General features: G+C 50.1%; 2 protein-coding genes across 5 annotated transcripts in view; one reads left to right on the top strand and one right to left on the bottom strand.

Moving 5' to 3' along the window:
* Window positions 1-15,682: 15,682 nt before the first annotated feature.
* On the top strand, window positions 15,683-51,697 carry SOX13 (SRY-box transcription factor 13). Of its 3 annotated transcripts, none has more exons than XM_034767283.1 (14): window positions 15,683-15,792; window positions 31,899-32,106; window positions 33,703-33,808; window positions 34,540-34,626; window positions 35,648-35,820; window positions 37,284-37,352; window positions 37,561-37,672; window positions 38,565-38,647; window positions 38,742-38,901; window positions 39,586-39,695; window positions 40,404-40,500; window positions 42,369-42,512; window positions 50,001-50,217; window positions 51,387-51,697. In XM_034767283.1, coding segments are annotated over exons 1-14 (1,848 nt in total). In that variant the 5' UTR covers window positions 15,683-15,790; the 3' UTR covers window positions 51,667-51,697. The 3 variants fall into 3 exon arrangements, with proteins under 3 accessions (XP_034623174.1, XP_034623175.1, XP_034623173.1); XM_034767284.1 differs by having other exon boundaries at window positions 37,558-37,672; window positions 50,001-50,199; XM_034767282.1 differs by having other exon boundaries at window positions 37,558-37,672.
* A 15,423-nt stretch (window positions 51,698-67,120) lies between these two features.
* The window catches only part of ETNK2 (ethanolamine kinase 2), a 19,412-nt gene continuing 16,292 nt past the window's right edge, over window positions 67,121-70,240 (bottom strand). For both annotated transcript variants that reach the window (XM_034767281.1, XM_034767280.1), the window contains one exon: window positions 67,121-69,558. In XM_034767281.1, coding sequence (XP_034623172.1) covers window positions 69,486-69,558 — 73 coding nt within the window. In that variant the 3' untranslated portion in view covers window positions 67,121-69,485. The remainder of the gene's footprint in view (window positions 69,559-70,240) is intronic.

The raw sequence follows: 70,240 nt of genomic DNA, 5'->3' as shown, positions 1-70,240 counted from the left end.
TTAAAATCTCCCTCTCTGAAACAAATGTCCTAGCACGGTCTCTTAGCTTTATCCAGCCAAGTGTCCCTGTCTGTGATGCTTTCTCCTTCTATGCTTGCCAAACCAAAGCACCCAAACAACCCTCTACAGAAAGCATTCTTGACAAGCAAAGTTTGTTCCAACCAATGGAGGCAAAAAATAGCTTGACTTTAAATCACGCTAACTGACTGTCTATTATAAAAGGATTTACATGTGCAGCTTTGACCAGTCTGGCATTAGGTAGCTAGTTAAACTGGAGCTGGCTTTTAAAATTGTTCCTCACTTGAGAAGTTTAATTTGGTTCCTGGGGTACTGGAAAGGGCACTGCTGTGAGTGCAAAGTGCGTGGCGACGTAAGCACAGTAAATCTATTCTTTCAATGGGTTTATTTTTACATTTGCTATTTGTTCAAGAGGCCCCCAGAGCGCCTGTCTGAACTTGCCGTTTTCACACTCTGTCTGTGTGCTTCCTGGAATCAAGACTTGTTAGGCCGAGCGACAGTCACTAATATTAAAAACAGCTTGTGGGGAGAGGGGTGACTCAGGGAATTGGAACTGAGCCACTGGGATTTTTACCTCAAGGTCACAGGTTCAAGTCCAACCTGCTGACCTTCTGATGGTTGTGAACTGAGATTGTGGGTCTCAGTTTAGTTCCCTGCAGGGGCGTCACCATCACAATTGGCTCCTTGGAGCTGGTACACAATAGAGGCCAAGAGCCCAGTGTGCCATGGTGACTGGACTCCTCTCAGTCCTACATCCCCGTACCGTGGTTGAGGCCCATTAGTGTGGCAGCATGAGCCCCAAATGAGCTTGTCTTAGATGGGGGGTGTGGAGCCCTTCCTGCTAGGTCACTAGCTATTTGTAGAACCGTACAGTGTTCAGTGTAGTGAGAAGGGAGCCCGGTCTGTAGAACCGAAGGGCTGGAGGGCCAGCGATCTGCAACGCCGAACATAGATCGCTGACTCCGGTATCCTGCGCTTGCCAGCGCAAAGCGGATTGCGTCAGGCTTGGTGAGACTGCCGTGAGAGCACCTTCCTGTTGGCTCTAGGTCTTCAAGTTGTAAACACTAAATGTTGTTTTGGGGTTTGTGTGTATGGGTAACAGTGGATATTGAAATAGCTGCTATTACGCTGGAGACGGCATTTAACAAAAGGGTGCTGCTGGGAGCATGCACGCATTGCTTTTAGAGCTCTGGTCTAGGTTTACATCTTCCACCGCCGCATCCCAAAATGATCAAATACATTGTTTTGGCGGGGGAGGTGTATTTGCTACTGCATTTTCTACAAAAAATATGTATTTAAAAAAACATTCAGAGATGAGCCATACGATTGCTAACCCATTGCTCCATCCACCACTATAGAAATCAATGTATAAAAAGCTGGCATTATTCTTTTGTCGAGTGCAGTGCAGAACATACAGGAGAGACAGAAATTATTACCACCCCAATAATGCAATCCATTGTCACAATGCGATAAGTTATAGCCCCATTTGCCCTTGTCTTTGGGAAATATCCCCTGCGTGCTAAATAGGCTCTCTACTGCACACTGTGAAGCTGCCTCTGACTTCATTGAGAGCTGGGTACAAGTATTTCAGGCCAAATTTTGCCCCGCACTCTAATGAGCTTCTAATCATTGGACCCTCCTTAGGCTTGGCTGAGACTCTCTTGGGTTTGGAGCGCTGCTGTCATTTTAAAAAGGAGGGAAGTTGGCAGAGCCAGAGGCAGCCACTTTTGGAAAATTTTCTGTTATTTGGAAGCCCTCCCTCCCACTCCGCACTTAATCCACCTGCTCTAAGGCCATATGTCCAATCCTGGAACGGGTCCAGTCCTACACAATGGCCTTTGGTCTGAATGAGTTCCACCAGCTCAGTGATAAAGATGGGATAAAAATGGGACTGGATTTGCCAGGCAGAATGCGGCTGCTGCATTTTGCTCTGGCTCGTGACAAAAGCCATTTGGGTGGGTCAGTAAAAAAAATAAAAAAATAAAAAAATAAGAGCAGGAAACGTTGTTTAATCTTGTGACTGTTGAAGTCAAAGGGACTTAAACATGTGCTTAAGAGTAAGGCATGTGCTTAAACTGTGCTCAGTCAGCGCCTGAAGCCCTCCAAACGTTGAAACTAATACCCCAGACTTTGCCCAATGCTTTTGCAGTGGTCTTAAGTAAACATGTTTTTCAAGTGGAAGCCACTTCTGTTCATCATTTGAACGGGGGGTAACGGCATTCTTTTTTGCCCCCTTTCACTTCCTGCCATGATTGGCAGCCATATAGCTGAAGAATGCACATTGGGAGACGTATCTGAAATTCTGCCTTTCCATAATTTAATGCTCCATTACCATCTATGCTGGCTTTAGGCATGTGGCCATTACAAAAGATGCAGTCTAGTGCCTTTGGAGTCCAGGGCACCGCCCCCTTGCCACACACCCCAGGGTCTCTTATCATAGAAATGTGTGAGGTAAAATGGCTTATAATTAAAGCAGCCTTGAAAATTTGATGTGAAAATTTACTAGTCCAGGCACAAAATCTACTGGCCTGGCCTTTCATGATGATTTAGTGGTGGTGGAAAAAACCCTAATAATACTTTACTTGTCGGAAAAGGAGAAAACAGCTGAGTTGAATTTTGCACAAGTGAGTTAAAGGGATGGTGGGTAGTGCAGATTCTAAAAGTGGTTTCTGGGGGCTCTGATTCACCTCTCTCTTACCCAGGTGAAAATGCTGAGTGATTCCGTGGGGTTAATGGTAAAAGTGAGAGGAGCTTCTGGTCCTGTGAGGTTTTTTGTTTGTTTGTTTTTTAAAAGGTCTTCCAAATGCTTGTGTTAATAGATATGTTTCAAGAAATTAACAAAATTGCTCGCTGGCTTTTGTTGTTGCTGTCGCATGTTTGGATTGCTGCCCTTCCCTGAGGTTTGCTACCCAAGTGGTTGCAGCCCTGTGTTAACATGCAAAAGACAGAAATCGAAACTGACTAGTAACAAGCGTCAATCTAGTTCAGTGGTTATCAAACTTTTGTACTGGTGACCCCTTTCACACAGCAAGCCTCTGCGTCCGACCCCCTTTATAAATTAAAAACGGGGTTTTTTTTATATTTAATACTATTATAAATGGCAGACGTGTTGTGATTGGCGCAGTCTTAAAGACAGCTGAAGACCGATTGGTCCAGGTGATAAATGCTGGAGGTGAAGCGGGGTTTTGGGGTGGAGGCTGACAGCTCATGACCCCCCATGTAATAACCTCATGACCCGCAGTTTGAGAACCCCTGATCTAGTTAGTTTGGAGGATGTGGTGGTTAAAATGCCAGGGCCCAGTCTACCCTAATCCTCTCCGTCTGGTGGAGCTATTGTGGGGCTGGAATTTCATGACACAAAATCTAGCGTAGACAAGACTTTTCAAACCACCTTATTAGTAGCATTAGCGCTGTTGTGGTCACATCTATTATTATTTAACATTTATGTCATGGCAGTGTCTAGGGGCCAATGTGCGTGAGTCCCCTTGTGCTAGGTGTTGTAAAGACAGAGAGGTAATAGCAGGCCCTGCCTCAGTGAGCTTAAGCCTAGGCTTTCAGATGAGCAGACGTCAGCCCCTTTGCTTCTTGCTTGCTCCCCGCTTGTTCCAGATGTCGGGGAGGTGACTGGATTCTCAGACTACAAACTTAGTATTAAACAGCAAAAAAAAAGCCCAAACCACGCTTGGCTTGGAAACAGTGCCCTGGGATTGGCCAATTGACTGATCCTGGCCGGGGATTGGGGGGTTTTAATGATTTGCCCCTCATTGGAATTGGTGGAACAGAGGCTATGTCTACACTGCGAGCCTGGGATGCGATTACCCTGCTCGTGTACACACACTTGTGCTAGCTGTCCTCGAGCAAGCCTGAGTATAAATAGCAGCGTAGCCACAGAAGCACGGGTAGAAGCAGAGAAGGCACGGCTGAGCAGGGCCAAGTGCAAACCTGCCTGAAACTTGTGGGTGTGTACTCGTCATGGCTCAGCCGTGCCTCCGCTGACACTGTCCTGTGCTACCACATCTACACTGCTATTTATACTCCGCAGACCTGAGAATGTGTGCATGTGTAGGGGACCTGCACGCCTAGCTCGTAGCGTAGACAGAGCCAGAAAAGTCGCCTTTGGAGTGCTGCCTCGTCTTACCAGATCCTACACTCTTCAAGGCAGATGTTCTCTTTTTGCTATTTGTGTATGTACAGCTCCTAGCACAATGATTCCTGATCGGGGCTTTTTGGTGCTCCTGCAGTACAGAATAATGGTTAATAATACATTTGGATTGGGCTTGGGGAGGCCTGGAATAATTTACTCTAATTCTGTGGGGTTTTGTGTGAAGTTCTCAGCGCTGCCGGTACATTCATCTTTGCTACATATACACTTTTGAACCCCCTTTTGCAGATTGTGCTGGGATGCAGAGAGAGGTAGCAGCCTGCGGACTACAATATAAATCAATGGTTCTCAACCAGAGGTATGCGTATCCCTGGGGGTACACAGAGATCTTCCGGGGGGTACATCAACTCCTTATCTAGACATTTACCTAGTTTTACAAAAGGCTACATAAAAAGCACTAGTGAAGTCAGGACAAACTAACATTTCATACAGACAATGACTTGTTTATACTGCTCTATATACTATCCACTGAAATGTAAGTGCAATACATATATTCCAATTGATTTATTTTATAATTACATGGTAAAAATGAGAAAGGAAGCCATTTTCCAGTACTAGTGTGCTGTGACACTTTTATATTTTTATGTCTGATTTTTGTAAGTGAGCACTTTCTAAGTGAGGTGAAACTTGGGTTAGGCAAGACAAATCAGACTCCTGGAAGGGGCACAGTCATCTGGAAAGGTTGAGAACCACTGATATAAATAACCAGTCAGACTTTGTTCTGGAGCTGTGTGGCAGACCAGGAAGTGGAACATCCTGGGCCCAGTTCTTGCACCCCTCCAGTTCCATTGGATACAAATCGCTCCCACTGAAGTCAGTTGCTTGCATCCTGTGGTTGGTGGGGTGGGGATGGGGGGAGAATTGAGCCAGAAAGCCCCATCCATCCTTGGCTTTGGGCACTTATTAAGCATGACCTTGACAGCAGCCAGGCCCTGTTCATCCAAAGAAGCTCTGGCACAGTGGCACATATTTGCTCAAAATAGGAGCTGGTAGGATGTCTGCTATGTCACAGGTTACTCTAGTGAGTGTCCAGAGGACCAGTCCCCCTCTCCCGGAAACAATAGAGCCATCAGTGTTGGGCAGAGATCCCATTTACTTCACAGAGTGGGACCAGCAGGGAGCCATGGGATGAGCCAGGCCTAAGAAGGAAGAGAAACATCTGGGTATGGGGGGAGGGGAGATGGAAGAAGCAAGAGGCCAAGGTGTGGGAGACTAAACAAAGAGCTTTGGGCTGATAAATGGTCATGAGAGCCCCCCTTGTTCTCTCTTTTTGAGGCCTGTTTGCCCTGCCAGAGTGCTATAAAGGGGCCTTAATGTCACTGAGAATCAGGCCCCTCGAGACTTATGCTATGTTGCCAATTTTGCGATATTTGATGGTTTCTAAGTCCCCAGCTCCTGGAGTCATGTGATTTATATGAGAATCTCTGCTTTAATATATGAAATAAGTCATTTTCTAGCCATTGTGGAGAAAGGCTGGAAAAGATGATCCCTAGTGTCTCAAAAACAAGAGGGCAAATGAATGAAACCAAGATATGTTGGTTTTTTAAGTCAAGCTCAAGATTCTTGAATGGCCCCACTCATGATTTTTGAGCGCTTGTGGTTGGCAATGCAGGAACCCAGTGTTGTTCAATGGAATTCACCTCTCAGGGCATGAAATCTCCTGCAGGACAGGAGGAATTTGAAAGCTGCAGGGCTGTATTCCTTGGAGGGAGGGAGCATTGGGAAGATTTTGGGAAACTGCCATGGTGGGTGAGGCCATAGGTTGCAGGCAGTTTCTGCGGGTGTGGAGCATTTATTACGGGCATGCTGCAATGGGATGCCAGAGTTTCTCTTTTGTTAGAATAATAGAGAGCTCTGTTCTATTATTGTACCTTGCTCTGATGGCAGGAAAGAGAGATTCCTTGGGGCGAGAGGTTTGTACATGAGGATGCCTTAAGGCCTTGTCTATCTACCAGCAGAAATATACCCCTATAGTTCTAGTGATGTAGTTACAGTGCTATTGGGCTGGGCTGTTGATGGAGGATAACAATTTGGACCTTTTAACTAGAAACTTTCTGGTGCGGATCTCAAACTGCTTCATGAACAATTTAGTCTCTCAGCCCCCCCCTGTAAATAACACGCTGATTTTACAGGGGTAAACTGAGGCACACTGAAGGGACGCAACTTGCCCGTGGCCGCGCTGGAAGCTTGTGACAGGACTGAGACTAGAATCCAGGTCTCCTGAGTGCCAGTCCTATGTCTTTAACCACAAGCCCAGGCCCTTTCTTGCCTGTATATAAGCTCTGGAGGAGACACTGAAATGATTCTTATGGCTAGAACAGGCAAGAACGCAGTATCTTGCCTTTTATAAAGTATTACAAGAGCACTGTGGGCTCAGCGGGGTGGAGTGGGCAATAAACACAGACTGGTCTACAAAAATACAGCCATGTCTGCTGGTCACACTTAAAGCAGCGTGTGTGTGTGTGTGTGTGTGTGTGTGTTTGTATGTATGTATGTATGTATGTATCCGTCCCTTGGGGGTATGCTGGTGCTTCTCCTCCCGGGCCAGAGAGGGGTGTGTTTTGGGGAAGGGCGAACCCTAGAGTGATTGATTGGTGGGGACAATATGGTGTGATAGTGTGAGGCCATTAAAGGTTTACAGCCTCCTTGACAACTGGTGCTGTCTTTTTGTTTTGTTTGTTTTGTTACCTAGAAAATCCTTGAGCTAGGAGGGAGGGAAGGGTAGGCGTTTTCTCCCCAGCTCTTGATCTGGGATAGAGCTCTCCCCTCCCCAGGGCAAGAGAGCGCTCTACAGCTACAGTAGCCCGGCTAAAGCAAGAGGGAAGGAAACCTGGACATAGGCATTGATTCTTCAGCCTATTACTGACTCTCAGTGTGTAACTGAAATGGACGTGCAGTGCGAGGTTGGAGCAGGAGGGGATGTCTCAATGCTCTGAGCCTTGGGTTTTACATACCTCCCAGCCCTGGAAGGGCAGACCCCCATTGACTCCAGTAGGCTTTGGATCAGGCCCTTGGGGCCAGCTGAAGAAGCGCTTAACACCCATGGTTGGGGCCAGACTTTCAGTAGAGCACTACACCCCGTGCGCTGAGCTCTCCTGATAACCCAGCTCCGGGTGAGCTTGCCCTGGTCCTCATTTACAGCGCGAAGCCTCGTGAAAGCCTGTGATGCCCTATGCCAAGCTGCAACGACCTAGTCAATGGGGCTGACCCCTCTTGTGGCGCTTTCAGAGTGCAGCTCTCGTGCGGCGGCCCCGATCCCTCGGGGGTCCCAGCTCAGTGTTCTGCGCCCCTCTCTCAGGCCGGGCCATGCAGAGAACAGCGGGCGGCTTGGCAGCTGGGCGGCGTTATGGCTCTAGCGGCCAAGTGCGAATTTGTCAGGCCGGTGTTAAATGCCTTCACTTGCTCTCATCCTCCCTGCTCCGCCCTGATTCCCTGCCCTCCCCCAAATAAACAACTGGTGTAAACATAGCCCTGTGTGTGTGTGTGTGGCAACTGTGCCTGCCCTCAGACTATGCTGAGCCGGTCCCCAGGCGCATGCCAGGCCGAGGCAGGTGTAGGCAGGGGCTGCCAAGGCTCTTGGCTCAGGAGAACATGCTGCAGCACACGGGGATAAATAAGGACACACCGGGAGAATGGGGTAGCAGAAGGAACAGGTGCTTCAGGAGCCGGAGAGACACAAAGAGCCTCTTGTCTGGTGGCCAGAAGTGGAGAACAAAGCAAACGCTTCTCCCTGAGCTGGGGGACGGGCTGCTTGGAGCGGCTGCTTCCTCACTTGAAAGTCTCTGCTTCTTTAGTGTTGCGCAGTAAATGAAACTAAACATCCTGGTCCCCCCAACCTCCGAGGGCACTTTCCCAATTACCACTGGCAAGAGGGGGCCCAGCCGGAGCAGAGACAGATAAGGATTAAGGGTCCTGTTCTCAGCTGGGGCACTTGCTGCAGCTCCATTGAAGTGGACAGAGCTATGCGGATATGCACCAGCAGAAGAGCTGGCCTTGTTGAAATCAGTGGCAAAACGCCACACTAACTAGGATTTCACCCTAGGTGTTCTTTAGCTCCTCTGATGCAAGGGGGAAGGGGCTGTGTCTTAAGTGTGAATCTGCAAGATCCATGCCTGGGACAATGCTGGCATCACTGCTCCTTAAAACCCCAACACCTTTGGGTCTTTGTTACATGCTCAGATGCTTAAGTGACACCTCGGGGCTAACAAAAGACCCTTCCCCCTCTTTCCCCATCTTCCCCATGAGAGCGAGTGTGAAAGTGAACAGATTCCCGCTGGGTCCAGTGCTTGCAGGGGATGGACAGGAGGCAGGGGGCCTCAGTGGGGGAGTTTCCTTTGGAACCATGAAAGCAAATGCCAAGAATACATTTAAAAAATGAAGGCAGAAGGGAGTGAGCTCTAAAGGGGTGAAATGCAGTGTTGATGTTATCCAGGTCCGGATCCTTGTCATGCTTCGGTGAAGAGGAACATTTTTGCTGTGGCTGTAGCAGGCCTAGAAGGGATGGTGGCATGTTCTCCCCTCCTGATGTGAGATGCTCTGTTTAGAGCATCCTTGGATGGATGTGGCTGTGTCACTGTTGTAGTGGAGCTGTAATATGTTTCTTCACTAGGATGCACAGAAAATGTAGGCTCCTTTGAAAATGTTGGCGAAAGAGGGTTAGGCTCCCAACTCCCTCTGAAATTCAGTCCCTTAGCTCTCAGCCTGGCCATGCTCTCCATGTGGATGGCTGCTCGGGTGTGGAATGCCGTGGTCCACTTGAATAATTCTCCGGAGCTACCGTCTGGCTCCTTTACGTGACGGTGGCAGGGAATTATGGAATAGTTCATAAAAACACTAAATATGACTTAATTATTTGTAGAACAGCAGCAAGCACAACCTGCTAGGCACTGTACGCACCCCTAAGATAGCACAGTCCCTGCCTCAAAGAGCTTCCAATCTCGGAAGCTGGCAAGCAGAACTCTGCCCCTGGAGGTGATGTGGATAGATCAGGTGTGTGTGGGGAGGTGAAGCTGGGGTGTCAACACTGGCTGGTAGATGCCTGTCAAGTTTGTAGGCAATAGCACAGACTGAGTTTGGTCTCCTGACCATTTTAAAATGAGGTTTGAGTCTGAAGGGACTCGTTTAAGCTTTTGGGCATAGGAGTGGTGAAAGTGAGGTAGGGAGAGAGCACAGCCAGTGAGCATGGGCAGCTTCTGTGCAAGCCTCCCGAATACAGGGTTGGAGTCCACGTTATTGTGGCTCACTTTTCCCCATTTCAGCTCACTTTACAAGTATGAAGGTGTTTTTTTCCAAGTACAAACCCTGAAAAAAACCTGGGGATCTGAGAGTTAAGCTGGGTTCTTTTATTCTCCTAAATCAGCAGCAGCAATAACAATTGTGTGGGCCAAATACTCCCAACAGTTAATCCTGCCCAACCTCTACATCCGCAGATTAGGCCCCCGGTGACACCTGTGTGACCCCACCAGAGTCAGTCTGGGGGACTCAGCTAATTATCTTGAATGGTGTTACAATGGTAAGTGAAAGCGGGGCGTAGTGCTGCAATTGGAACTTAGGTAACTATCCTGTTAAAGCAAGAAAAGGAACACTCCAGCTTGCCCTCTGTTCGCTGCGTTGGCTCTACAGGGCTAGCAGGAATAAAGCATAGTGAAAAGGTGTTTATTTTTTGGATTGTCACTTGCTCTGACTCTGATTCTGCACGAACGGACAGATCTGTTCTGTAGGACGGTGCCATCTTTAGACACATTTTTCTGAGTACAACTGCGCTTAAAGCCAGTGAGTCTGGGAACTTTTGCAATAAATGCCAGGGGATCTCTGATAGCTACAAGTGGTTAGAAGTTGGTATTAAGTCTCAGTGGAAAGACGGCATATCCTGCCGTACAGTGACCCACTAACACAATCTTGGGGCATTGGTTCAATACTGAACTGAAGGGAAGAGGGCCACCTACTGAGCCATCAGCACAAGGGGCCTGATTCTCTACTCTTACCCCAGTATAAACCAGGAGTAACTCCACTGCAGTGAATGGATTTACACTCGTAACTGAGAGAGGTGTCAGGCATCGTGTTTTCTTTGGAAGCCTTTGGCAGGCTTCATTTCCTTGAGAAAAGTTAAAGATTTTAACAGCGAATTGCCAAGCCGCTCCTGTCACACCAGCTAAAATCTGTCGTTAAAATGTCACAGACCCACAGCAGCTGGGCCGCAGCATTATATCCTCCAAACTGAATTTGTGCACAGCCATCTCAGAACGGTGGCATTTTCCGCTTACGGCAACTGTCGAGGATGAGCTTGGCTTTCAGGGTCTCTGTCTCGCTGCTTGTGGGTAAGCTGTCTTAACACTCTGCTTTTTGAATTGCAGTTTGGGAATGTTTCCAGAACCCTTTAAACCTTCCAAGGTGCTTTGCAAACCTGGGTACTTCTGGGGACAGCAATGGTCCGAGTGCCGTAAGGTAGGAAAAGGTGGAAGAGCAAGCAGACAAATTCTCAGACGTAGCCCCTGGTTTTAGGTGCCCAACTTGCGAAACCTTGGGTCTAGTTTTCAGAGGGTGCTCAGCTCTTGGGGAAAATCCGGTTCAAGGCGTAGGAATTTGGGTCCTCAACAAACGGAGGTGTCAAAAAAATCAGTGGCCACTTCTGAAAAGTGTGGTCTTCCTGTCACCTGAAATGGAAGCTGTGAAGTGTTGTGAAAAGGCTACGAGGAGGTTGATGATGGAGGTCACCAACTGGCTTAGTGTGGTCTCAGCTATTGTCTTGTTGATTCATGTTTGCTAACATTGCTACCCGCCACTGTGTGCGTCTAAATTGTCCAAGAGGTAGAGCCTTGAGCAGAGGTAGAGCCAGGCATGGAAAAGGAGGTGCGGTGCAGGGCTGGGGTAGTGCATTGGCAAGAAAGGGTGTGAGCTTGTGTTCAGGAAGCTTGCACAGAAGTTACCCATGTTCAGTGGCTGTACTTTCACCATACCTCACTTTCACCAGTCCGATGCCCAAACGCTTAAACAAGGAAAGAACAACAGAACCTTCTCTGGAGGAGAGCACTCCCCTTGATCGTTGTCAATTGGTCTTGTAAGTTATATATGGGGGGCCTGGCACTGCACTCTAGATACCAGTTTAACTCCAGAGAGGAGAATCAAGCCCACTGTCTCCTGCAGTAGAGCAAGGTTGACACGGGAGTGTTGACAGAGTCCCATAGTGCACATGTCTCAGCAGTGCCTACCCCACAAACCACAGCAGCACAGGCTGCCTTTATGCTGTGAGGAAAGTGTTCTGCCAGAGAGGTGGTGCCTACTCTTTGTGGCTGCTGAAATGGCACTGGGTGTCAGGTGTTGTTCTACTGAGACCTCTCTCTGAGGTTCTCTGATGCCAGCAGCAGCAAGAAAGGAGCAGGGCTGTTTAAAGTAGTTTAAGAAGGGGATGTACAGTCTAACACGGGCTAACAGGAGGAAATTAAGAAAAAGAAAATTTGGGGTGCCTATCCTAATAGTGAAATCTGTTGTATTGATAATAGATGTGTAGCACCTTTCATCTGAGCTTCGTTCAGGCCAGATCCGAGCTGGTGTCGCTCAGTGTAGAGTAGTTCCATCAACTTCAGTGGAGCTATGCAGACTTTCAACAGTTATGGATCTCATCCTTAGAACTTCACAACACCCCAGTGAGGTAGGTGAATGATGTCCCCTTTGGGAAAATGAGTCACAGAGAGGGGAAGTGACTGGCCCAGAGTCATGCAACAGATTAGGGGCAAAGCCGTGAATAGAACCCAGAACTGCTATCTCTGAGTTTGCTTCTGGCCCACGATGACTTTCTATGGAAAGTCTTCCAATAGAAATGGTGGAAGGCTCATTGCTTGAGACACTTCAAAACTAGACTGGACACGAAGAGCCTTGGAAACACTCCTGCCTTGGCTTTATGGTCTGAGTGATTTTCTAGGTCTCTTCCAGTGATAATTTCTGCAATAGATTCAGGTCATTTTAGAGCGGAACTGAAATAGCAACAGTGTTTGGTTTATAGCTGTGCTGCAAACTTCACCTGATGTGGTGTCCCACGCAGCTGACTACTTGCAAAAAAAGAAATTAGAAATAGCTACCCCTCTCTGTACCTTTCTGTCCTTAAAGGTATGTGGGAAGAGATGACAATCTACCCGAGATTAGTCTCTTTCCTCCAGTGCCCAGGGGAGGAGAAGGGTCTGATATCTCGGCCCCTTTTTCAGATAGGAAAGTATTGTTTATGAACCGCTCGAGTCAAACAAGAACCTCGGTTTGTCTGGAAATGCTGAGTGTGTAGAATTGCGCGCACACAAAAATACCAAGATTGTGCTTTTAGATAAGTCTGAGGGCTGCTTTCGGGTGGGGGTACAGGAAACAGTTGACGAAAACAAGGGTGGGCAATAATAGCTTTCAATCTCCCATTCTGCGCCGTCGTCACAGCGTGTTTCATTGTCAGAAGCCATTCACCTTTCCGGACCTTGCCGCAACTGTTAGGTAAGTTGTTTTTGTTTGTTGTTTGTCTTTTTTTCCTTCCGGCGGCCCTGACCCACTTCAGTTCTGTGGGATGCGTATGGTATTGTTCGGTGTTTTTTTTATTTCTTTCTTATCGATGATCAGCCAACTGTAAATTGATTAAACTTTCTGAGTGATGATGCCAGGTGAAAATGTTGGCAGAATTGCAGCTGGGGGAATATATAGGGAGGGAGAATTTTAAGTACATGTTAGTTTTGGGGAAGCTCAAAGGCCAGATGATGATCCCCAGTTGGCGTAAGCTGCAATCTTTAAGGCAGGGAATGTCATTTCCTGTGTGTATGTACAGTGCCTAGCACAATGGACTCTGCCTTGGCTGAGATTCCAAGTGCTACTGCAATATAAATATTCAGCACTAATTAGAGCTAGGGAATTTTTTTTCAATCTAACCATTTTTTGCCCCAAAAAAGGATTTTTTTTCAAAACCCCCAAAATTGTGCGGATTTTTTTTTTTTTTAAAACAAAAACTTCGACAGAGAAAAAAGAAAGCTGTGTTGCTGGCTATGTATTTTCAGTTTTCCCCTCTCCTCTTCTTTTTCCTTGTAACTCCCCCGCACGCACACATTTTCCTGTTTTGCACTGAGGCTGGGAATGGGGCCAGGAGAAGGACGGACTTAGCGACCTGGGTTTTGAAAATTTAAAAATGCGTTTTTTTCCCATGAAAACGTCAAATTTTTCCACACAAACTTTCAAGAACACTAACTCCCTCCCCACAAAAAACCAAACCATTTCTGAACAGGTCTAGTTATAATCATTGACGGGAAGGGAGCTACGCCAGTTCACACAAACTGAGCATCTGTTCCAAGGCTTTGAAAAGAATGAGGGGGTGGGAGAGAGAATTTTACAATTACACTGGTAGAATAGATTATTCATCTATCCGTTCATGTTTTAGATTGTATTATTTACTTACATTTTTAAATATCTTCTCATTTAATAATTCCTCCTTCCTCTCAATTTTCCCCTCTCCACTTCCCAAGATTTTTCAGCTATGTTTGATCATGACCCTCTTTCCTTTCTGTAATTTTTTCATCATGGGGTGGGGAGAAAAAGACAGACTCTAGAGCTAATTTCCCGATAAGCTCTTTAGCATAGGGCTTGGCAATCCCTCTAGAATTCATCCATAGCATTTTGGGGTTTTCAATTGACAATTCTTTTTGGAAGAGCATACCTAGATTTGGTGCATTCTTCCTCTTCCCCCTTGAAGATTTATGGTGTTTCCGCTAAATACAGCTAACACCGTGTCCCTAAAAACTAATGCAATCTGCGCTAATTAAAGGTTAGCTTTACTATATGGCAAGGTCACACTTATAATAAAGGGTTAATAAACAATTAATAGGTATTATAAACATGTTACAGACATGGGTAGTAAGTGTTACAGCTGGTTATATCAGTTGCGGGTATTACAGATAGTTACAATCCATAGCTATAAGCAAACCATTAATCTGTTGGATGCTAGCAACTGAATAACCATATATTAAAACATCCTTATTCATGTACTAACTCTGCATAGATGTACCCTTAATATAAAGAGTTATCTCTTGCCATTATGTAAAAAGAATTTGTGCATTTTTTACATAGCCTTCTCTTGGTAAAACATCTCTGGACATTTACTAAATCCAAAGTTGTCACTTGACCGATTTGAGTGACGTCTTAAGCTCTTGTCATTACGAAGGCATCTTCATGGCCAAAAGAAACAAGCTGATTGTTTAATCATAAAGCTAGGAGTTGGAAAAGACCAATTAGGTCACCTCACTATATGTAGAGTCAGCACAAGGCTGTTCCTTGTGGTGTATTCCTCAGGGCATTGTCCAGTTTTCAATGACTCCAGTGATGGAGCTTCATCACTTGCCTTATGAGATCATTCCACAGTTGAATAAATCTTAGTGTCAGGGAGCTTTGCCTGATGTTAAGCCTAAATTTTCCTCTTCTTAAAACCGGTCCATCACTCAGTTCCAGTAAAGGAAAGTCTGGGTCCCACCCCTTAAGTCAGTGGAGCTGCGCCAGTTTGCACCAGTTGAGGGATCTGGCCTGTGTGTGGATTTGCTTGAATTCTTCAGACAGATTTTATAAAAACATTGCACAAGTGTGACACCAAAAATAGCTTGCTTTTTGTTTGTTGTCTTATGGCTCTTTTGTACAGGGAAACCTCTTGCAGCAAAGTCATTCTTGGCTACACGGGTAAGTTAGTGCGAAATAGCTAGGGTGTGAATTTAAAGCCCAATAGATATTCCTCACCACCCTCCATGTGGATGATTTTATTCTGTGCTGAGGGCTTGATTACACAGGTCACTCAGGAAAATTAATCCGAATTAAATAGAGATGTGAATTTAAAGTGGATTCGTTAAATTGCATTTAAACCCCTGTGTGGGTGCTCCCAGGGCCGGCTCCAGGCACCAGCCCAGCAAGCAGGTGCTTGGGGCGGCCAAGGGGAGGGGGTGGCACGTCGGGCTGTTCGGCGACAATTCGGCGGCGGGTCCCTCTCGGAGGGAAGCACCTGCCGCCGAATTCCTGCCGAAGAAGAAAGCGGCACGGTGGAGCTGCGCTGGAGTGCCGCCGATTGCGATTTCCCCACCCCACACCTCCCCCGCCGCTTGGGGCGGCAAAAACCCTGGAGCCGGTCCTGGGTGCTCTTATTCGGCACTGAAGTGACCTTAATTCGGTTTAGCTTAATTCATTTTTGAAATGAATGAAACCTTCCTGAGGTTCCCTGTGTAGACAAGCCCTAATTCTAAGCAGGGGCTTCCATCTTTAAATAGCATCGCCGTTTCTGTATTGCCAACACCGAACATTCAAAAATCATGAGATTGGCTTAAACATTGTGAGATTTTTAAAAATAATAAATAATGGGCTCTTCTTATTTGCCTTCTGGTTTTTTCAGCCTTTATGTCACACTTGCTTCATGTTTTCTAGCTTTTCTCTGTAACTACAAGGGTTAGAAACTTATTTAAAAAAAAAAAAAAAAAAGCTGAGATTCTTATGCATTGCCTTGATTCCAGCAGCTGGGGCTTTGAGGAAAAACACTGAAAATTGCAAGACTTGCGATAAAATTGAAAGAGTTGCCGACACCGCAGTCACTAGATCTGAGTTCTGTGTAACTGGATCCCAATGTAAGTGAAATTCACATGCTTTACAATCCCAGATACCTTGGCACTACACGGATTGTAAAACAGTCACATGTGCTGTGTCAAGGTCTGCTTTTACTGCAATGAAAATCTGCGTGGAGATGTTGGCTTTGGAAAGAATCTTGATTGTTACCACCACCTAGGACCCCAATACGTTGTCCTGCTGAATGCTGGTAAAGAGCACGTGGAGTGTAAAATGGGTTCTGGTTTGCATAGGCCAGCAATCGCCTCATTTAGGGTCCAATCTGTAACATGCTGAGGGTGAAATCCCAGCCCCATTGAAATCAGTGACAAAACTCCCATTGACTTGAATGGGGCCAGGACGTCGCCCTATACATGCTGGGTGCCCTCCATTGCCACTGGAAGTAGTTTCACTCTGCAGGAGGCGCTCAGCACTGGGGCTGCTTGAAAATGGCAGATATTTTCCCTGAAAAACATGGGACGCAACAGAAAAAAATTTGGTTTGTTCAAAATTTTTTCGAGGATTTTTTTTGAGAAATGACATTTTTTGCTTTGTTGTAACTTTCAGTTTTGGGTTTTTTTCTCCCCTTCTCCGTAGGGGAAAAAGGGAGAGGGGGAAAGTTGCAAAGAATGAAATGCAACACCACTTTTTCAAGTCGAAACAGAACAAAAATGTCCAAATTGAATCATTTGTTGAAAATTGGGGGGGAAAATATGTTCACAAAAATGTTAATTTCCTTCAAAGTTTTACGACAAAACAATGCTTTTTGCCAAAAAAATCATTTCCTTTTCACTGAAATTTTGTCAATTTTTTTTTTCAATCCGATCTTAGCACCGTCATGGAACCAGGCTTCTAAATTAGTAAATGGTGGCTTTCCAGAGGTGAAAGCAGGTAGATAGCATATGAAGGAAAAATGCCATTTATTCTAATTTTTCTTTGTTTAAACCCTAGTTTGTGGAATTTGTGTCCTGAAAAAGAATCTTAAATGAGCTTGAAATGGGTTGTGTGAGTCCACAGGTTACTGTCATTGGAAGTTTTTAAGAATAGGTTAGACAAATATCAGTCACGGATGGCCTAGGGTGTACTTAATCCTGTCTCAATGTAGGCGGATGGAGTAGATGACCTCTTGAGGTCCCTTCCAACTCTGGATTTCTGTGTTTCCCACCCTTCTCTTTATTTACTATTTTCTTTGTATTTAAAAAAAATAGGACTTATCTTTTTACTGAAGAAGGAATAGATTGAGTTTCACATAGACAGGTGCACAGCAGGTTGAAAAATGGTATTTCCCACAAACCAAAAAAAAAAAAAAAGCAGAATTTTTCGATGAAATGAGTGAACGTGAAAATTTTGTTTCAAACTGAAATTTTTCCTATCGACTCAAATTGGAAATGTGCGGGTTGCCCCATCTGTTCTTTCCCTTTTCTCCTTCTCCCTCCACCCCCGGCTCAGTGTAGGAAGTGGAAAGGAAATTAAATAGACAAGGTGGGTTAGGTCATAACTTTTATTGGACCAACTTCTGTTGGCGAGAGAGACAAGCTCATTCCACATTGCACCACAGAGTTGGGGAGGAAAGGTGGACGCAAACACTATTTGATGTTTGAATTTGGATAGGTAGGAGTGAGATGAAAATATTCCGCACATCTGTTAGAAAAATAGGACTTGCATATTCTAAGGCATTAATTCTTCTCTTTAAGGGCCAGATTCTGCTGTATCACAATGGCATAAATCCAAGGGAAAAATCCTGAGCTGGTGTAAGCGATCTTAGCTCCGTGCAGCTATGAGAATTTATACCAGGGAACTGGGTGAATTTACAGCAGTTGAGGATCTGCCCAGGAGATTTCAGCGGAGTTAGTCTGGATTTACACTGGAGTAAGCGAGAGCAGTATTTGGCTCTAAATCCTTAGTGATACTGATGATGGTACAGAAAATGTCACTGAGAGTATGTCTGCCTCAAATACAAAACTGCTGTGTAGACGTTGGGGATCGGGCTGGATACGGGGCTCCAAGACCCATCCCCATTGTGGGGTTTCAGAATCCAGACTCCAGCCCAAGTCCAAACATTGATGCTGCAATTTTTAGCCCCGCAAGCCCTAGTCAGTTGACCCAGGTCAGCCGGGGCCATGCCAAGCAGATCTTTTATTGCAGTGCAGACATATGCTAAAACTTATTGGTCAGTCTTCTCCCAGCTCCTTTACCTCACTTCTGTAGAAATCCCATAATTAATTTTTTTCCCTATCCTGCAAACGCTTAATTTAACTTAGTGACTGACCTGATTTTTTCCCCTCCCCAGGTCTGTGGTATTGATTAAGTCCCACCTCTGAATTATTTAATTGTTTCAATGTTGGCTGTTTCTATTTTCCAGTGTTTCAGCTTTGGCCTCTGAATGGGTGGGGGAAACCTTGCTCTTTTCCAAAGTGCATTCGAACATGCCACTGACTAAGTGATGGAAACAACACCTCCTCCCCCTTGAGAAGAGGCCAAAGGACTATTCCTTCCCATCAGCCTTTGTGACCCATTTCCTCCTCATTGGGAGGAAGTATGTGGGCAAAGAGGGGAAACAGATCGACGCTGGGTGAATAAAGGGTACACGGCAACGGACGAGAAATGCAGAGTCCTCCCTAAGTGATTCTTAGAAAGGTTCATTAGAGAGGGAGGACGCCCCAGTGGGTAGGGTGCTCATGGAAGACTTGAGAGACCGAGGTTGAGTTCTCTGCTCTACCACAGATTTCCTGTGTGACTGTGAGGAAGTCATTTAGTCTAGCTGTGCCTTAGTTCCCCATCTGTGAAAGGGGGATACTGGTAGTGCCTTTCCTTACAGCAGTGTCATGAGGCCCAATACACTGAAGACTGTAAGCCACTCAGATACTGCAGTAATAGGGACCATGCAAGTACCTAGGACAGATAGGCTATTCCATAGTACGGCCACTTCTCAGGAGAGGGCAGGAATGGCAGGGGGGAAGGTCCCTGAATACAGTCAGTGCATCTTCCTTAGTCTGTTTTCCCTTGAGTCTCAGTGACATTTGCACTGAAGCAAAGCATGGCTGTTTCCATCTGACCCTGTCGGAAAGTTTTAGCAGGTGCATGGGGGTGGCTGAAAGGGGACTCGTTGCTAACACGTTTTGGTATGATTCTGTTTCACTGGACTGGAGAGGGGAACCTGTTGCATTCAGGGAGTGAGGCCAGGGGGATGGCTCAGGCTAGAAATATGCACGCTCTCTGGAACCACGGGTTCAGATTCTGGCAGAGTTTCCCCTTCTTGGGGAGATAACTGGCGCTCCGTGCAGTTGGTGGAGGTTTGGGAAGAGACCTGTTTGTTCTGTATGGTCCTTCCCAAGAGTCAGGTCCCAGCCAAAACTGCTCTTCCTTCCCCTTCACGGGCTGCTGCACACAATCCCGTTCACACCGTTGGGGGGCTACACTCCTCTCCCCCCCCCCAGGCTGCTGCCTTTCATTGCTGCTGTATCCACTGGTGCTGGGGTGCTGAAGTCCTCAGGATATTCACGTGCTTGAAGCCAAGCATGCTGGATCAGGGCCCGAGTGCTCAGCCCCTGGCAGGATCAGGCCTATAGCTGTAAAGTAGTGTGGGATTTTTCAGAGTGGGAGGTTGTATGCAAAGAACAGCAGGTTTCCTAAGGCAGGTGCAGGCAGAGAGCTCCCTAAAGTGCCAGCTGAGAAGAGACATGGATGCAGATCCTGAGCTGTAGGACCGCCCTGGGGGGTCTTTTGAACTAGGCAGCAGAACAACAAGTGGCTAATGTTGGAACTGGCAGTGAATATTTGCTCACTTGCCATTTTGGGGGGGGGGAGGGGGGCTGCCAAATTCTGATTTGTCCTGGGCACCATCTTGCCAAAGGCAGGGCCTAGCTGGCTGCGAAGACACAGTTGTCGCCATACGTGCTGGAATGCTACCATCACTTCCCTACCTTCCTTCTTCCCAGTGCTGAATTTGCAGCATCTCCAGCAACCTCCTTACCTGGTGGCTTTTCATGAAAGCAGATGGCTTGGTTTTCCCTTCTGGATCACACAGGTGCCAGTGTAAGGTTTTAAATGCGAGGTGTCTGTGTGTTTTAAGGCTGACCGGTTCATTGCAGTGAAGAGTCCAGTTCCAGGTAAATAAATGCAAGAGTCTTCTATTGCTATAATACCCAGGGTTACGAAGATGATACGTGAGCATATGAGAGATTGCATCTGACAGAGAATAAAAGCCCTATTCCTCCTACCAACAGCGGGTAGAGATTGTCCCTTCCAGTGGTGAAGGCCTGTGTTCTTGGAGTTGTAGATTGGTTCTGTTCCTGATGTGTGTGGATTAGCTGGCAAGTGTGGTTTGTGTGTCTACTGGTTTGTTACAGAATTGGTTTAGCATCTTTTTGAAGGTGGATGGGGGACTTCCATCCTGGGCGTGCGGGAAGGATGGGACCGTATGCTTTAATAGACTGTCTCCTGCTGCTTTAATCAAATGTACACATGGTACAATATGGGAGTCCTCCAATGGGCAAAGCCTTGTTTGTAAATTGCCATGGATGCAAACCAAAGGCTGTGGCCAGTTGCCTGAAGTCCTTGTGTCTCATTGTCGGCGCTGTGAACTGGAGTGGGTCAAAAAAAATAATCTTTTGTGGATTTTTTTTTGGTGAAATGTGTCCCCTTTTTTCCATTTCAAAATTTCAAATTTCACATTTCATTGACTGGCCCTACTGGAAATGCAACCCTGCTTCAGCAACAAATTCAGACTGCGTTATAACTCGGGGGTAGCCTTGCACCATGCCCTGGCTAAGGAATTATGCTCAGCTTTGCTGAGGTTTGGCTTGTGGGAGAGGGGAAATGATTCCATGAGCTGGTTGCTACTTTGGGCCAAAATTTTGCAAAGCCAGCGGATGAGATTGCTGGGCTGTTGATCCTCCGTCTAAAGCTATTTTGGATGGGGCAGCCCCATGCCATCTTCTCAGCTGTCTCTGGTTACAGTTACCCATCTATGCAGTGTTCCTGTTCTTTCCTCATCCAACTCCTGCCTTCCATCTTTGGATCACTGCAGTGACCCATGGAATGTGCTGTCCATTGTTTGGAGCTAACAAATGCTTCCCTAGATTCCAGTGACTGGCTGCAGACCAATGCTGGAGGCAGCTAGCTCTGTCTGTGCTCTGCGTGTGCGTTGTGAGAGACAGCAGCCTCTGCTCAGTCACAGATGGATGGCCACAACCTGCTCTCTACAAAACACAGATCTGTCCAGTCTGCCACCTATGACTTTTCTCAGTACGGAGTCTCCTGTGGATTGAAAATGACCCCCCGAGCATGCTTAGTAGTGGTTGATGTATATTTCTGAATGGGCCTATCTATGTAATGTCCTACCAGGGTCCATAATTCAGTCTTACAAGGTCTCAGGTCTATAAAACACAGAACCCTGCTTGCTAAGTCTTTGAGGTCTCTGCTGTTTTCACCAATGATTGTAATTTACTCTACCCTTGCTAGAGATATAAGTACCATACAGATAGATGGGCCTGTTCCAGGGAGTCTAAATCAGAACTCAGAATTGCCATTCCCAAGTGTTCAAAAATCAGGAGGTCACGCTCCACAAAATCACGAGATTTGTGTAAACATCATGAGATTTAATATGTATATAAACTTTGGGTTCTTTTTTTGCCTTCTGCTGTTGGAGCATTTCTCTGCAATCACATGGCCTAGAAACTTCCTTTTCCTTTAAATGAATGTAATCACATGACTCCGGCTGCTGGGGATCTAAGCAAAACATTGCAAGACTTGCAATAAAATGATGGGTACTTCTCCAGAGTCCGGGGATGTTATATCCCCTCTGTGGGTGTGAGGGATGGGTGTCAGAGGGAAGCTGTCTATTCTTTTGCTTATTAAGCTACGCTGGGTGGAAATGGTTGGAAAATGCCCTGAAGGGACATTCCAAGTCTAGCAGGAAAGCAATATGTTTGCCTGGCAGGATATGTGCTATTGTCTCCCCTTGTGGCCAGCAGGGATTCCTCGAGTTGTGTTTGGAAGAAGAAATGTATGTCTGTTCTTATTTTTTCCTCTCTCTCCCCTGTCTCGAGAGTGCATGCAGGCTGCAGCTTTTGCAGTGTGGAATGTGCAAAGACCGCTGGTATTTTACAGCCACCCCGTGGCGCTTAGTGTTAACTGTGCGGTGTGCCGATGTGGAGATGGGTGTTATGCAACACGGGAGGGTGAGGGAGACTGACACTTAGGTTTTCACTGCCTGTGGCGACTGCCGTCCTGGTCTTCCATGGTAGGAGTTGCTGCTGGAGGGAGGATCCTGCAGCTACTGCGTTTATAACCTGGTTGTCAGGATTGGGGGTGGGCTCATGTAGGGAGCTCACCAGGTACCCTGCTCAAATGCAGGAATATATTTGTATTTCTCTCTGCCTTGACACATGGTAGCAAAAGTCCCTTGCAAAAGTCCTTCCTCTGTGAGGGCCATGGTGCTTTGGCTGGGCTGTAGCAGGGACTGCGGGCAGGGTGTCCATGGGAGCAGGTCCCCAGCTGTGGAGTTTGCTCCTGGGGCTTTTTGATTTCCAAGAGCTCATCCTTGTGCCTGAGGGTTTCCCCAGCAGGGCCCTCTCTAGAGCTGTGATTTTCCCCAGTGCTCTGCTACACCAAACCAGGATTTCAGTTCTGCCTTGTCTCCAAGTGGAGGAGACAGCTCTCTCAGGATGAACACTGCAGCTCTGGGAAGGATCCGATAGCTGTATTTTCCATCAGGAACTGGCACTTCCAAGTTGAGTGGTTTCAGGAATCAGGGGTCATAGGGGTATCTAATCTTTCGTCATTTTCAATGCAAACCTGGGCTGGATTTGACCCGGTGTCCGGAGGTGAGAAGTGCCTTTTCCCAATGCCAATCCTCAGAGCCATCCGATTCCCTGCCGGCAGACGGCCGTTATGTATGGGGAACAATTGCTATCATCTGGAAAGGGCTTGGTGTTGTGCTTTATCTAGGAATGACTGACTGCCCGTCTCCTGAAAGTGTTGATGCATGGAGGAGCACTGGGCAAGACTAGGTAACTCTTCTCGTCCACTGGTTCTGGCGACTGCGGCCTTTCAGAGGAGAGTAAATAGACAACAGAGCAGAGTGAAGGCATTCAGGGCCTGATGCGTGAGCCTGTTGAATTCTCAAGGGCTGGTCTAAAACTCAGTGGAGTCAAAGGCTGTGTCTACATGGCCCTCAGTTTGGATTACAGGGGTTGAAATAGGACTACGTTAACGTGAACTAGGTACCTTTTAGGTCACACCAGCAGCGTCCACACGGGGCAGTTAAAGCACCGCACGTCAACTCACACTGTGGTTCACACCCCGTAGGCCGTGCGACGTCTACATGGCCCTGTCGGCCGCGTGGCGGGGCCATCTAGGTGTAACCTTTGACTCCATTGGGTTTTGGGTCAGGCTTTTAGACCATTTTAATAAAGAATGTGCTTTAAAGAGGAGTCTCCCACCCAGCTCAGCTCCCCCCCGCCCAGCTCTTGCTTTGAACTTTTTTTTGCCTTTTTTCTTTCTTTCTTTTTTTTTTTGGGGGGGGGTGTTATAATATTTTGCATGGTTAACCCCTTTCATCCGAGTCTCTTGAAGTGTGAATGACCAGCGTCTTTGCAGCGGTAGGTAAGTGGTATCCCTTTCATTTGACATCAGAACAACGTGACTCCCGTTTGGGCACCTGAATAAGAAGACCCGTGCACACGGGATGCTGAACTCTTCTGAAAATCTGGCCCCGGTTGCAGGCGCTGAGTTGGCAGATTAGGCCCTGAGCTCTTTTAAAAACCAGGCTCCACGTGATTTACCGAGGGGAGCTAGCATCACATGCCGACTCCCGGCCTTCACTGTTCCGAGGCTCTCCCCATCTTCGGCTGTTGCAAGAGCCCTTTCAAATCAAGTCCCCTTGGTGTAGGTTTAGCACCTAGTTGAGAGCACTACAGTTGCCAGAGAAGGGATTTATTTTTAACCTCAAACAATACTGGAACCAGTTGGCATAGCAGAGTACTTACTTGTCCTCTCTTTCTGAGACACGGAGGGCTGGAATTGCCAGGGTAACAAATAGCTGTGATTGCCTCTAATTGGACCCTTTTTATTGCTCATCCTGTGCTTTGGCTGTTTGAGAGGGTTTGCTTGGATGTGGCTTTCTTCCCCCTCCCGACTCCCCCCATTTTTTTCTTTTTAAAGCTGGGTTTCAAAAGGCCCAATTAGCCTCAATGAGCATGGCGAATTCCCTTCTGAGTTAGCTGCAGAAACTCCTGTGCATGGTTGGGGAAGCTGGACATTGCTGGAATGTATTGTCCTTCCTCGGAGATCGTGTGTGTGCATGCGCCATTCTCTCCCTGCACGCTGCAGCCAGAACCATGTTCGCTGCAGTAGGACTCGAACAAGCACTTGGGAGCATATCCTCTCTGCTGCAGGGAGCGGAAGGGCCCAACTGTCCTAGATGCCTTGCTAGACTATGTCCTTCATTCCGTCCCACCCCATAGCACTTGATGCAGGTGCGTAGTTGCCTTGACTGACCTCTCCTCGAACACGTGGTTTGGAAGCTCCTCAGATGTTTCTGCGTGTGCTGCCAAAGCACACAGCTTCTCCACGGAACATCCTCTTGGCGAGACCACGTCGGACCTACTGGGGCTGGACGCTCAAAGGCCCGTTTCTTTCATTGCCAGTTATTTTTCTTGTGGGATAAATAATGGGAAACATTTGACCCATTTTACGAGTTAAGAGCAGCATTTGTCCCCATGGTTCGGTGCTGTTGAGAGTCTTGTAGCCAGCGCTAGTGTCAGCAGAGCATTTCACACCAGGCAATCAGCAAGAGTGTGTTTTACCCAGGGGATGAAGAAGAAGGGCAGCAATCGTGCACCACCCTCTTTTCCCTGCTGGAACAAGAACATCCTGGGTCTACTTCTAACCAGGTCTGTGTGAGACCCCGTCCTGTGTAGCTGAGCCAAGCTGTTCTTAATGCAAGCAAGTGAACGTTTGCTGACCAGTAACTACAGAGAGAAACTCCATATATGGCCACAGAGTAGCTTTGGTGAAGGCCCTGGCCCCAGTGAAGTTTGCTACTCCCTGAATACAAGGCCTCCAAAAGTTCATGTGGTGCTAGTCCAGGGGTGGATATTGTTAACGAGTCTGCCCTGGCATTTTGAGCCATCCTGTTACAGAATAAACAGGAGAGATAGGATCAAGTTTTAGCCAGGAAGGGTGGCACAACCCAGGGGGAGAATTGCAGGATGTGCCATATAGAAATAATAATTCAGAAAGAAAAGCCGCATAGCTACTGTTGGGAAATTTTGTCACCATCCCAAGATCTCTCAGTCCTTGGTCGTATGGAGCCAGCTCCTCAGCCTACTCCACTGACGTCAACGAGCATACGGGCCTGAAGGGGAGAAATTCCCTAGGGAGTCAACGCAGCAGAGCCATTGGAGACAGGCAGTCCTTGTGGGTGTCTCCCAAAGCTCTCCCACCACGGGGTTGCTCAGATCATCTCTAGGAGGGCGTGGCACTGCCGTGCAAGTGAGGGCTGCATGATGTGAAGCACCCGTTCTAGCCCTCTGCAGGAGTGCGTCACAAGGTCTGAGCTGACATGGGATTAAGCGTGATCCTCACCATGCTAAGGAGGGGTTTAGCTGCACACTTCCCGCCTAGGCCTCCTCCCTGCAATGAGGCAGCCTGCTTATACCAGTGAAGGACCTGGCCCCATGCATTGCTAGTGGATAAAAGAGAGAGAGAGAGCGCTCAGTGGTTTGAGCATTGGCCTGCTAAACCCAAGGCTGTGAGTTCAATCCTTGAGGGGGCCATTTAGGGAACTGGGGTAAAAATCTGTCTGGGGATTGGTCCTGCTTTGAGCAGGGGGTTGGACTAGATGATCTCCTGAGGTCCCTTCCAAACCTGATATTCTATGATTAAGTGTCCACATCACCCAAACAAACTCAGCCTTGGGACAGTTCTTGTTAGGATTCTCAGCAGGGTATCCAAGAACTACAGGCCCTGTAGACCAAACTCTTCTCTACCCATCAGAGGTCATTCCTCCTAGGCCAAGCACCAAAAAAGCCATGGTTCTGGACCTGCCGTTGGGAGAGGAAGACTTCAGCCTTTCAGACTGGCATCTTTCCCTGATACTAAGTTCACTCCCCTCCCCACCACAAAAGAGGAATCATTAAAGGAGAGGATCTGTTACATGAAGACATTTTCCATGTGCCAAGCCAATTGTTCCTGTTCCCATTGTCTGCTGAACAGAAGAGCCTCTTGAGCAGAGTAGCTGAGACTGTTAGAAGAGGCCTGTTAGTGGAACAAGCCCTGTAACAAGATAACTGGGTTTCTTTTCTCTTTATTTTTTTTTTCCTGTTCGGCAAACTGTATAATAAAAATACAATGAGGCCCTTTTCAAACAGACACTTATCAAAGTAACAAGCCCATTTTAAGAGTAAACTTCCATTGGCTCCGAGAGGTTAAGTACAATGGAAATCTGACCTGCTGGCGGAATGGAACTTTCCTTTTGTGTGCTCTTTAAAAATGAATACATTTTCACTGCGCCACAAACCGATTGTTCCTGGTTCCCCCATTGTCCAGGCGACAAGGCAGCCCTCTTACAGAGCTACATACCAGTGAGAAGAAGAGAGACTTGTGACAAGAACAGGCTAGTCTTTATCTCCCCTCTCCTCTGCACAATGGGGTTGTGCATGGAGCAGGGTTGTTGGGTTTTTTTTGTTTTTTTTTTCAGTAATAAGAGCTAGAATGAGACCATGAATATTTTTTTTCCCCCTTGCTCAGTTAATTTCCATTCCTGATCTCTGGTGAAATCCGCACGGCAGGTCGCCTAGATGATCCCATCCCAGTTCTCTCAGGCTGACCTTTGTAGGTTAGTTAAGGGCTTCTGAAAATGAATTGTAGTCTGTGTGTGTGTGTGTGTGTGTGTGTGTGTGTGTGTGTGCGCGCGCGCACAGGAGAATGTTGTGGGGGTGGGGGGATCGATGCTGGATTGACAGCTCTGGGGGCGGAATCTCTTTCTCAGCTGGACTGCGGCATCATGGGCCCTGGCAAAGCAACCCTCCACTGCCAATGCAGCTCCTGCTTGAGCCTAAGGGGCCCCCTCGGGAACTTCTCCAGGCTTGGGAAAGTTTCCACTTCTATCTGTCTAAGGTGCAAATGGCCTCCATTATCCAGGAATCTCACAGTCTTGGGTGTATTTATCCTCACCCCCCCGGGCTATTATACCCACCCATGCTCCTGCTGGGGAACGGAGGCACAAGGAGACGACGTGACTTGCCCAAGGGCACAAGGCATGGAACCCAGCTCTCCCGAGTCCCAGCTTGGCCCCTTAACCAAAGACCCGTCCATCCTCCCGTGCAATGGGTGGCTTGTGGTTTAGCTGCAAGTGAACCCAAGAAGCACTACAGGAAACGTGATTGAGTCGCAGGCTTCCATCAGTGCTGAGTGTGCCCGTGTGGTGTAGATCCGCCAGAGACTCAGCGGGGGGTCATTAGTCTCAAAGTATATCGTTTTTTCCTGTGCGGCCTTCAGGATGTTGTCATCCGAGTTTCTTTCTCTAGCTAAAAGCCTAAAGAAGCAGGTCATACACCACACTAAATACCCTCTGACGGATGGACGGGGGCCTCAAGTTCTCACTGAAACACTCGCTTGCCCCATGCTAGGAGATACTGGCTTGGCACTTAGTGCCGATGTAAGGTAATCTGACTGGACCAGTGCATTGACCATGCATGAGCAGAAAGCAAGGAAACCCCAGAGTTTGGATTCCTTTACCCATCCCTGGAATGCTCTCAGAGGCAGGGAGCAGTTAGGGTGTCTAGCGGTTAAAGTAGGGATGGCGAGTTGGACTCCTGGCTTTTATTCCCTCACCCTTGCTGTGTGAACTTGGGCAAGTTGCTTATATGCCCACACTCCTCTGCTTTTGTTTTCCTATCTGTAAAACAGGACTAATAATAATCACAGCGTGAAGGGTGGACAGAGGATTTGAGGCTTAATTGACCTGCTCTGAGAGACGAAGAAGAAAGGAGCTAACGAATAATGTGCATTTAAATTGTACCTTTCTCCTCAAGGACTCCAGAGTGTCACAGAGTGACAGCTCAGTTGGAATGAAGCCCCCTCTGGGGTAGAAACCAACAGATGCCCATTGTGCTGCACCACTGGGAGGTGGGGAGAATTTTCACCTGGAACACTGGGGCCAATCCCTACTCTCTCAGAAAATGCCATGGGATCTTTAATGGCCACCGATGAGCAAGTCTAACCCAAAAGACTCCAATCCTAGTCAGTTGCAGGGAAGTTAACGTAGCTAACTTCGGGAAGGCTAAGAGCAAAGAGATGGCGTGGTCATGAGAAGTCTAGAGATTACCCGACCTGTGTAAGCCAACACCTGTGAACATGATCCAAAATGGCTCAGACAGGTAGAGACCCTCCCTCGTTAAGAATGATCTAGATGGGGCTTACCAAAGGCTAAAATCCACCTCCGTTGAGCTGTCCTCAGACACATTCATTTTTGCCATGGCTGAAGTCTAGCGAATGCAATTGATGTGTTTTATCAGGGGTCCTTGTGTGGGGGCACTTGATCAGTCTCCCGATCAGTCTCTCAGGACCTTCCTCTCCAACACACGGGGGATGAGTCTGTTCAGTCTCTGGGGATGGGATGGGATAGGAGAGCTGTGGGGCCAGAGAGAAGCAGGACTGTGTTAGGGATGAGAATTAAAAGACATAGGTCTCCGACTGGAGTTACTGTACAAGCCAAAAGGAAACCCAATAGCCTGGAAAGCGCAATGATTTGTTCAGAGAAGGGCAGGGAACTGAGATAAAAAAGCCCTGCTAAGATCAGAAACTCTGGCGCGCACAGTGCCCCATTGTTGAGCTGTCACACTTCCCTTTACTTTATTGCTTTTGTCCAACACCCTATTGTTCCACTTCCTTTTGTCCCCTATTCAGAGCACTGGCTTTTCATTACCCAGCCGGCCTTGTTGTTTTCGTTTCTTTTGTTTGAAGTTCCTGAGAGGAAGGTTTTATTTTCAGGGGTTTGATTAATTCACAGCTTGAGCTGGGCTTTGTTTGTTATGTAATTGCTGCCCTGCGCTTTTCCAGAGCTCCCAGAGCCTCGGCGCAGCCGCTGCTCTGGCCCCACTCCCCTCCTCCTTTGGCTTGAAATGGCCTGGAGCATGCAGCATCGTTCCAGGTGCATGTTCTTTCTATGGGGTCTTTGGGGGTCTCCATCAAGTCATGGTTTGGAATGTAAGAATTGCCACCTCAGAGCATAACTAGCCGTTTGTCCAGCCCAGTGTCCTGCTGCCTGCCGCGCCACAACAGACCCAACGATCCGTCTGGTCTGGTATCCCTCCGCCTGCCGCGCCACAACAGACCCAACGATCCGTCTGGTCTGGTATCCCTCCGCCTGCCGCGCCACAACAGACCCAACGGTCTGTCTGGTCTGGTATCCCTCCGCCTGCCGCGCCACAACAGACCCAACGGTCTGTCTGGTCTGGTATCCCTCCGCCTGCCGTGCCACAACAGACCCAACGATCCGTCTGGTCTGGTATCCCTCCGCCTGCCGCGCCACAACAGACCCAACGATCCGTCTGGTCTGGTATCCCTCCGCCTGCCGTGCCACAACAGACCCAACGATCCGTCTGGTCTGGTATCCCTCCGCCTGCCGTGCCACAACAGACCCAACGATCCGTCTGGTCTGGTATCCCTCCGCCTGCCGTGCCACAACAGACCCAACGATCCGTCTGGTCTGGTATCCCTCCGCCTGCCGCGCCACAACAGACCCAACGGTCTGTCTGGTCTGGTATCTCTCCGCCTGCCGTGCCACAACACACCCAACGATCCGTCTGGTCTGGTATCCCTCCGCCTGCCGCGCCACAACAGACCCAGTGGTCTGTCTACTCTGGTATCTCTCCACCTGCCATGCCGCAACAGACCTTAATGGTCCATTTAGTCCAGTATTCCTCCTCCTGCCGTGGCAGAAGACCTAGTGATCTGTCTAGCCTGGGATCCCGTCCCCAACAGTGGCCAATGTCGGATATTTCAGGGAGAGTGTAAATCCCCTCCTTAATGCCCCAATATTTTCATTATTTCCTTCTGGAGGGAGAGGTGAGGGAAGGGGTAATTTTTTTCCTGGTCCCCTGCTGCTGACCAATTCATGCTCTGGGGCATCAGGGTTGGTGGCCCTTATAAGACAAATCCCTGCTAGAGCAGTTGTAGATGATCTCTTTCCTCACAAACACGTCTAATCCTTCCTGGGACTCTGCCTTGGTAGAACGAGTGAGCACTGGGTTCATACCTGGCTCGTGAGACCAGCAGTGGTGATATCCTAGATTGTCGTAGATTCACCTGGAAGCATTGACTCTGTGGCCTGTGGCACCACAAGCAGCTGCTGCAGCGCAAATGGGATTTTTTTTTAAAATCCCTTGTAATATTTTGTGGTTATTTCTGCTCCCTGACCCCCTAAGCAGAGCACCTGCAGAGGGATCTCCGGGCGTTCTGCTTGCCAAGTGTTCCTCTGGAGAACCTGACCTTTTATAGTAAACTTGGATGAAGGGTGGGGGTTAGCCTGGCTCCAGCTAAACTTCAGCTGATGGAAGTTAGGAAACAACTTCCTTTTGGGCAGGCTGCTCTTAAACCTTACTCTGAAGCAGCTGGCACTGGCTAGTGGCAAAGACAGGAGACTGGGTTCGAGGGACCCTGGTCTGGGGACTCCTGAGAAAGAGGGAGAGAGACTCTTGTGGTAAAAGAAGCTTCTTCTAATTAATCTGGTTGAAATCCTGGCCTTGTTGAAGTCAATGGAAACTTTGCCATTGACTTGAGTAGGACTGGTATTTTACCTTCTCTTTTCAACAGGAAACATGTCTGACTTTGGTGTTTTGGGGACTTTTCTTGGTGCTGCCGTCGGGTAGTTGGGAGCCCTTTCTGTAGATGTACAGGCTGGTCTGGCCACAAGACCAGGAGCCAGGAGCCCCTCAGGTCTCCTGCAGGTTCAACATATCCTTAGGCATGTCACCTTGGGCCCAGTTCTTCAAAGGAGCTGAGTCCCTGCAGCTCCCGTTGACTTCTGCTGGAGTTGTGGGCACCCAGCACCTTTTTGAAAAGTCAGGCCTTTGACCTGTCCGAGCCTCATCTGGAACGTGGGGATCAGAACACTTGCCTACTTCCTGGGGGTATACGTATGGAAGATAATGAGTGAATCTTTGTAGAGCATGTTGAAGCATTCTCATGTACAGCTGGGGGGAAAGTGACTCTCTATATAACTGTGGGCAGCTCAGTGGTAGCGCTTGGGTGCAGAGCCCAGGTCTCCTGACTCCTTGTCTCCTGTCCTCTGACCCATACTGAACAGGAGCCAGAGCTCCCGGGCTCTGTTTTCAGCTTTGTCGATGACTTGTTGCACCTCAGATTGCCCATCTGTGCAATGGGTACCGCTGTTCTTCTGACTTGTGCTCTGGCGGGTTGTGAGACTTCATAACGTGGTGCCGGATCCTTTCCAGAAAGTGGCTAGGTAAATGCAAAGTACAGTCGTTTCTTCAGAAGTTCACTCACTTGTTTTGGCCCCAAATCCCATGACTCTGTGTGTTTTGGTTTTTACTAGACCAGCATCACCACATGGCATCACACACCGGATGGGAGTTGGGTTTGTTCTCCTGGGAGCTTCTGGTCTCTGGGGAGGGAACATTGAGGAAATTACAAACAATGGGGTTTGCAAACGGCAGCAAAACTCAAGACCATTGTCCCGCTCCTGGTGGCACCACAAACCAGCCAGACAGAGTGAAACCAGTGGGTTCCCGTGCTTGCTCCAGGCGGATGACTGTGCTGCAGGGCTGTTGGAGGAATTGGGAGCAAAAGGGTGCTGCAGTGTAGTCTGTTAGGAGCCAGAGGGAAGGAGTAATAGCTGTTACACAGTTACATAGATGTTCCTCTCTGGGGACAAGCTTCCTGCCAACAGTGCTGAACGTGCATTTAAACAGTGCAGAGACCCAAGCTCTTGGAATGTACAGGCTGGGAGGAAGGGGGCACAGATTGATTTATTCCTGGGCGGTTCCCTCTTGAAACGTGCTCCTAGCAATTCTGTGTCCAGAACTTGGGTACCGTTGCTGTATGGCCAGCACAACCACTCTGACCCTGTCACCATGTTGACCTCGTTCTCCTCCCCTAGGATGTCCATGAGGAGCCCTGTTTCTCCCCACCTGGAACTCGATGGAGCCGGGAACATGGTGAACTGCACCATCAAGACGGAAGAGAAGACAGATAGCTGCCATGAGTCCCCCCAGGGAGCACCCACTGGCTCCGATCCCCACTCCAGCGATTTGCATGGAGTGCCGCTGTCGCTGAGAGAGGGTGCTGACCCCCGGACTCTTCCACAGGTAGGGCTAAGTCTCCTGGGTCCCTTCTCTCCTCATTGCCTACAGGCTTGGGGGTCTCCCACTTCCCACCCAACTCACAGGGCCCAATCCCAGCCTGTTGTAAGCAGGTGCAGTTCCATAGAGCCAAATTCGATGCTGATTTATGAAGTCAATGGGATTCCATGTGGTATAAGTCTGTGCCTAGAATGCAGTTGCACCTGCTGACCCCAGGTCTGTATTTAATTCTTCTGTCTAACCCAGGAATCTCTAATGCACTCATCACTCTGGTAACCAAGCTCCTTTGGCCTACCAAGTCTTCAAGCATATTAAGGGTATGTCAGAGGTGTGACTGCCTCCTGAATTCCTGGCTAGCACCCTAACCACTAAACCATCTTTCTTCCCACCTTTCTGCACTGTCCGGCACTATGAGGTTTACCCTTTCCTGCCAGTAGGTGGAGACAGAAGCCAACTTGTCCTCCTAAACTTGAGAGGGTAATGCCACATTCCAACCTAGACCCCTGGGCCATGCAGCAATGTAGTCGTTAGGCAAGAGAAAATGGTTGTTACCCTGTCCACTGCCTGCATTTACTCCTCATCCATAGGAAATAACGCTGAAATTTGAGGCTCCCCAAGGCTTTCTGTCCATTGCTGCTATTATCGAGTCAGTCTTGGGATTTGAACAACGGCCTTCAGAACAGAGCCAGCAGCCCCGCTGTAGCAGCACACAGATGTGCTGCCTGAGAAGCTGCTCCGGTTCCTCTGGGGAAACCTGTAGCTATGCTTTCATTTTCCCTTTTTAATTGCTCTTGGGTTTTCCCCCGCTGAGCCACTCCCGCTTGCATAGCCTCAGACCCTGCTGCTTTCCATTCCTGCCTTCCCGGAGGTGGTCGCATTTGCAGAGAGACATAGCAGTCTAACTAAATAATTGAAAACTATTGCAAACAAGCGTTTGCAGCATGAAAAAAAATAAGTCGCCTTCAGTGCATTAGAGGCTCAAGGGGCTGGCGTTGGTCAGGAGTAAGGAGTCTCCAGTTGAGAAGTGCTGCCTAGTGGTCAGAGCTCAGGAGCAGGCTGTGCTTTTCAAAGGAGCCCAGAGAAGTTAGGCACCCAATTCCCATTGACTTCTCCTTGGAAATGCCAGCCAGCACTCCTAGGCTCTGTTCCTACCTCTCCTACTCTCCCAGGACCTGTTCAATAGCCCATTAAGGACAATGGGAGTCCTTCCGTTGCCTCAGGCCCTTCCCTAGAGACTGGGTAAGCTACTCAACCTCTCCCATGGTTTCTCCATCTGTGAGTAGCCTGCCTTTTAGGAAGGTTGTGAAGCTGCTTCTTTGTAAAGTGCTTTGAGATCCTCTGAGAGGGTCTATGTCAGGAGTGCGCAGGGATATTTCGTGGAGAGCAGAGCTCGGGATGGTATTTTATACCCTTCAGTGTATTTTCTCTCCTCCCTGCTTCACCGCATCACAGGAGCTACTGCATGTGGTTCTCTGGCCTGAGTTACATAGGAGATTAGATGTTCGCAGTGGTCCAATCTGTCCTTAGAACCTGTGAATCTTCACCCTTTGGAGGTTTGTGGTGATAGGTGGGAAACTGAGAGTCACTTTTTGTACATTGCAGGAATCCCGGTCTCCTGTGAGCAATGCGTTAGATTCCAGGAGGTCTGCGTTTGAGCCTGCTGTCAGCAGCCAGGAAAAGTTAGATTTCAACAGAAACTTGAAAGAGGGTAAGAAGGGTTTCTGAACATCCATCTCCATTGAAATCCCCCTGATCTACAGATATACAAATAAACGTACTTTGAACAAGATCCTGAACTGGGGATAAGCAATGTAGCCTCATAGATAGGGCCCTATCAAATGCACAGTCCATTTTGGTCAACGTCATGGTCATAGGATTTAAAAAATTGTAAATTGTCTCCCTTTTGATACTATTTCAGCTATTTAAATCTGAAATGTCATGGTGTTGTAACTGTAGGGGTCCTGACACAAAAGGGGGGGTGTCACAAGTTTATTGTAGGGGGGTTGTGGTATTGCCACCCTTACTTCTGCGCTGATGCTGGCAGGGCGATGCCTTTAGATCTGGGCACCTGGCCAGTAGCCACCACTCTCTAGCCACCCAGCTCTGAAGGCAGCACAGAAGTAAGGGTGGCAATACCATGACCCCTCCCCCCTAAAATAACCTTGTGATACCCTTCTCCCGCAACCCCCTTTTGGGTTGTGACCCCCAATTTGAGAAATGCTGGTCTCCCCTGTGAAATCTGTATTGTAGGATAAAAATAACATAAAAGATAAGATTTCATAGAAGACACCAGATTTCATGGTCTGTGAATTTGGTAGGGCCCTACTCATAGACAGTGATGGCAATCAGTGGCCATGACTAAAATTGTTTCTCCTACTTCTCTCTTTCTGTCTCTCTCCAATCTCTCTGGCCTCACCTTGAACACTCCTATGGTGACAGTTATGCCAACCATTGAGAAGTTACTCTCCAGCGACTGGAAAGAAAGGCTTCTGGGTAGAAACACCATGGAATCCAAAGAGGTGAAAGGTGAGCAGTAGAGTAACTACCATCCCCTCCTGTGCCCTTACCTTCCCATCTGCCCCCTGCCCTTTTTCTCCTTTGTCTTGTGTGTATGACATGGGGTGTGAATGGGGTGTGAGTTTTGCATACATCCTTCCTCCCCCGTTTTTGGTTTTGCTCAAAATTGGAAATGTCAGTAACAATTTTAATTGGAATTTTGGGGGAAAGATCTGACCAGTCCTAGTGAATATTCATCTAGTCAGAACTCGACTATGTGAGTCTCTAGAGCGTATGCTAAAGGGATGAAATACAAAGCAACCCCGCCAATAAAGTATCTAGAGAATTTGTGTCCAAGTCCCACCTAAGCTTTCTGCTGGCTGTAAGGCAGGGGTTCTCAAACTTCATTGCACTGCGATCCCCTTCTGATAACAAAAATGACATGACCCCAGGAGAGGGGGGCCAACGCCCGAGCCTGCTGCCCTGATGGGGGTGCAGGGGGGGAACCAAATAGCAAGGCTTCAGCCCCAGGCAGGGGGCCTGTAACTTGAGCCCCGCAACCCAGGGCTGAATCACTCAAAGTTTCGGCCCTGGGTGGTGGGGTTTGGGCTTTGGCTCCAGGCTTTAGCCCTGGCCCCAGCAAGTCTAACGCCAGCCCTGGCAACCCCATTAAAACAGGGTCGTGACCCACTCTGGAGTCCCGACCCACAGTTTGAGAACCGCTGTTCTAAGGGTATGTCCAAGGTGTGACTGCAGCAGGTATTGACCCCAGCTAGCTTTGATTAACAATAGCAGTGAAGCCATGACAGCATGGGCTAGCCACTCAAGTACATACCCAGGGTCCTGGATGGGACCGAACGTCTGGTGCTCCCCCAGGTACCCAAGGTAGCCAGCTCACAGCTAGCTCAAGTGTGTCTACGTGTGCTGGTGTCACACCTCTGACACCAGTGTAGACGTACCCTAAACCTTGTAGAATAATTGGGGTATCATCTATTAAGCCGCCAGGCCTTGTTTACTGACCCTCTGCTGTTTGGTTACTTGCTTGGCCCAGGAACCCAGGAGAGCTTAGCGGAGAAGGAGCTGCAGTTGCTTGTCATGATCAACCAGCTCTCCACCTTGCGGGACCAGCTTCTGACGGCCCATTCGGAGCAGAAGAACATGGCAGCCATGCTGTTTGAGAAGCAGCAGCAGCAGATGGAGCTGGCTCGGCAGCAGCAGGAGCAGGTATTCGGCCAGGGCTCTGGGGTATCTATTTCCCCTGCCCTGTCTCCCATCCCTAGGGGGGAGTTTCAGAACCAGGGCAGGTAGCCCAGCGAGCACACATTGGTAGGGCTGCCCACCATCTTGGCTCCACCAGAGCCGCACCTCAGAACCGGGTGGAGCACGAGGACCGAGCAGGGAATAAAATATAAATGAGGAAATGTTTTGACTTTTTCCGAATTCAGGCTAAATGAAGCACCCAGGGGCTAGTGCAACAGTTAGTACCAGGGCTGCGATGCTTGATCCATTCCAGGGCATGAAGCTGCAGTGTTTCATGTTTTATGAAATTAGATAAAAGCTAATTTCAGGTGGAAACTTGGGACATGTGCCAGGAAGGACGGTTTTATGGGTAAGTCACTGGGCTGGGACTCAGGAGATTTGGCTTCAATTCCTGGCGCTGCCACAGACTCCCTGCATGACCTTGCGTGGGTCACTGCATCGCTCTGTGCCTCAGTTTCCCAATCTGTACACAGGGTGAATAATCCTTCCTTTATCCCAGCTATTGTCTCTCTTTTGATACTGTTTCCTCCAGAGGGAAGTTCAAATGTAGCTTTTAAATGGCTGAAGGCTCTTTTTTATGTTTTCTCATGATTTAAAAAAAACATATTGCCATAATTCTGTCCTTTCAAGCTGGGATCATCTTGGCCCAGGGACTCTTCTGAGGTGGAAGGTAGGGGACAATTTTTGAAGCTACCCCTAGGTACCAAACAGCTTGCTTCTGGATTTGGCTGATGGTTACCTTGTTCAGGTGATACAGGGTTCCTGGGGTAGCGAGGCAGGGTGTGTCTATCAGTCAGGACGGGAGAGCTTGCTGGGGTGTTTCTCTTTCACTGTGGAAGGATCCTGACCATCATCTTGGTCATCACTGGTTCCTTCAGCTCTCAACCTGAGGTGCTACAGCTTGAGCTAAAGGCCCAAGGCCTTGTCTACACACTGACGTACCCCGATTGAGTTAAACCGGTGCGAATACCTGTGTGGACCCTCTCAGTGCAGTTTAAGAGCAGTGCGTTTTAGCTTAGTTTAAACCTGCTCGACTTAAGCTACCCAAACTAGAGCATCCACACAGCCGGTTGCACTGGTACAGCACCATTACGCCTTGAGTTAAATGGACGCAGGCCCCTTGCCGGCAGCTGTAGCTTTACCCCTCCTCTGTGGATCACACGTAGAGGGGATGGGGGATACATTCTAACCGGTGGGATGCTGCCAGTCCCGTGAACCTGCCCGTCAGAGACGCCGAGCCCTCCGTTGCCCTTGTGTCTTTGGCATCTCCACAGACCAGTTGTGTTTGTGGCTTGTTTTGCTAGAGCTCGGTGCTTTGCGCCCCTCCTGTAGCCCCTCGGAGGCAAGCCAGGCTAATGGCCCTTGGAAGGCTCGGTTAGCCGGCGTTTTCCAGCCACCGTATCATTGCTGTTTCCCCCCTCTGACAGATTGCCAAGCAGCAGCAGCAGCTCATTCAGCAGCAGCACAAGATTAACCTGCTGCAGCAACAGATCCAGGTAAGGGGGAGCTTTCCCGCCCCGCCCCCTTGCGCACTCCGTACTCTGGTCCCCCTTCGAAGGGCTAACTCCCCCCCTTCCTCTTGACCCCACAACCTTGGCTCTTGCCTGCACAGGAAACTCCTTTACCATTGTGATTGGGGATTAGCCCCCCGCGGCTTAGCCGCTCTGTTCCGCAAAGGTGATTTGGTCTCTCTCTCTCCAGCAGGTCAATATGCCCTATGTCATGATTCCAGCCTTTCCTCCCAGCCACCAGCCTCTCCCCGTGACCCCAGACTCCCAGCTAGCGCTTCCCATCCAGCCCATCCCTTGCAAACCAGGTAAGGGAGGCAGAGGGGGTACAGTATTGCGGGGATCGGGGCAGGGAAAGGGACGGCGGTGAGCAGAAAGGGGGAGAGGTGTGGGTGGGAGCATGGCCTCCCCTCAGAAATACCATCTACATAATCCGGGCATTCTCCCTTTCCTGCCATTCCTTGGGCTGCGGTCTCGGGGTTTGGAAGCTCAGGGAGAGCCGAGGAAAGTTGTCTAAAAAGCTGAGATTGGGGTGGAGGAGGGAGAAACTGTGACCTTTTTTGGCCAGCAGTGGGGAGGCAAATCGCTTTCCCTGGCAGGTTTCTGATGATCTGACTGAGGTCACCTTGGCCCATCTCTGGCTGGCCATCCGGGTGGGAGTGAAATCGCTCCTGAAAGCCCAGGCAGTGCGAGCCGGCTTTCCTGTTGTCATTGAATCTTGCTGCAGAGTCCCTGGTTCTGTGTGAGCCGACAGCTGAGCGCAGAATGGCTGCTGGATTAGCTGGTCTGGCCATCTCGCTGCTGGCGCTCTGTGGTGCCACTCTGGCGGGGTGGTGACATGCAGAGTGCGGAACTCGCTCTGCTGCTGCCCTTCCCCTCTCTAGGTCAGTTGGGACCTCTAGGTGTGACCGTAATAGAAATAATAGTAATACTTGAATCCTTGCCATGCCATGGGGCTCTAGCCCCTGGTCTGCACTTGGAACTAGCCCCGATGGCAGGTTGGTTTCTAGCAGGGGTTAGCTCCCCTGGTGCAAATCTCTCATGCAATGCCACTGTGCTGGGCTGGAAATCGGGGCCGGTTCCAGGCACAGACAAGGCCTAAGTAGATCCCACCTGCCCTTTGGTTCTGGCAGCAGGCTGCGTGCGAAGCACCTGTTGTGACCTCATTCGCCAACTTCCCTCTCGCTGTCCTCTCTGCAGTGGAGTACCCCATGCAGCTGCTGCACAGCCCTCCCCCTCCGACGCTGAAGAGACCCGCCGGCTCAGGCCACCTCCAGATGCAGGTACCGTCCCGAATCTGCCGTCCTCCTGGGGACCCAGCGTAACCCAGGGATGTGCCTCACTCTTCCCTTCTCCCTGTCTCTCCCCCCCCACCAGGAGTCTTCACAGCCACTGAACCTAACGGCCAAACCCAAAAGCTCTGAGCTCTCCAGTGCCTCCAGCTCACCCAGTCTGAAGATGAGCAGCTGCCGATCCCTCACTCCTAACCACGGGGTCACGAGAGACCTTCAGTCCAGCCCTCCCAGTCTGCCTCTGGGTAGGTACCCTCAGACATGCTCTCTGCTGGGAGTCCCATGCCTTCATCCCCAGCCTGCTTTGTCGTTCGGGTGTGTCGCTTAGAGAGGAAACACGCTCGTGGGATCCTGGCAGTTCTCTCCCCATGGGGTGGAGGGAGATGGAGAATCTCTCCCTAGTCCATGGGAGCTGGTCCATTGTTCAGGGACTTGCCTGCTCTGATGTTCAGGACGGTTCTGGGGAAAGCAAGATGGGTGACTCTCTTTGGGAGAAACCGAGAGTCTGCTGGTGCTGGGAGATGGAAGGGTCCCTAGGCAGCCTTCTCAAACCCCACCCACCCAAAGAGAGATCCAGGTTGGAAGAAGAAATGTGCTCCCCGCCCAGGGGAAGAAGAAAACCACCTACAGGGAAGAAGCATTGCTGTGGGGGAAAGGCTGGAGGGCTCCCTGGGTGGAGTAGCTGGACTCCTGGGTGGTGCGGATGGAATAGTGGGAGACCAAGCTTTCTGATTTGAACCCTCTGCTTCCCTTGCTCGATGCTAATAGGGAGTGTGTCGGCAATAAGAAACTAGAGGCTCTAGATGTCTCTTAGCTGGATGCATGGCTCCTATGGCTGGGAGTAACCCCTTCTTTCTTGGGGGTATGGGGCCTATGCAAGGACGAGGTGCTGGCTGTGACGTATTCTGCACTGGGTGGTTTATCCTCAGGATTTCTGGGAGAGGGGGACGCCATCACTAAAGCACTCCAGGATGCACGGCAGCTCCTGCACTGCCATAGCGGGGCGACGGAGAGCTCTCTGAATAATCCCTACCGGAAGGTGAGAGACACTGGGACTGGGAGTGCCAAGGGGCTGGTCCCTGATCGAATGGGGAGATCTGAGAGGAGCCAGAGAGCGCAGAGAGCCCAAGGATTCTCAGGGGGAGGGTGTGAATGGATATAAAGGGGGGGCCTTAGGGGAAGAGCCCTATAGAATGTAATAGAAAATCCCTTTTCTATAGGTTCCTTCAGACCATCTTATAGAATTGAATGGAGAATTGTCTCCAGGCTATAGCATTCTGTAGGTTTGTTGAGAAACACCCTCTTGAGAAAGGACTGCATCCCTTACGAAACCCTATTGAGGTTCCGAGGCGTTTCTGCAGAGTGCTATTGGTTGTCTCTCCTGTTATACTGTATAGGTCCCTTTTCCATAAGGGCACTGGGGGTTGGGGGTGGATTGCATCCTCCCCAGGTAGATGATGCTGAGTGTGGTGTATACTGGAGACCCGGGGAGTGGATTTCAGGGACTGTCTACCACACACTAGAACTCAGGCAATCCTGTCTGAAACTCGTCCCTGTGTTGTGCACATGGCTGAAGTCCTTGCCTGACAGAGTTACCCAGCCAAAAGCTGCTAGCTGGATTGCCTGCCCGTGAGACGAGGAAGCGCTGGAAGCCCATGGGGGATGGTTCATTGCTGGTCACTCTGCCACCAGTGGCCTGACTTGTGTTGGTAACTGGCCATAACTTCTGCTCTCCGCGGGCCTGCAGGACCAAATGGGCTTGGATTCCTCACCCACGAAGGAGCGGATGGAGGAGACGTGCATGCACAGACTGGACGAGTCCATGTTAACCTGCGATATGGATGGTAAGGACACATTCTCTGTGTGAGGCTTTCTCCAAAGCCAACTCTGGGCCTGATCCTGAGAGGTGCTAAGCACTTTGGACGTCCATTGAAGGGGAGATTCCCTGGGGCTGGGCTGAATGGGAGAAAATGCATCACTTTTCCTTCTTCTCTTTCTTTCTGTTCTTCTCTTAGTTTTTCCTTTTCCATTCTTCCCCCACCCCTTCTTCTTTCCTGACCTGGCTACCTAGCCCTGTGTCTCTCTTTGGGTTGCGCTACATGAGTTGAAATAAACAGCCAGAAGAGAATAGCAAAGACCTAATATAAGGGAAGTGCTTATTTGAGATGGTGGGAATTTCATTTGTGGTCACTCAGTTGACTTCCTGCAGCCCTGCTCTGCTGTTCTCCCCAGCTGATGGGGACGCTCAATGTTACAGCTAAATTAGCACTTTCTGTATTTAAATGGCGCTGTCGATACAGAGTGAACATGTGATGCTCCAGGGCATGGGAAGCTATGAGGAGAGGAGGCAGGCAACCAGGGAAGGCCACACTAACCACTTGTAGCTGGGCCATCCCCCAGAGGGCTCAGAAGGGGCAGTAGAAACGTGGCATCTTGCACCATGGCGTAGTTCACTTAATTCCACTTTATTTTGCTTGGTTTCATCTTCATTAAAAAAACTAAAAAGTCAATTTGTGATCCTTTTGGTCAAAGCCCGTTAGTTACTATGGAGACAATGATGTCCTGGAGGTGGGTGGAGCTGGGTGTCATCCACAAGGGTGGCATAAAGTCTGTGAGAAAAAGCTAGATTGTGGCAGGGGCCATCAGGGAGCGGGTTATGGCTCCTTAATTCTGGGGGTGGTCTGCACCACGGGATCTCTACGCCAACAGAGAATCAACAGAGCATAGCTGCACCCTAACGCCGCCCGCATGGCCCCTACGCCCACGGGTGCGGGAGCTGCTGCTATGGGCTTATGATAGACAGGAGCCAGTCCCTGCTCTTGTCCTCAGCTGGCCAGCTACAGCCAAATCCTGGCTCTTGATTGGTCCAACAGAGCCAGCGGGAGGGAAGGTGGCCTGAGGGATGGGCCATGGCTTGGGAAGCCGGCATTTGAGGGTCTCTGGCCCCACAAGTGGGGTGGCCGAGTGCCTGTGCGTGGACTGACTTTGACTAATGCAAGTGATGGACTAAAAGTCCTGGCATGAGACGTGCACAGTACAGACAGGCTGTTCACGCTGCTCTCACCTCCACCTCTGCTGCGGCACCTCCGTCCGGACAGGCAGCTCCCCTTTGCTGTTCTAGTCTGGGCCCCCTCCCCCAGTGCGGCTGAGGCCCCTCGGTGTGGATGCTAAGCCTTTCCGAAAGGTAAAGGGGCTACATGTCGACTGGGGACTGAGCTGAGACCCAGCCAGTCCCCTTAGGCCAGACTTCCCCAAAGCGCCCGTTAGCTGTGCATGCCCCAGCTTCTGAGTGCCTGACAGGAGACACCCAGAGCCTGCTTTTCAGAAGGGCTGAGCACTCCAGTGAAAGATAAGGGGAGCTGCAAGTGTTCAGCACCCCTGAAAAATCAGGCTCCTAGAGACGGGAGATTTATTTTTCCAGAGGGTCTGAGAACCCACCACCTGGAAGCAACCGGTTCCTCGTGCCTTTGAAAACCAAGCCCAGGATTTGTCCCGTCGGGCTGCTAAAAATGGAGGCTCCAAGGATTTGAGCCTCAGTCTCTATGGTGAGAATCCAGTGCAGCATATCCCTACGCCATCAAGCGCCCCTTATTCTTATGTGGAAAACCCCCTTGCAGGGGAGACTCTTATCACCTTGGTCACCATTTTGTATCTTGTGTTTGGTCCTCCCTTTCCCTGTCTTTTAACTGGCTCTTCCTTGTGCCCCTAACAGGCTCACGACACTTCCCCGAGTCCAGGAACAACAACCACATAAAGCGGCCCATGAATGCTTTCATGGTGTGGGCCAAGGACGAGAGGCGGAAGATTTTGCAGGCCTTCCCGGACATGCACAACTCCAGTATCAGCAAGATCCTGGGTGAGTGTCCCGCAAGCAAGCGGGGGTGGGGTGGGCTTGCCCTGCTGTGCTATTCCCAATGACCTGGAATCTGCCAAGCTGTTTTGCTGATCCATGCAGCCATCAGCCACTGTCTATTGCTAATGCCATGCTGCTGTATGGCCAAGGGGCTCTGAGCTAAGCTGAAATGACAGAAGCAACCCCCTCCTCTCTCCGGGGACAGCTTGTTGCAAGAGTCTGGAGCCTCCAAACTGGTACATGGATGCACTGACCGGCAAAGCAGCAGGGCCATAAAAACAAACCATTCTGCACCAAGAGGAGGAAGGAAAGGCTGGTGCTCAATATCACTTCACTGGCCAGGACCGCGCTTTTGTGTGTCTCTCCCCAAAGTCGGCCTCTCCAGCAGCACAGTGCCCCTTGGCACCACATTGGGTCATGGGGCTGTGCATTGTTTTGCGGGGGAAAGCACCGTTTTCTGCAGCACTTGGTGCTTTCCCTTGATGCCAAACATCAACCAGGCCTAAATGTGCTTAGCGTGTGAGCTCTGAGGTTCAGAGCCCAGGGTGGTTCCTGGCTATGGAAAGAGGGTTGGTAGTGAGGAGATAGCCTTGTCTTTTGAAGATTATCTGTCCATCCTTATCTGATCTTTTCTGAGCTTATCTAAGCATGTCTCAGCTGGGGTGAGAGGGAGATAAGACACCAATGAGATGCACTGGTATCTGGTATGATTTGACTAGTGGAGAAGCATTAGAGCTGTGGGAATGAGCTAACCCTGGTGGAGAGGTGAGTGGTGGGACATGATGGCGAGCAGCATGTTTTATTTCCCCGGTGTCCGAGCTGGAATCAGAATGGCAGGTGTTGGCCAGCTAGGGTCTAGCTCACTTTGACAATGATCCACGGTGAAGGATAGCTCAGGATGTTTCTCATACCAGCTGGGCTTTCCCCCAGCCCTGTTGGTTGATGGATTGTAATCTCAGCTCCGCAGCCTGAATGTTCCCTCCAGGGTGGATTTGATTTAAATCATGATTTAAATCACTAGTCAGGAAGACTCGATTTAATCATGGTTTTCTACATAAAAGTGCATTCTTGATGGTTGTTATAACCTTAATACATATTCTTCACAACTCACAGATAGATGTAGCTTTCATTTTTAGAAGGTACACACTATACATTTTTAACGTGATTTATTTTGAAAACTTTTCAGATTAGTTTTACAGCTATATCAGAAAATGAACGATTGTTTGGTTATTTCATTTACCAAAGGTAATTGAAGCAGATATTTATGAAGTCATTGGGAGGTGAACTATCTCCAATTCAGCATTAATCATTAATATTTGGAGGATTTTCTTGCCGTGCTGTATTAGGAGGGGAACATCACCAGACAGACATTTAAATTGTTTTATTTAACTAAAACAACAACGTTATGTATTTTGGATTCTTTTCTTCAACAGCAAACATATAATATTTTAACAAAACAAGCATATGAATATTTTAATTCAATTAAACATTCAAGTTTTTTAATATCAGGTTTGTTTTTGTTAAAATTATTTTTAACTAAAATAGTTAAAAGAAATATTGAAAAAAAATAAATAAATCTACTATGTCAGCCAGGTCAACATGAGAATCTTAAAACATTGGCTTCTGCAGCTAACTCAGTCATCTTCACCTTCTTTTTCCTGTTTGTTCATAATCTGGAAAAGAAAAACAAGCTTTCCTGCTTTTTCAGGTCCCAAACCATTTCTCAATTTGGAATGAATTAGTCCAAAAGAAGAAAATATTCTTTCCACACCAGCAGAAGAAGCTGTTGCTGTTAAAAGTGAAATTATCACTTCAACAGTCTCTGAATCCAAGTGCTTAAGTGATTTCTACCAGTTCACTGGTGTGACTTTCTTTAAAACATCATCAGCAAACATATATTTTATTTGAATGGTTCTTATTCCCAAACTGGGTCTCTTTTACGGCCTGCTGCCATTATAGGTTTTCCTTTCTAGTGAGAGAATGGTATGGTAGATCTCAAATCAATGAAGGCTACACTCAGAAAGACCTCAAGACTTCTGGAATATGCTGCTCAAACAATTTCACTTTTGTTTCTACTGCCTGTCCCTCCCTTCTCACATTTATCTCCAGACTTCTCCTTGTCTAGATCTATTCCGCCCCCAACAATCTTCTATTTATTAAACTTTTTGAAATTTTGCACTTTTAGAGAGAGGTAAGGGATTGACTCCGTGTACACAAATTTGCAGAGGGACAGTAGGGTTGAGGTTTGTTATTTCTCACCTCTGTGTATTTATTTATTTATTTATTTATTTAAAAACATTTTTGCTGTTAACACGCATGTTATCTCTGGAGACACAAATCCACAGTTTGAGAACTGCAAAACTAAGCATCTCTGATGGTATCTTCTAGACTGAGCACTGAGTCCCATTGAGTAGATAGAAAGATTAATCTAAATAATCTATACAGAAGCCCCTGGAGCCCCATAAATTTGGGTCCCTAATCCGTGAACTATTGGAACTCATTTACAAAACTTTTCTTAAACATTACATGAATATATTGTCTCATACTATAGAATTAGATTTTATAATCCCTATTCCATGATGAGATATCTTTGAGCTATAATGTATCTTAATTAAAATGATCTTTAGATAGGTTTTTTCCTCAAAAAGCATTTTATCAAAAAAATCCGATTTAAATTTAAAAAATCTGTTGTTTTTTTTAAATCATTGATTTTTATCCACCCTGGTTCGCTCCTTCCCCCACTCTTCTTTCAGATGATCCTCTGTGTCACAGGCGAGAAACCAGAACCCAGATCAAATCCTGGCTCTAGTCAGATGGGAGGCCAGGGGTCAGAGAACTGGCCGTGCAAATGCAGCTATAAAAGGAAGCTTCTTCCCTGGTGGTCTATGGCATGGGGCTCATGAAAGTGATGGGCTAATAGCACAAGCAAACTTCCCCCACCCAGCTCTGCCCATGTACCTAATTCCCGATCTGCTCCAACCCTGCTAGTCCAGTCCTGAGTACCCCAACCGCTCTGCCAGTGCATCTCCTTCCAGGCCAGCCAGACACCTGCTGCCTTGCCAATGCACCTGAACCTTGGCCAGCCATTCCCCTGCTGTGAAGCTGCAGAATTCCCCCTGGACTGAGACAAACAGGGACAATTCTTGTGACGTGCATGTGGGAAATGTCTATTAGAGCGTAGTCTGATACCACCAAATTCATCGCACTTGTGGCATAAGCATGATGTGACCTCCCCTCCCCAACAAATCCAGAGGTGAAGGGCAGGCCTGTTTACACCTGGCACTGTGCGCTTCAGTTTTAATTCAAATAATATTTTGCCATTACAGCGCCTTTCATCGGAACATCTGAAAGGGCTTTACGTGCATTAAGCCTGACCCTGTTCCACAGAGGGGGGAAACTTATCCAACCTGCAGAGGGGCTGGGTGCTGCTGTCTGATCCCGCTGAAGTTAGAGGGATCTCAGAGCAGTCAGCCCCTAAGTGACCTCCCCAAGATCATGACACTGTCAGAGCTGGGAAATAGAACCCAGGAGTCCTGACTCCCAGAGCCCGTCACCAACCAAGAGGTGACAGCAATAAGATCTTACCTTTCTAGAATATTGTAACGACTCTCTCTACATTAGGGTTCAGTCCTGAGCTTTTCCTGTCACCGTGTCTTGTTTTACAATTTTAAGTGTTGGGGGTAAATATTTCATATAGATTTTATATCACATGAGTGTCTGTCAGACCCTCACACCCTTTCTTCTGCTCCGTGTATCAACCCCCCTGGGCTATAGCATTCTGCAGAGGCCTCCAACTCACCTCACCATGCTCCCCGCGCCGTGGTCTCATGTTGAATTGCTCTGTCCTAGCTTCGGTAGGCTTGCTATTTAAAGCCTCTGGTGTGGTCTGTGAGGAGTCCATCCAGACTGTTAGTAACGAGTGCGCATTAGCACAATGCAGGGGTTTGTGGGTTACCCTCAGTGCATGCTTTTAATTTGGTCTCTTGCGCCTTTTAGCAGCTCTGCAATGAACAAAGCTTCTCCCTCTGAAGAATCACTATGTTAGGATCTGATCTGTTACTTATGGCAACCCACAGCGTTTTTTGGGGGTGTGTGTGTCAGGAACGGCCACGTTGTGGTGTGCTGGCTGCTAATGTAATTATGTAGCTTTAAATAACTGGTGAGGTTCTTGTTTTGGGAGCCTGTGTTCATTTCTGCACATTTAGCAGAGGTGGAAAAGACTAGTGGTGGGTATCTTTGTAACCAGAGGCATGGAGCTGATACACCTCTACCCCGATATAACACTGTCCTTGGGAGCCAAAAAATCTTACCGCGTTATAGGTGAAACCGCGTTATATTGAACTTGCTTTGATCCGCCGGAGTGCGCAGCCCCGCCTCCCCCGAGCACTGTTTTACCACGTTATATCCGAATTCGTGTTATATCGGTGTAGAGGTGTACTTGCCCAAGCTGTGGTTGTCCATGTGTATCTTCTGGATGCATGGCTGGTCCTGGCAATCTATGCATAAGATACTTCTATGGGAGTGTTTTAACACCCCTGTGCCTCATTTTCCCATTGGTATAATATTTCCCTACTGCACAGGGGCGGTGTTAGGTTTAAGTGCTTTGAGATCTTTGGGTAAAACAGGCCATGCCATTGGCTGGTAATCTGAACAAATGTGACATGCGTTTGCAGGCTTTTTACTCTAATATACAGAGTGACAGACCGTCAGTGCTATGCTGTTTGCACAACTAGGGGCTACTCCCAAAACACTTGTTCTCCTGCGTATTTCAGATCTGATCTATGCTGGATTCTCCCTTGCCCTATGCCTTGTACCGTCATTTACAGCAGTACAAAGGACTTGGATTGGAAAGCTCCCAGTTTGCACTTGTGCAAATGACTCTACAGGCAACAGAGATCTGGACCCATCCTTTTTGAACCCTACTATTGCTTTTTGACATGAAATGTAAGAGCCGAGGCAGAGGTAGAGATGGTTTGAGTGTTTTCCAGCTGGCGGGTGTGTTGCTCCATCCACTGAGTGGGACAGACTGGGGTTGTGAAGCCATAGAACCTGGCTTCTGTCTCCTGTGAGTGGCTTAGCTGTCAGCTGTTTTTCACTGCCTTGCAGCTGTGGATTGGTTAGACCGGACAGACAGTAGTCTTCCAGGACAGTGTGAGGTTCATATGGCTGTACTGGAAGGGAGAGTTTGCTGCTCCCCCAATCCCTGGCAGTTGTGGGAGTAGGGAGAGCTGGGTGGAGTGTAAAAGGCCTGCTTGCTTCCCGTGATTGAAGGTGGTGCCCTGGGCTCCTGGGGCAGGAGAGAAAGGACGAGCCTGAGACTGTACTGTGCCGGGAGCGTGGAACCCCTACGCTGACCTTATTCTTTAGACTTGGTCGCGGTGCGGCAGGTGAGAGCTAAGCTCCTGGGCAGGCTAGCTGTGCCTGTCTGTGTATTCAGAGCATCCGTGGCACGATGGACATGAAAGCATCTGGGACAAAGGGGAGGGAGAAAGAAGAGGCATCAGATGTAAGGTTTGATTTTGTCTAGCTCTGTGCAGGGGTCTGTCTTGTATCTGAACTGACCCACTTTTACCCTGAGGCCTGATCCAAAGGCCCCCATTAATTTTCTGGGGAGCAGGCCCCGTTCCCCTGACAAAAGTGAGGTTTTTCTCTCCTCCTGCTCCGTCCCCAGACCTGCTGGTTGAGCGTGACCTTCCCTTTCTGTCCGGCCTGCATTCTGTGCACCACTCCCCTCTTTTCCCCGCCTGCCCTGGACCTTGGCAGGGATGACAATAAAGGTCAGCGAGCCCGGGGAATTCGAGTCACATGGCAGGATTGTCTATTTTAGCTGCAGCACCTGCTTGCCATACCTTTTGTGAGGAAAAAGAATCAAAAGCGCAGGACGGAGAGGTGACGCGGAAAGGTCAGCGGCGGGGAAGGCGGGGGGAGGCGTTCTCTTTCACGACAGGTGGACTGGCTGTTAACAATGGCCTGGATAATCACATTTAAATGGGAGCAGGCTCCGTGGAATAGCCCTGCATTCCTCTGTGCCCTTGATATCCTGTGTCCCCTGTGACTGCATTGTCCCGTTGAGGCTTGGCATACCTCTCAGCACCTGCCAATCAAGGACAATGACCTGCACAAGTCGCTTGAGTTGGGTGGCTCCTCTTGTTTTCAGATGTTGTTGTAGGCAAATGACATTTTCTTCCCCTGCCTCCATAACGTCTATTGGATTGTTAGCACAGTAGCTCCTAGAGACCCTGACTGAAACCTTGTCTACATGGGAAAACTGCGTCAGTTTAATTTAAATGGATTCAGTTACACTGGTGCAAAGTCCTGTGTGGATTCTCTTATTTTGGTTTAACTCAAGCTAGTTAGGAATGGGTTTAAGCTAAATGGAAAAACCCACTCTTATACCAGAATAAGTGTCCACTTGGGAGTTAGACTCGTATAACCACAGTATACTGGTATAACCAGCAAAACTTTCCCACATAGACAAGACCTAAGTGATGTGCTCAAGGTCACAGGTGGAGGCTGTTGCAGAGCCAGGAATTGAACCCCCATCTCCTGAGTCTCCATCCCAGTGCCTTATCCCTAATGGCAGCCTTCTCCAAAGAAGGTTTTATTTATTTTATTTAGTTGGTTATCTAAACTCGGAACTTCCCAGGAAAGCAGAGATGCTTTATTATACACTGTTAATTTTACAGAGCCAGCAGTGTGCAAGGCACCTCGCAGATGGGAAGTGCTGTGTGCAAAGTATTCTCTCCATTTTACAGATGCAGAAACTGGGGCAGTGGAAAATTATGACTTGCCTAAGGCTCTAGAGGGATTTGGGGATAGAACCCTGGGCTGCCTTGCTCCCAGACTGCTGCTTGGACCACTAGAAGAGGGGGTTTTAAGGAAAGGACTGATACTATGGCAGGCTAAAGCATTCTGGCTCCTGGATTCTTTTCCAAGCTCTGACACAGACTCACTGTGCAGCCTTGGGCAAATCACTTTCCAGAAGCTCTGTGCCTCAGTTTCCCCATCTGTAAAATGGGGGATATGGACCTACCTTTGAAGAGGATTGGGAGGTTTCATTAATGTTTATGAAGCATTGGGAGCACTCCTGAGGTATTGCTTATCCTGTGTGACACTTTGTTGTTGCTCAAGCTCAGAGGTGGAGAGAAGAAATATCCCTGCTGCTCCTGTTGCTGCTCTGGTAGTTTGGGGAAGATTGTGAGAGCCCTTATCTAATGCCTTCCCCACTCCACCTGGCCTGTGCAGCTTCAGGAGTGAGGGCTTTAAAGGTGTAACACACTGCTGCAAAATCTGTGCTGCATCAAGTGGCAGGTCACTTGAGTGGATAACAGCCTACTACTGCTACCAGCTAGCATGGTTATTCTTCCAGCTCGAATATTAGAGGCCCATGCTATGGCATTGGAGGACCTGGGTTTTGTCCCTAGTGATGGCCACGAATGGTGGGGAGTTTCAAAAGGCAAACATAACAGTTCTGTGAATCTCTCTTCCCAGGGTCCCGGTGGAAATCGATGACGAACCAAGAGAAGCAGCCCTATTACGAGGAGCAGGCCCGGCTGAGCCGGCAGCACCTGGAGAAGTATCCCGACTACAAATACAAGCCGCGGCCAAAGCGCACCTGCATCGTGGAGGGGAAGCGGCTGCGCGTGGGCGAGTACAAGGCGCTGATGAGGAACAGACGGCAAGACACCAGGCAGGGCTACTTGATAGCGTGAGGCTCCCATCTCTTTTGGTCCCCGTATGTCTGCATTTCTCCCCCCTCCCCCCCAGAAAAAGTGCCTTTGTCTGTAGCTGCCAGCTGCTGAATTGCAACGAACGCTGGGGTGGAACACAGGGCATAGCAGTGCTGCGCAGAAGTTTAGGACAGGAATTGAAGAGCAATACTGCACCCTGTTGAAATCGCAGTGGGGGTTAGATCAGCAGGACATGATTAGCAGTGTCAGTATATGTCCAGGGCATGGGGATCCTTAGGATCTCCCAGTAATCATTGCGTTACATACTTTGGCCACTAAGAATTTATTTTGGGTGTAGTGTAAGGATGGAACCCCACATCCTCATACCCTAGAAGCACCACTGGTTGGAAAGGAGACTCTCCATTAGCTGTTAGCAGTTACGGGTTCTATGACACGCAGCTGAGCCCATCCAGTATTGATTGAGTAGTGGCACACAGACATGCTAGCCAGTTCATTGCACTGTATCTATCAGTATATACGGTAGCTGAGAGAAAAGCGGTTATTCTATATTGCAAAGGGGCTGGGGGCCAGAAAGACCAGAAGGAAGAGAGAATCCCCAGTAAGGCTGGTCAATAATTTTCCCTCAAACCTATTTTTAGTGGAAAATAAGAGTTTTAAATTATGTGAAATTTTTTACGAAAAGTTTCTGCTTTCCAAGGAAAATTTTGGATTTTTCGTCAAAAAAACGGAACACTTGAAAACTGACATATTTTGGTTCAAAAATGCCACTGTGGTGCCTCATGGGAGATGTAGTTCAGTTTCCCCTGTGAGCTGGGCTCCTCAGCCAGATTACATCTCCCATGAGGCAATTGCCTCCCTCACCATGAGGAGAGACCAGGGTGCCTCATGGCAGCTATTGTCCAAACAGGGAGCCCAACCTATAGAAGAAAATGGGGTCATGAGACACAGAACTACAACTCCCATGAGACACCATGGCAGCCTTTCCTAATTGAAATATTTCTGTGTTTGGCCAAAGTATTTCTGTTTTGGGTTTTTCCACTGAAAACTCTAATCTTCTGGTGAAAATTTCAACAAGCCTAATTTTTTTCTTTTCATTTTCATTGGAGTTTTCCAAGGGAGGGTGGGAGTCCATTTCCCAACCAGCTCTAATGCCCAGGGACGGTGACTGTGATCTCCTGCTTTGCAGGCCCCCGGGCAGTCAGATGCAAGCCTCTTCATCGGATGTCCTGTACCAGAGGCCGGTGGGCATGCAGCTGGCGCCGCCGCTGGTGGAGCACTACCTGCCCCGCAACATGGACCCCAACATGCCCGTCATCGTCAACACGCGCAGCCTCAAGTCGCAAGAGGGTGACGGCGGGGAGGACGGGCACTCGGTGGCGGATGGCGAGATGTACCGGTACAGCGAGGACGAGGACTCCGAGGGCGAGGACAAGAGCGACGGGGAGCTGGTGGTGCTCACAGACTGAGCAGAGGGCGGGGGTGGGGTGGGGCGCGCGCGTGTGTGAAGCGGGGAGCAGCAGCAGATTTTGCAGCGTTCCCCCGTGTGGGGCTGGAACTGAAGACCTGACTGAGTGGGGAGGAGGTGGCAATGGGGGCTTGGGGAGAACTGCCATCACTGCATGGCTCCCTGATCTAGGAAGTGACTAGACTCGGGGGGTCGCTGGCGAACCCCTCTGCGTGCAGAGCTCTGGCCCCCCGAATGGCCTGGCATGCAGGGTTGTGCTGGACGGATATAGTGGTGTGCAGGGGACAATGGGAAGTGTGCGTGCCAACGCACACGGCATGGGGGCAGCCCTTGGCTCATTCGCACGCCCAGAAAGAAGAGGTGCCGGCTCCGCTGTGCAGTGCATCTACCCAAGCAGCAATGGGGATGCTGCTTGGCATGAGCGGGTCCTGGCCACCCAGCTGACGTCTGGATATTTCCCTGTGGCACAGAGGTGGGAGGTGCCTGGCCCCTCAGCATGGGGGCTGAGCAATCCCAAGGCTGTGTAAAAGCTAGCTAAAGGGGGAGGGGATGCAGATCTAGGATGGTGGGGCTGTGAATGTGGGGCGCTACTGCACTGGAGATCCGGAAACTGCCCCCTGTGGAATCCAGCTTTCTCCCTCCGGAGGTTGCAGTGGCATGGGTTACTGGCTCCCTCCCGTGCAGCCCTCTCGCCAGCGGGAGCGACAGGGGGTTTAAAGACTGGCTTGCGGGCGAGGTGCTGCATGGTTAGTTGGATGTGGAGGAGCCCAACTCCCCTCAGCCAAGCCGGGTTGTGCACGGAGAGCCAGGCCTTTGGGGAAAGGTGGGGGAGAAATCACCGCACAGAGGAGATGCAGGTAGGGGTGGGCTTCCCACTCCCTCTTATCCTTAGCCACCAAGGTCCATCCGGAGTCCCTCACTGCGGTGGGGATGGGCGCCACCTCCTCCTGGGCTGCAGATCCAGGCCTGCTTGGAGCGTGGGGCTCGGAGCAGTTGGTGCAGGGTCCCAAGTGAGCTACAAACAGCCCATATGGGAAACGCCTCCCGAGACTCTCCTGCCTTTGAGCTAACGGGACATGTGGGGATGGGGAAAAAGGGCTGGAAAACGTAACCCACCCCCCCACCCCAGTATTACAAATACATTTGCCTCTGGGCAGCCCTGGCTCTGCAGGGGTTAAATAAGGAAAGACCCCAGGAGCTGGGCAGACCTTTGTCCATTGTCTTTCCCCACTCCCCCATCCCGGCCCTGTTGTGCAGCCCTCACCTGTTCGGGGCCCTGCCAGCTGCAGGGGCTGCAGCAGCAACAACACAGTCGCCACCATTCAGCCAGGCTCTCTGGGGCCTTTTCATTTCTCCGAAGCAAATGTCTGGGTGGAACACTTGTTCCTCATTCAGTCCGTGTGCCAGCCCATCCCGCCCTCGCCCCCGCTCCTTCGCTCGGGCCTTTCTTTCTCTCTCTCGTTCCCCCCCCTTGCTCTCTGAACCCTGCCAGTAAATTCCCATGGAGCCGTTTTTAGCTCTTGACTAGCATGAGTAAGAGCCAAGGTCTCAGAGGAGCCTTTTATCCTCCTGACAGCTCTGGCCCAGTTTGTAAATAAAGCTGCTGCCCGTTTCCTTGCAGCGGCATGGTGGGGCATTCTGCTGCAGGGGGCTCAGCTCCTGGCATGGGATGGGCACGGAGCCCCAGCCTGTCCCAGCGGCACGGCATTGGCTACCAGTGCCTGTACCAGACGGGGACCCTTGGGTTGGGATTCCCCTGCGGCTCCCCCCCCGTTGGCTACTACACCTGTGCTGTTCTTGCGGGTCTCCTACAGCTTTGCAAATCCAGTTGAGCCAACAGACTTTGCCAGCCACTGTCACAACCGAACGTGCCAGCTGTGCTCCCTTCACCTCCCCAAGCAAATCCTCCTGGGTGGAGTGTGCATGGGACAGGCTAAGCCTCAGGGCTGGAAACCAGGTCCCAGCATGGGACCCTGGCTCTCCCTGGTGGCAGGAGCCGAAACAGCATCCAAGACAAGCCAACAGCCCACAGGCAGGGAGCTAGTCCTGGCTTGCAGGAAGGAGAGGTCCATTCTGACAGCTGGGGTCCTCCTCACCTGCAGATTCCTTTCCCTAGCATGGCTCAGGCTGCAGTGAGAGTGAAGAACCCCAGCAGCTCAGGTGGCTGGCTGCTAACAGCGAGAGCTGCTGGACGTCCCCCTGGCCTGTGCTGGGGACGGCGGCGAGGGGAGGTGGTCCTCTGCAGGTGCTTATGTTCTCCACCCCTTCCCTGATCTGGCCTTAGTGCTGCTTGGCTGCTGTGCAAAGATTCCCCCTCCGGTTGTCCGGATCATGTTATGGGAGGGGGGTTTTGCTTTGCGTACAAACCTCCGGACACTGGCGCCCCAGCTGGGGTGGCTGCTAGAGGAGTGCAGCCTGGGGGCTTGCTAGGGAACACGCGACCCGTGGAGAAGAGCTGCCCAAGGTTGCTTCAGTGTAACTGGTTTCCTGTATGGAGCGACTACTGACCCAGGCAGGCCTGGGTTAAATGGGGTGAGTCCCTGAATCTCCGGGGTAGACATGGCAACAACTGGCTGACCTGATTTGTTGGCTCGATCTTGCATCTAGTTTAAGAAGTGTGTGCCAGCGCCTCAGATGGTCTAAATCAGCATCGCTGTACTGAAGCCGATGGACTTCTGCTGATTTACACCAGGTGAGGATCTGGCTCTCTTTCTTCTTCTTTTCTCACCTGCTGCTGTCCTTATTTCAACTGCTGTCACCTATACGCAGCACTCCCCTTGTGGCCTGGGGCATGGGCCCCTTTCCTGGCTTGGTCTTGGTTCCTCGCAACCTCTAATCTCATGTGGTTTGTTTTGCTTGTTCCTATGTCAGTGCAACAACTTCCAGGCAGGAGGCACCCCCAGGTTGAGCAAGGTGTCTCCTTCCTAAAACACTGCACAGGTCAGCAGTGCTGGGAGAAGGAGGGCTTCTCTAGAGTTCTGTCTTGGAACCCTCTGTATTGATATGGGGTCCCATCACCCTGAGGTAGGCGCAGCACGGGTTGCTATGTCAGAAAGTGGTGCGCGTGTATGCGAGACAGAGTGAATAGTGGTCCCCAGATTAGGGACAAAAATGAGCGGTTGGGAACTGAGGGGACGTGTGTGTGCATGTAGGCTGAACCTCAGGCTCCCCTCAAAGGCCTGGTGGCATATCTGCCCTACCCCCTATAGCCCCTTCAGCACCCACCCAGCCAGTGCTGGCTTTTCCATGGCAGGGCTCAGCTCCTGTAAGGGTTCCTTTCTCTGTTATTTATTACCCCTGTCCCTCCTGTGGTGTCCTTGACAAGCCCCTGGGGTCCAGGTTAGTGGGGCTAGGGGGGAAGGGATGGGAGGAAGGGGACTGTACAGGCAGGAATGCATTGGAAATAGGCATCACCCCCCGTTTTGTAAATCTGTCCCAGATGTGCCCAGGCGACCAGCTGTTTTTTTTTTATGACTGTAAATATAGATAGAGCTTTATTTTGTTAATAAGACGATGAGTAACTTAACCTGTATATTTCACATACTTGTTTACAACGGTGGGGTTTTTGTTTTTGTTTTCCCCCTCTTGGCACAATAAAGAGGCTGTTTTGGAGCAGAGATCTGGGCTCTTCTGCTTTGGGGAACAGATCACAGTCGGGGAGAGGGACGCAGCTTCTCTTCCTCCCTGCCCGCCCCCCCCTCATTCTCCTTCACTTTCGTCCTTCCCGATGCTTTTTCTTTCCTGCTGTGGCTTCGCTTGTCTTACTTTCAGCATTCTCTTCACTGCGCCCCTCCACCCCTAGATTGGTCGTCAGCACCAGGATCAACCCCACGACCTTTGGTTGTAAAAGCACCTGTCTCGACTCCCTGAGCTCCATAGCTGACAGTGGCTGGTAAATATCCAGGACAGAGAGCCTCATGGGTCAGCACAGGTGACATCATTGCGAAGTCCTGTCTGCAGTCTGTCTCCTCCTGTTTTCCTACCTCTTGCCTGCCTACCTCATTTTCCTTTTCTCCCCACCCGTCACCCTTGGATCAAGCCTCTGGCTGCAGGCTCACCGCAGCTCGCCGGCTGAGAAATTGGTGTCCTGCTGCCCCCTTGGGTGGCAGTGGGTTTCCGAGGGTGCCCTTGTGCTGATGAATCTGAGAGGGGTCTGCTCCAAATGTTGCCGGCCTGCCCAGCATCTGGATGCGATGGCCCTATCAGGGGAGCTTCCGTCCCCTGCAGCAGATGCCTGATGCGGTGGAGCCGAGGAACCCAAACGTTTTGTGCTTTGGCCCCCTTCGGAAATTCATGTTGCTGCTCACCGAGAGGTTGTTAATAAACGGAATCGGTCCTCACAATCTGCCCACGCCCACACCGGGGCGTGCCCCACTGTTTGAAACCCAGTGCTGGGTGTGCAAACCAAACGTTATGGCCCCCTGCCCTCTAGTGGCAGTGGGGGGAACTGCTGCTGTTTATTTCTGCTTGTAAGTGTGTGACTGGAACACAAGCTGGGTCTGAAAAATGAAAGCGAATGATCAGGAGGGGTGTCTGTGGGGGAAGGTGTTACCCAGTGTTTAATTCCCTTGGGCATGGGGGGTTGTGTTCCTCTTGGTTTTTACATCACACCGTGGGCAATTAATCCAGCTGCTTCTCAGCCTGATTTCTTTAAAAGTCTTTCTTTGGGGGTGAGAGAGAGTGGGGACAGGTCTGGTTTTGGACTTGTGAGCCACGTGGCCTAAAAGAAGCAGCAGGTGAAGAGAAGTCGGTGTGGAATAACAGCGAGGAAAGGGGGGAGGGCACAGAGTCCCTGGCAAGGAGGGAGAGAATGCAGGACCCTGGTATAGGGAGAAGGGGGAATGGGGTCCCACATAATCTGAGGCAAGGGCGGGGGGGAACCCTGGTATGGGAGAAAAGAGGTATGGGGCACACACAGCCCCTGGCTTGGGTGGGAGGTTGATGGGGAAGCACAGAGCCTCTGGTATGAAAGGGAGAATGGAGGGGTCTGGCATGGGTGAAGAGGGCAGCAGAGGCATGAAGAGCCTCTGCTAGGGAGGGGGTGGGTAGGGAGATTGTAGAGACGTAGGGGGAGTGGCAGGGACGTAGGGAACTGGCAAGGGAGAATAGCAGCCGTAGTACACGCAATGCACTAGCCCCAGCCTGTGTGAGCCCCAGAGGAGGTGTCAGTGTGAAACAATCTTTGTATTAAAGCTTTTTACGTACATGTAAATGTCGGTGGAAATTCTGGTCCCTTGGCAGAGTGGAGCTGAGTCACTCCAGGGTCTTTGCCCTCGCTGCTGCTGCTGGCCTATGAACCGGGCTCAGCAGGTCTTTATTTGGAAAGGAAGTAATTTGCGGAAAGGTGGGCCCTGCTCCTCACCCATCCCCAAAAGCAGGGTGGCATACCCATCTCTTCCTAAGTAATACCTGCTGTTCTCAGTGGGGTTGTGTTCAGCATTGCCCACTTTCACAATTGTGGCCTGAGTCTCTATTCCTCTTTCTGCCGCTGGCCTGCTGGGTGACCTTGCGCAAGATTCACAAAGGGGACTTGTGAATTCACAGCCCTGAGCTGGCCCCCCAAGGCCATGAAGCGAGCGAGTGAGGCTCCTCAGAAGGGTACTCACAGAAAGCAGCACGCTGCGCAGGGAGCCCCTGAGCTAAGCCTGCAGGAAACAGGGAGGAGGGGGGCAGGGCCTCAAAGGTGGGCAGGTGCCTAACACTGGCCCAAGGAGAGCCACCGCCAGCCCCCAGGAATTCTCAGCTATGAAGGGGCTCCTGGAGTTGTGTGACTGACCCAGCCTGTGCCCTAGAAGCAAAGAGAGGCCCACCTTGCTATTGCCACCTGCCCAGTGGTTAGGCCACTTGCATGAGAGGTGGGAGACCTGTTTCCCCATGCCTGCTCTGGCTGATTTGCAGCAGGGCTTTTGAACCTAGGTTTCCCGCTTCTCAGGAGAAACCCTATCACCGGAGGGCTAGGGCAATCAGGGTCGGCCTCTCCTGGGGAAACTGTTCCACTTTTTATAAATAAAAGCTCTATTGGGCTAGAGCGAGAGAGAGGGAGGCTCTAGCCCAGTGGTTCAGGCACTCTCTGGGGGCTCGGAAGGAGTCAGCTTTCATTCCTTGCTCCAATTCCCTGCATACAAAATGCCAGCTCCAAACCAGGGATTCGGAGGCCGGTGTCCCGCATTGGAGGAAAGGGGCCTAGCTGCTGGGATGAGGGGTGGAGCTGCCTACTCAAGAATTCTAACATCCAGCTGGATTCTGGGCATAGTAGATGCGCTCTGAACACCTAGCGTGAGAGCCCCGGCACCAAGAAGCTCAGTGGGGTCAGGAAGGCGGCTTGATGCACCCTTAGCAGTAGGACTAGGGAGGCAGTTAATCTCTCCAGCCCAACACATTACCTTGTTAAAGCTGTTCCACCGTGTATTAAACAGGCAAGATTGAGGGACGGGGAGTATCCTGAAGGTTGAGGGCTAGTACATGGCCCTAGTATGTAGGAGGCTTTGGTTTGAGCTCTGCTCCAAATCAGGGATTCAGAGGTGAGGTTTCCATCCTCCCAGGTGAGTGTCCTGAAGTGTGGGGTGGAGAGATCGATGTGTGTGCATTAAAAACTCCTACTGTCAGCTCCATGCACTCACCTACGTGGTGGGCCCCACCGGCAAACAGCGAACTCAAGAATCCTGGGGAGCTCGGCCAGGAGCTCGGCAGCACCAAGCCCTAGCTGGCTTCACACGTCCCTAGGCAGGGACTTGACCCTGACTCAGATACCTCACAGCTGAGAGGCCCCAGCCACAGGGCTACAGAGTCAAACTGTTTCTCATGTTCTCTCTGGCCCAATATATGTGTTTGTTTAATACCAAGTGGAACATTCAACAGGAGGGACTGAGGGGGCCTTCTCTGGGTTAGCCTGGAGCCTTGTACTTGGAGCTCTGTGCTGAAAGGTGGAGGACCTGGCTTCAAGTCCCTGGTCCAAAGCAGGAATACAAACGGAGGCTTCCCACAGCTCAGGTGAGGGACCCGGCTGCAAGAAGTCTAATGTCCAGCTCTCTTTTGAACAGGCAGAAAAGCTCTGTGCACGCGTACACACCTAGCGGGAGAGTCCTGCCGGCCGTGGGCACCCTACAGCAGGCACTGCACACTCCTACGTGTGGACATTTAAGGAGGGACTTGAACCTGAGTGGAGGAAGGGCTGAGCTGTGGGCCACAAAAAGACGCTAACCTGCAGCTGCATTTTGTGCAGGGCAGACACACTCTGAGCACACACCCTTCCGGTGAGAGCCTCACTAGGGCTTCCACCCAGAGCAACTTGGCACAATCAGGACACACAACGCAACACGGGGAAGGACCTGAAGTGGCCCGATCAATCTCACAGGTAAGGCAAGCACCTAGCCCAATGCATCGTCCATTACACAGTGGACCAGGAGCAGTTGCTGCACCCTGGGGGACGCCCTAGCCCACCCTGTGGGTAGTGTAGGAGGAGCACAGCTGCTTTCTGTCGCCCCAGGCTTATTTAGTTATTTACACACAAAGTGGCACTGCTTCGCAAGGAATGTGAGGGTCCACTATAGGCTCCTGGTTAGGCTTTGCAAGGGCAGGGGGACCCAGGGTGCTCCATATTAGGGGGTGCAGGTGGGCGTTCCCCAGCCAAGGCAAGTGTCCCATCCCTGGAGCTGTTTGGTGGAGGAGCGGGGTTGGCTGCTGCAAAAAGCTCTGATGGGGGCTCTATTTTGTGCTGGGCAGAGAAACCTCTGCAATGCCTCCTAAGCTTGAAAGTCCTGTCAGGGTTCTGGCACCAAGGTCTAGTGGGGAAGCATCACACACCTGCAGGGAAATGAACACCAGGACTAGAACCTGGGGCTTAGCTAGCCCAATGGACCTGCTGACCACTGGTCTAGACAGTGACCTGCTTGAGGAGTCTCTCTGGCCCAACACATAGTTAACGATGGCTACTAAGTGCAACAGCTTCAACAGGAACGACTGAGCATTTTCACTAAGAGAAAGCTCTAGCCAGGGGTGGCTGCCTTTCTGCAGCAGTGCGGTCGTTCCAGTGTGCAGGGGCTGACCCTGCTCTTGCTGGAGTCCGCTGCAAAACTCCCACTGACATCACTGAGCTGATCAGCGGGGCCAAAATAAGGGCTGAGGCTAAACTGAGGACGTGTGCACCAGGGCCCTGCAGCATAGACATTACATCAGCTTGGAGTCAGCAAAGAGCTGTCCTGAGACAGTGTTAGCCTCCCTTACACACACCCGCTTGCCCTGGTGTCTCTTGTCTTCACCCCTTACCCAACGCCATTGAACTTGGCTCAGCCGTACACGCACTTTGGCAGGCATGGAGAGGAAAGGCACCGTATGACCGCAAGACATGCCTGGTTTTGCTACTGCACAGAGCATGCCGTGTCTAGAACGCCTCTGTTACCTAGTGCAGCTGGCGGGGGGGTCCTTCAGAGGGGCCTAAGGAACTTAGGTGCATTTCAATGGGATTGGGTGCTGGGTCGGCCTTAGGATTTATGGGGTCCCATGCAGTAGTATTAAACTGGTGCCCCTATGCCTGACAGCAGCCTGGGCTCGCACGTGTATTTTAAATAAGGGTGGTCTTTTGAAGGATTTATTTAAAAAAAAAACGATACGTCTGAAGATCCAAGCAGTTACGGCTAAAGATGAATACGCACCTTGTGCATCTAAAAAGCTATGCAAGGATTTTTTTTAGTGATGTGGTTTTATAATCTTCAGCAACACATGACTGAAATATTTTTAAAGCAAATTTTAAACTCAGGGCCTGTAGACTAACATGGTCTGAGTAAATATTACAGTAACACACAACTGCTTGTGTCAGTAAATTCAGAAACTGACAGTATACACCTGGGGGTTGGCAAATGTTTGTTAGATGGCTTCAGTCCCACTTGAATGGCTCTTTAACAGTCTCAATGTTGACCTACGAGGGCTGGCAGGCTGGAGGCTTTTCCCCTTCTAAGTACTAGATCCCCTCTGGAGGAAGGTTTCACAGCGGTAGATCCCTTCCGGAGGAAGACTCACCAGGCTGCAGCAGCCAGCTGTGGTGGGAGCCTGCAGGAAGGGTCAGAACAGGGATAGGAAGAGGCGAGGCGGGGCGGGGGAGGGGGTAGACACTAAGACCCAGGGATGCCCCAAATTTTCGGGTGCCCTACGCAGCTGTATATGCTTAAGAACAGCCCTGATTGGGTGCCTGCCTACCCTAGACACTGCCTATTTCAGGTCTATCCCTGCTGTAGCTCTTTGACCTGCCTTGTGCCTTCCTGCTGAGTGGCATGTAAGGGCATCACTGCGGGGAAGAGCCAGGCCGGGACATGGCTGCATCTCGCACACATGGCCCCCACCCAACCATGACACCCAACAGAGCCTGGCGCAGAATCAGGGAGCCAAAAGCAGACCGTTCCCAGGAGGGTGAACGGGAGCACTTAACACTGCACTGCAACAACGCTGCTCTTTATTAAAGTCCTAGTACAGCAAGTCCTGGTCGGCTCTAGGAACTGGAAGGGCCAAGAACTCCCTGGTTGTAACATCATAACGTGGCAGGGCTCCTAGATGTTGGAGATGAAAGATCCTGGTTAGAGTGAGTGCAGGACTGTGCGATGAGTGCCATGCCAGGTGCCCCTGTTTACAGCACTTCATTCCTTTCCATGCTTGTTTGAACTCAAAATGTGGGGGTGGCAGTTTTGTACCACAAGGTTAAAACCCAGAGAAAACAGTCATCCCTTCATGCCCCGTGAAGCAAACTCGCTAGGTTTTGCCCAGCTCTGGAGATCTCCTAACGGGTCCCTCTAGAGGCAGGCCAGTGGTGTTGCACAATTCTTCCCCCTTGGCTGGCTGGAATAGGAGCCCTGTAGCTTTAAAGTCCCTTCTCCCCTGCAGGAAGGAATTGCACCTGGTGCTAGTCAATGGAATGCACCCTGCCAAGGCAGATGGAGCCTTAAGATTGCAGGACTAGCTAGAAAACTGTGAGCTGGGGCTTGCAGAGGCTTTCCACACAGTAGGTGCATGTTTATGGGGGGGCTGGGCTCTGTTAAAATGGGACCTGCTGGGTGCTGTGCATATTTGAAAACCTTGCTCTGATTTCGGCCCTTAAATGGATGCTGAGCTCCTCTGGAAACCTGTCCCTGAGAGGGGATGCCGAGGGCTTGAAAATCTGGCCCTTGGAGGAATAATAACAACAAAGACATAAATGTATTTCACATTTCTATTGGAGCTGCATCCAGCCACCATAGTCAGGCTATTGGCCTGTTGTGTTAGATGTGAGATTAGGCTTGGCTGGTGTAGACTGGCATCGTTTCATTGAGTTCAATGGAGCTGTGTTCATTTACACCAGCTGAGGTCCTGGTTCATTCTAGTTCTGTTTGCTGGAGTGCTGGCTTTTTCCCCTAGGACTCTGGCCAGGCCTAGCCCCTAATTATTGCACAGCACCGTTGTGAGTGATGGCAAGGGTTTGTGAAGGTGGAATCTCTCCCCTCCATCAGAGAAGCTGAAGCGAATAGACCTGACTAGCAACTTCATCTCCTGGGTGGACGAGGCCTCCTTCTGGTGGCTGAGCACCCTGCAAGAGCTCATCCTCGCCGAGAACAAGCTGACGGCGCTGCCCGCATTGCCCGGCAGCATCGTGCGGCTCGATGCCCGGCGCAACAGGATCTGGAGCTCCGGTGTCAGACCTGAAGCCTTCAAGGTGAGTCTGTGCCCAACGGCCGGCGGCTGCCCCAAGATTCCAAAAGGGGTCCCTACATTTCACAGCTTCTGTTCCAGCCAGGGTCTGCTAACTTGAGTCCTATAGCCCTGGGCTTACTCTGCAGTGTAGACACCCTTGGTCAATCCAAACTGTCCTTTCCCTCCTGCACAGTGCCAAAAGGCTGCTGCTGGCTATATTCTGGTGTGAATCCTGGCAGAAATTGGGGGGGGGGGGCATGTGACTCTGCCTACCACAGACCCCGCCTCCTATGTGTTACTTTGGGAAGACAAGGTGCCAGGTATCAGGAGAGGCAGGTCCGTCCCAGTGGCCCAGCCAGGCGTGGAGTGAAGAGAGTGCTAGGCAGGGAGGGGAGGGTTGGTTGGTCACCCCTTTGCGCCCCATATGAGAGAGGTGTACAGGAGTGCATGTGTGACACCTCTGTGTGTGTGTGTGTGTGTGAGAGAGAGAGAGAGAGGATGTGGGGGGGGGGTGTCACCCATTTGAACATTTGTAGGCTTGTTTGCTGTTGAACTTGCTTGAATAAGAGTAATTTTCCAGGTGTCCCATATTCAGCATCGGGAAATATGGTCACCCTAAAAGGGCTGAATAGAGGGGCCAGTTAGGGTCAGGTCCAGCAAAGATGGAATCATCCAACTTTAGCTGTATTTTCGCCAGCGTTCACTTTCACCCCACTAGAGGGTGCAACAGAATGTGTGTCAAAACCCACCCATCCCTGTGCCTTGCTCACCTAATCGCTGCTCCTTGTCTCCCTTCTGCTTTGCCTTCTCATTTAAACCCACTGTCTAGAAATGAGATTGATGCAATTTCTCCTTCCTAATAAAGAGAGTGGATTTGAGCAGGCAGCTCAGCCTATGCTTCTGTTAAAGTTGTTCCACTTTAATTAACCATTAATTGGACCAAAAGAAAAATAGCTCCAAAAGTTCTTGATACTCTAGTAGTTCAAGTGCTCAGTGGGGATCCTGATGGGTTTGGTTCAATTCCTCTATCTGTCCCCTGAAAAGAGGGATTTCCATAAGGTGCGCCCTGAAACTTTTCATATTGAGATGGTGCTACTTTAATTCAATAGTAATTAGGACAAAGGAAGAGCCTAGAGCAAGAAGCCCTCTATAGCCTAGTGGGGAGAGCTCTCTCCTGGGATGTTAGAGTCCTTAGTTCAAACCACTCCTTGGCCTGCTGAGAGGGGAGCTTCCCATACGAGAGTGTGCTCAGCTTTCTTCTTGAAGCTGTTCCACAGTAATTGGGTCAAACGAAGAGCCCAGAGCAAGAAGCCCTCTATAGTCTAGTGGTGAGGGTGCTTGGCTGGGATGCTGGAGTCCTTGGTTCAGTTCCTCTTCAGGACCTGAGATAGAAGAAATCTTTGAAGAGGGCTCTGCTGTCTGAGGGGCAGAGGCAGGATTTGAACCAGAAATTTCAAGGATCTCCCACTTCTTAAGCAAGCACTGGACTACAGAGTGATCCTAGGCCTTTGACTGCCCCAATGAATAATTAAGTAAAGTGGACCAGTTTCAACAGGAAAGTTTAAGGGTGCTCCCTCTTCAAAGGGAACCACCACATTTCCCAGCTGTTTGAGGGACTTGAACAGAGGTCTCCCATGCACCCGATAGGCAGCCGAACCACTTGACTAGACACAGCTTCTGGTTTCCTATTTGGCCCAGCTAATAGTTAAGTAAAGTGGAATAGTTTCAACAGGCAAACTAGAGGGCACTCCCTCTTCAAAGAGTAACTCAGCACCCACGGAATGTGTGCAGCCACACTGCTAGGAACACAAAGTGGGATTTGAACCTGCCTCACACACACCCAAGCCACCAGGCTAGAAAGGCACTCAAGCACTGGCCTTGTTGTCTATCTCTAGTCCCAGACATAGTCAATTGGTGATGACTATAGAGTGGAATAGCTTCAACAGGAGAGCTTGAGAGGTGCTAACTAGCGGCTTCTCTGTAGCCTTGTGGTTAGGCTATAGGCCTAAAGATGTAGGAAATACTAGTTTGAGACTGATCTGACTCAGAGATGTGGTGGTGGCTTTCCCTGGTGAGTGTACTGGCAGGGTGGTGCTGCCTGCTGTGGACAGTCTAAGGCATCATCCCTTTTGCATCAGGAAGAAAAGTTCTACACACACAACCCAGAGGTGAGAGCGCTGCCCAGCCTCCCGGAAGCCTCAACAACCTCACACACCCACCGCCAGTTATCAAGGCACAGACTTGAACCTGACAGCCAGCCCAACGGAGTGCTCACACCACAGAACTAGTGTGTGCTCTCCGGCCTAACACATAGTTAACTATGGCTACTAAGTGCAACAGCTTCAGCAGATGAGATTGAGAGGCTCTGCTTAGAAAAGATTCCCTAGCCTGTTGGCTAAGACCCAATGGTGGGACAAGGGTAGAGCCTGATTCAAGTTCCTGTTCCCTTCTCAAGGGGTTGGGGGGGGGGGGGGAGATCTGCCCCTGTTGTCTGACTGGTGGAGTGTGCTGCTGTCTACAACATTTCTACTATGTGACCATAGTTTGCACACAGCAAATATTCTCTAAAGATACCTACCTAGTTTGAAAGGCTCACTAGCTACTCAGCACCAGCAGGACACACACACCTTTAGCACTGGAAACCTGTGAAAGGAATTGAATTCCCCTCGCCAAAACACTCACACCACCGGGCTACAGCGGCACTCAAACACCACACCATTTTTTTTCGCTCTCTGGCCCAATCCATATTTAATTATTTTAATACAAAGTGCAACACCTTCACAAGGAATGGTTGAGACAATCCAGCTGTGGTTGGCTGTGCACCTGGGGTGTGGGAAGCCCAGGTTTGAGGTGCTGCTCACAAACCAGCATTTGTTGGTGGCCTTCCTCAAAGTGTGGCTAGTTACTGGAGGTCTGGCAGCGCTTGCTGTGGAAAGTCAAATGCACCATCTATTTTGTACTGGGCCCAAAAAGCTTTGCGGAGACATTCCTAGCTTGAGAATCCTGGCAGCTCTGGTACTGAGGCCATAGGCAGTTTTCAGCAGAAACCAAGATAGGAACTTGAACCTGATACTCATACAGTTCAGCTGACTGCTTAGCCCACAGGGCTAGAGTAATCTTCTGAGATTGGCTGTCCGGCCCCACACATAGTTAACTAGGGCTACACAGTGGAGCAGCTTCAGCAGAAGAGATTGAGAGCCCTTAGCTAGGAAGGACTCTCTATAGCGTGTTGGTTAAGGTCCATACACGGGCTGTGGGAAAACCTAGTGCAAGTCTATGCTCAGAAGGATACGGTGGGTGGCTTGTCCCTAACCAGGCAGGTTGGAGTGTAAGTGTGACAGAAGTGCTGTGCACTAAAACATTTTTAATAACCTGCAACTCTATTTTAGGCACAGCAGACCCCCTTGGAGAACACAGCCCACGTTTCAGCCACTCAGCACCCAAGGGGGCACACAGCCACCAACATAGGAAGGATTAGAGCCTGCTTCACTGACCCCCCCCAGGCAAACACCCCCACCAGGGGGCTAGAACGGCACTCAAGCAGCTCTCCCTTTGTTCTCTCTCTAGCCCAGTGCATAGTTAATTAGTTAAAAATATGAAGTGGAACAGCTTCAACAGGAGAGATGGAGAGCCCCTACCTGTGGGTTCCATTGAAGCGGTGTGGTTAAGCTATGCACCCAAGGAGGGGGGGGGAAGATCCAGTTTTGAGGCTGTGATTTGCTGGTGTTGCTAGATCACAGAATCCTAGGACTGGAAGGGACCTCGAGAGGTCATCTAGTCCAGTCCCCTGCACTCGTGGCAAGACTAAGTATTATCTAGACACCCCTGACAGGTGTTTGTCCAACCTGCTCTTAAAAATCCCCAATGATGGAGATTCACAACCTCCCTAGGAAATTTATTCCAGTGCTTAAGCCCCCTGACAATTAGGAAGTTTTTCCCAATGCCCAGCCTAAACTGCCCTTGCTGCAATTTAAGCCCATTGCTTCTTGTCCTATCCTCAGAGGTTAAGAGGAACAATTTTTCTCCCTCCTCCTTGTAACAACCTTTTATGTACTTGAAAACTGTTATCATGTCCCCTCTCAGTCTTCTCTTCTCCAGACAAAGCAAACCCAATTTTTTCAATCTTCCCTCCTAGGTCATGTTTTCTAGACCTTTAATCATTTTTGTTGCTCTTCTCTGGACTTTCTCCAATTTGTCCACCTTCTACATACATACATACATACATACATACACACACACACACACACACACACAAGAGAGTCAACTGCTCAGGCTTCCCCAATGGCCCAACACAGTTAACTACGGTTACTAAGTGCAACAGCTTCAACAGAAGAGATGGAGAGGCTCTGCTTAGAAAAGATTCTCTAGTCTGTTGGTTAAGGCCCATGCGTGGGCTGTGATAGAGCCCGGTTCAAATTCCTACTCCCGGAGCAGCGGGCTTACGGTGTGGTTCGAGTGCCCTGGGCTGGCTGGTGGAGCAGCTGAGCCATTGGCCAAAAACATTTGCAAGACACAACTCTGTCTTGTGCAGGGCACACATGGCCTGACCACACTTACTTACCTAGTCTGAGCAGCTCAATAGGTTTTCAGCTACTCGGCACCATCCCAACACACACAGGGAAGGATTTAAACCTGTTTCCCCAACATCCCAGGTGAACATCCAAACCGCTACAATATCGACATCCTCTTTGTAAACCGACCTCCCGCCCCCCACAAGTGTCACTGTCAGCAAACACGAGGCCCTCTGCTGTCCTGTAATTCCCGTCCCACGTCAGTTATTAAAGAGCCACCTTCCACTAAGATCCAGACAGTAGCAGCGTTTTATTATCACCATTTGAGAAAACACCGGACACACTGGCTCTTCTTGCAGGGTAAGATTGCGAGGTTTGTTCTTCCGCGCCCGTTCTCCTGGCAGAAGGCACAGCTGTTTAACACCACTGGTAATTGCGGTGACACCAATCACCCTAGATTTGAACCACAAGTATCGAAGTGCAGGACAGAGCAGGGCACGGGGACAAACAGGCTGAACGGGCCCTACGCCAGCAGTCTGCGGCTGCCCTGACAACGTGAGCTGACCTTGGGAATGCAGCCGGAGCGCTCAGCCAGCCGGTGGGCCCGATGAAGGGAGCAGGGTTAACCCTCGCCGAACCAGCCACTAAGCAGCAGGTGGGATGCTGGCTTGACATCCAACTGGGAGAAACATGCCCATTTTGCAATGCACACCCTCCCCTGCCATGTTATAGCACCCATCGTAGACTCTGGTCTGCAGTAGGAGCAGATATTGCCCTGGTTAACCCTCTGCCAGAATAAAACGGGGGTGCTCCCGGCTGCTGCACAAGGCTCAAAGTTCAGTGCTGGCTGCATAGCTCCCCAGCGCTTGGGGGCTGGTGTCCGGCTATGACGACACTGGGAGTGCGATTCCCAGCTCCCGGAGCTATACCCGGGTTGGCTCTCGCTGAGCTCCACGTTCCCGATGCTAGCGCTGCCAGGGGCCGTGCCAGCCACCCGTGCAAAGCAGAGGTGTCCTCACTTGGACCTACGGTCCCACTGCACAGCCAGAGCCATTGCTTTGGTTCCGCCAGCGTGACCCCTGCTGCTGCTGTGATCCCCGTTGTGCTCTTCCCGTATGCCATGGGCTTATGGCCCCTTTCCGTCAGCAAGGCCAGCATAAAGAAGGTGCGGGGCACGAACGACTCAGGCACTGAGAATGTGGGGGGAGGGAGTTGGGGCTGCACTATTGTAGCCTAAGGAAAGTGCAGGGGTTCTACCTTTTCCATCTGCATCTCCTGCAGACTCGCTACATGTTCTCAGGGAGCCAGGGGAGGCTGTGGGTACAGCAGTCCCTGGCTGGCGGAAACACTGTGAGGAGACCAGGGAATGTGGCCCCACAGATCTGAGGCAAAAGAAAAAGCTTGTGCAAAACCACACACCTAGCAAAGTATTTGGGGGTCCAGTGGAAGCTGACTGCACAGCGCACCCCACCCCAAACACACCACGTCCTGGGTAGGGTTGAAGGGAGATCCCAGGCCAGATTCGGGGATCTGGTTCTACGGAGCTAAGCAAACTCCAGTTCCTAACCTGCTCCCTTTCTCCCCAAATTCAGGGAAAGTTCACATCTAAACTTAGCAGCTTGGGGCCAGCTGTGCTTTGTAGCAAGTTACGTGTTCTCCTCACTGCCCAAGGAGAGTGCCGGGTGGGGCAGGGGGAAGAGGGAGGGAAGAGGTACGTCGGCCATGTCTCCAGGACACCCAGCTGTGGGACAAGGCACCAGGTGAGCAGCCCTATTTGGGAAGAGAAGTTTATTTTTGGCAGCAGGACCATTCTTCACAGTCAGGGGATCTTCACCTCCTCCTTGAGATGCTTAGGCAAACACAACGCTGAGGGGTGGAGTTGGAGGGGTCACTGCCAGCTGCTGTAACCTCTATCATTAAGGCTTGGGACAAAAGGAAGGTCCCCCTTCTTCTCCCATGTGCCCTGGGTTAGCCCATGGCAGGGCCTAGTGGCAGGTTCGCCAGACCCTCTGACTGCAGCCCCTGTGCAGGTTGCCTTGTATAAGCCCTAAGTGTGCATTCAGAAATAAAGGGGGAGGAGTCTAGAGCCAGCCCCTTGCAGTGTGGGGCACAAGGGGGTTGTGTGGGTGAGGGGCACGGAGTCAGCCCCATCCCCACTTGAGACAGGATTGACCAAGCAGAATTCCCCATCCCCTGTGGAGGATGTGACACCAAACAGCAGCACGGTTTGTTTTGGTAAAGCACATACCTGCCGGGTCGCCCGGCCCAAGGAACACAGCTCCAATCTTAAGGCGATACTAATCTGCAAGGCAGTCCCGAAATCTTTAAGTCCAGCTGAGCTCATGGCCATCCTGAATGTCTCACGCTCCAGTCCTGGAACCAAGTGTCTTGCCAGCAGCCAAGTCCTGTCATCATCCCCCGGAACAGCACCATCAGCAAAATCAACGATGGGGCTAAATCCAGAGATGGGATAACTGTGCTCCAGGGGCTTCGTTTAATCTTTGGCTTCCTGGAAAGTCTTCCTTCCCCTTCCCCCTCTCCCTCCAGACTATCTGCCCCCTCCACTAGCCGGTGGCCGACTGAGGTCATGGCAGCAGCCAACCTGTGCAGGAGAAAATAGCTGGGAATCTTGTGGACCTGAAGCAGCCTTGAGACGTCATTTTGGCATCTCCAGGGCTGTCACCACAGACTTTGCCTTGAAGTACTGTTTAAATCTTAGCCTTGCATACCTGCGGGGAGAGAGAGAGAGAGAGAGATCTTACACAAGAGAGTGGGAACACCTGACTGCCTCCACCCTGTCGGCGCTATGGGGATTTCCCCTCACCTCCTTTCGAGGGGGAAGCCCACAGCCTTGCTTACTCATGTCTGCTGCAAGGAAGGAGAGGGGTGATTTAGGGTGTGGAATAATCTCCCCAAGGGGGAGATGGCGGCATCCTGATTGCTTGAGCTGTTTAAAACTAGACCAGGTGGGGAAGGAGCTAGATGGGATTTGAGAGAGACGGCCTGCCTTTATTCTAGGAATTTCTGGTCCAAACTCTGCCGGAGATAACAGATCAAGGGGCAGCCCCGTCTCCCTGGGGCTCACTGCGTTCTCCTGTGCTGCAGCAGAACGCTGATACACTGGGTGTCCATAACACCGTGGCAATCTGGGGCTGGGCTACGTATCTGAAGAGCCTGCTGCAGCTCGGGCTAACAGAGGTGTGGCTTTTAGCCCAGGCTGGAGCGGCACTCCTGTTAGGATCCATGGGTCCCAGCATCGATCCTGGCCGTGTTACACATCCCATCGCACTGCACCACCCCACGTGCTCTGCCCGGGTGCTGCCATGATCCACGGATCCAACGAGGATCTCAGCGCTGATCAGCCTGGACACGGAAATAACCTGGCAGCCTGCTCGTGCCATGGCAAAGGGG

The sequence above is a fragment of the Trachemys scripta genome, chromosome 4, assembly GCF_013100865.1.
Source record: "Trachemys scripta elegans isolate TJP31775 chromosome 4, CAS_Tse_1.0, whole genome shotgun sequence".
Classification (NCBI taxonomy): Eukaryota; Metazoa; Chordata; order Testudines; family Emydidae; genus Trachemys; species Trachemys scripta.
Note: the sequence above shows the minus strand (reverse complement) of the source record. Positions and strands in the feature narration are given on the sequence as shown.

Bases quoted from the DNA above. Each gene is read 5' to 3' on its own strand.
- SOX13 (XM_034767282.1), top strand. The intron at 32,107-33,702 runs GTAGGGCTAAGT...TGTACATTGCAG, and splicing joins ACCCCCGGACTCTTCCACAG to GAATCCCGGTCTCCTGTGAG. The intron at 34,627-35,647 runs GTGAGCAGTAGA...TGCTTGGCCCAG, and splicing joins GGAATCCAAAGAGGTGAAAG to GAACCCAGGAGAGCTTAGCG.